The following is a 72,089-nucleotide window of genomic DNA, read 5'->3' as shown; positions in this document are numbered from 1 at the left end:
GTACCTTGCAAACTAGTGTACTTTTGTGTTTATTTTTACATTGCTGTCTGCTAATTTCCATGGCAATTTCGCTCATAAACTCATTTTATAGAAATCACTTTTTGTCTCTGCGGTCTGTCTGCTATAACCACCAAATTTCATTTTTCTGCTTGAAACCAATTCAGTTTTTCTTAACTTAACTTCTGATATGTGCAGTTGTAATGTCTTTCTTGATTGCAACATCTCCAATGTTCCAAGTGTAGTGCTTCCTTTTTGACAATGTTTTGGCTGAGCTGAATTCTCAAGAAAAGGTCTCCAGAGCTCTGCTCTTGGCGGGAAGTAGGATCGAATCTCCATTGGTGAATAAAATCGACAAAGCATGTTTGCAGCATTCTGATTGGTGAATAAAATCGACAAAGCATGTTTGCAGCATTCTGATTGGTGAATAAAATCGACAAAGCATGTTTGCAGCATTCTGATTGGTGAATAAAATCGACAAAGCATGTTTGCAGCATTCTGATTGGTGAATAAAATCGACAAAGCATGTTTGCAGCATTCTGATTGGTGAATAAAATCGACAAAGCATGTTTGCAGCATTCTGATTGGTGAATAAAATCGACAAAGCATGTTTGCAGCATTCTGTTTTCCATTGAGAAGTAGAAAAGTATCATCATCTTTCGACCGCGGTTGTAATGTAGAGAAACTTCTTGAAATGTCTATTATCTGATGGCAACCAGAATCGAAAATTTCTTTCGACACTCCAATCCAACCTTTATCCTTGGATGACTTTTTTGTTCATCTTCATCTTCTTCAATTTCCTTAACTTCCTTCTTCGCTTTCGTAATTTTCTTCTCAATTTTCGTTTCTCCATTTTTAGCAGACATTCCTGTCGACAAATATGATTGGCTTGAAAACATAACATCATCTCTTGCATATTTTGATTTGTCACCTAAAAAGTCAATATGGTAGATATATTTTCAAAATGGCGAATTTTTAGAAGTCAAAATGGTAGAATATATCGGATGCTTAACTATGTAATAGCTAAAGTCAACCTAGTATCATATATTTTAAGCGTTATAAATTGTTCAATAAAGATTGAACTCGTAGAGACTTTCCCCTAAAAAGCACGCTAAAACTGAGACCAACTTTCCAAACAAATTTCCCGCCACAAATAAATTTAGCCTTACCTCGTTGTGTACGCAGAGATTTAGCCTTGTGCTGCATTTATTGAAGCATTCGAACAATTTGAACTGATGTTTCTTCTTTCGTTTGATAACTGACATCCCGTTCGCTTCGTCAGAAAGCATCATTGTTATCACCAATAAAACGATCGCAAACCATACTACTTTATTCATTTTTGTGGTCGTTTTTTTTTTCTTCACTAAAATGGAAAGAAATTCACAAATATTATTGAAAAGAAGATTAAAGGCTGTCTCGCATGAAGGAACATCCGATTCAAGGGCTTTTCAGGAAGATTTGTTGTTTGCCTTTTTGAAAATTTCCAGAAATATTGATGGGTTCTTGCCAAGACGTTCCATAGAAAGGAAAAGTTTGATAGGGCGATGCTATTGAGTATTGCAAACCGATTGGTTAAAATTCTTCCTTATTTTTCTTATCATGATGACAACCTCCTCAGAAAATGCAGAACGCCTCCTCTTTATGGAAGCCTTCCAGCCCTCTTTCTTCAGACTTCTGCACGCTTCCGATGCCAGATGAATACTTGCACTGTGAGAGGCTCATGTATGCCTATTTATTTCCTTTGTAATGTCTTTCTGTTCCTTGTCTCTTTGTTCTTTGTAAGAACAGAATTTTATAAGCAAGCATCGTTTGCTTTGCTCTCGATTCAAAAGTTTTCAACCAGGTCTCAAACAGCTCACCATGTATAATGATCTCCTGAGGGAATGTCTAATCCGAACTTCTCGTCCATCTTGTTGGTGCGTAAATTGTAAAATGAAGTTTCTTTAGGTTTGCTTTTCACTGACTTTGAAAACCTTTCTTACCTTCCATAAGAACACTTGGTTTTGTCTCTTTTTTCTTGTATCGAAATTTTTAATTGGTCAACCTGAGGTCTTAATTGGATATGACGCATCGATAATTGAGGCTTCATTTAATTGTTCTTTTGGTACAGTTATATTTTATCGAATCATTTAAAATATTGTACCCCATATTATTACTGGAAATTTGGACTGGTCTTTATAAGAAAAGTAGCAAAATAGTATTAAAAAATGTCCAAAATTTGGTCTTAACTGAATTTCTGAGGGGATTGTAGTTGGCAAGGTTGCTATAGTCAGATTATTGAAAATGATTCTAAGCCTGTTAAGTTCTTTTCGGATTTCCGCTTGGATTTTCTCAGCTTGAGCCCTTGACATCGACTTCCTTCTTGTTTGCAAAGGAATGTGCTTGTGTAGAAATCTTTCAGAAACGTTATAAATTTTAACAAGTAAACAGAACCATTAGGGAATGTAAAATTCGTCCGAAAATTACGCTTAATTGCTTTAAATCCTCCTCAGAAACAGTTATCTTTTTGACCAGAAATTAAATCATATTGTGCGAGTAATTACCTTAAAATATTTTTCCTGGCGCTGTATTAATGACCTTCATTTTCAACTAGTCACGTCCTCTGTAAGATTGGAAAGGTATTTACATCCCAGGCTCATTATACACCCCTGTCTTACAGCCCTGGTGGGACTTTTTTCCTCAGATGGGATAAAATTTCCTATTGAAATCCCAATGGGGATGTAAATTCTATTGTTCCAAGGTTAAAAATCTGACTCAGTGGAGGATGGTTTTGGAGTGCAATTTTTAAACATTGAGTTTCGAGTAGGGATGAAATCAAAGTCAATTTCCCAGTGGGGCTGAACTTCCAGGGTATTTTCCCACCGGGGAATGAAATTTGTGCCAAATTTTCCAGGGGGTCTCTAAGACAGGGGTGTCATTATGGATTTGTTTTACGGCTGATGAAAAATTTGGATAATTTTTCGGTAGGATTCTTCTTCTTGTCAACTGGTCTGGTAAGTATGGTAGAAAACCGTCCAAAAAAAAAACCCTGATAACACTCTATTGGTTTGCCTTCAAACATATATTCCGTTCACTACCTCCTTTAGTCTTGCTGGGTTGAAAGCCACCTGAAAACAATAGATTTCAATATCTAAATTAGAATTTCTCCAAAAACTCAACCAAAGAAAACGTTTCGCTGAATAAAAAATCTACGGTACTAATAAACTGAGATTGGGGCGTGACTGCCGCTAATTCACATACCCACTTGGTGCCTTCGTGCCTTTTTTCGACGATCAGATATGAATACTAGGGAATCTTGATGCAGGTAGTTTTTTGATCAGTTCAATTTAGTCTAGTAAAGAGACGTAGCTTAGAACGGGTCGGGAGTCATTCGAGTTACAAAGTGCCCCCGCACCGATATTGAACCGTTATAGAGGTCTTTTTGCGGTTTTATAAAATATCTTGCGAATATCAAATCAAGTTTTTGTAATCTGATTCAATAATAATTAAGTTGAATGACTCTTCCCTTAGTCACTAGATCACAAGCAAATGATAATTTGTTTCTTTAGATGAAGTCATTTCAGAATTTAAGGAAGATTACAACAGTCAAGGGAAAAAGACCCGGGGTATTTAGGAAAAAATGGGCGTTGGGTGAGTCTCTCTAAGGGTCGAAAATTTCACGATTTTTAGGAATTTTTTTTCATTTCGAGAGAAAAAAAAAAGTTTCTGTTCAAAAACAGAATACCCCAAACCTAGGATAGGTAGAAAATTCAAACTCGAAACCAAAAAAATATATTTGAAAATTTGTTCATAGATAACCTAAATAATAGGTATTTGAAAGGTAGCTTGTTTTTTTTACTGGCTTATCCATATTTGCCTAGGTACGAGGTGGGATCTTTCATATTTGCCAAAATTAACAAAAATATTGCCAAATGATAAAAAGCGAAATTTGTTAGTTTTGCAAATTGGTAAAAATTGACGAAAGCTAGTAATTAATGTGGCTTTTGATTTTCCACCCACTTCATTTTGTGGGCTATTAGAATAATTAGAATTCTTGGATAATTTGATTCATTTCAATTAAATGATAATTCTTAGCCAATAAACTCAAAATTCTTAAGTCCTGACATGCGTACTCCAATTACTCGCTACTTGTAGACTTGTAGAGAGGGTATTCGGACTTAAAGATATTGTTTATGATGTAGAAAGTAGGTTTGCCTCTAAAGGCTGGTCTCCACTTTCGCGCGACATGAGCGAAAACATTTTGACGTTTTTGTAAGGTCATTGGTCGGTTGAAAAATGGAGCAATTCCATTGGTATAAATTGACGTAACGGATGAAAAAAGTAGAACTTCCTTCAACTTTTTTTTGTTCGCGCCAAACTTTTTTATGACGTAATCTTTTCCAGTAAAAACTACAAAAAGAATATCTTCCTTTCATAAGGAATAATGCTTAATAATTTCCTTCAGAGGGTTGGCACCAAGAGAGTTTCAGATAACCCACGCTCAAACATGGAATTTGGAAGATGAAAATCTTACACAACAGTAAGCTGTCTCCTCCGCTCACAAAATAGAAAGTGGTTCTGTTTCTTTCTTTGTCATGTAGCTTTAATAGCTTGACAATCATAAATATCAGAAGTGATTTCCTCATGCTCTTGATGCCTGATTTCTGTAGGGAATAAACGGCCAACAGATTCATTGTCAAATGTCTGGACCAATACATGGTCCATATGATCCAGACCTTTTCATAAATTACGTTACGAACATCACTTGCCTCGTTTTGAAATTATTGCCATGGTGATTAGCTGCCAGCGGATTTAATTAAAACTACTTCCTATTCATAAAATAATCATTTAATGTCTCAAGAGACATAATCACCATGAAAATTGTTTGAATACGTGGCAAGTGATGTTCGTGACGCAATTTATGAAAAAGTCTATAGTACAATAGTCTACAAGAAGCGAGTAATTGGAAAACGCATGTCAGGACTTAAGAATTTCCATTTGGAATATCTAGAATTCTAATTGCTATTCAAATTCACAACACCTTTTGATCTTTTCTTGACAAGTAGCTTTGTTCCGGAGGCCACTCAACAGCACCATCCATGATTTAAACAATCCCTTCTCACAGACCCACTGGAAAAATCGGTCAAAATATCGTCCCTGAAGGGTATTTATTTTCCAATTTTAATCCCCACTGAAAATAATCAAATAAAAACATCCCCCTCACTGCAAAACATTGTGCTATTTTTCATCCCCACTTAATTTTCTGACTTAAAAACAAAAGAATTGAAATCCCCAGCCATAAAAAACATGGGAATATCAATCCCCATCGAGTTTCAGTCCGTTATTTTTATCCCCACTGGCTGAAAAAAATTCTACCAGGTCTGTACTTAAGAAGGGGATCTTTGGTACATGGACCTGCAAGTCATATTATATTGAAGACATATATTTTGAAACATAGTTGTTAACATTGTGTAAGATTTTCTACCACAAGCTCGATGGTGACTTTATATGGTTTTCGAAAACGCCTCTCTGAAAGAAAGGAAAACCATTAATATGAATGTCTCAAGTGTGGTTTTCAGTTTGGTCATTTCTTCATTGAAATGCTGGTCAAGTCTCTATATCATTCCCTTTTGTGAAAGCATTGAGCCTTAATGGATGATAAATGGCAATTTACAGTTAAAAATGCTCTAGAAATGGCATTTTTGGTAGTTCCCAAATTTCGTGATAATGATACATTCTTAATTTTTTTGCTATGATTCCATCATGAAAATTTTTTATAAAATGCGTTCTTATAAAAAGGCGTGTAACTCAAATTTATATCACCAACTCGAAAGTTTTATAGACAACTTTTTGTACCCTGGCTAATTTTACAGTAATTTTGCCGCATCCAAAGAAAAATTCTGTCTTTATCCAATTTGTTTCCCTGCAGTTAAGCTTTCCTGACTTTACACAAGCTGATTTTAAAGTCTCCTTTATTTAACCGATGCCAAGATTTTCTAAAGTGTTAAGCATGATTACTCAAATCTTTTACCACTATTTTCAAGCTATATAATCATCTTATGTAATACCATCTACCGCTTCGCCTTTGATCACGCAATGAGGCTTTTCCATCATGCAATAGAGAGATTAACATTAAAATGAACCCCCTGAAGTATGCTAAAGGCTTTTTAGCACTACTTTCATAAGATTTCACATTAAAAGGTTCCTAATGCACTTTGATCTTTTATGTTCCTTTTCTGGTTTAAACAAATAAAAGCCAAGGTGTGGTCTTGCATATCCGGGGAAATTGCGGAGGCGAAATCCACTCAAAAATTCTCCACAGGAAAATATAAAGAGAACCTATTCAAGCCATAAACTGACCCGTGGAGAAAGGTCACAATTTTATTCAGCTAAAATAAAATTCATGACAATTTTCCAAGATCTGCAAACAACAAGTCGCTATTAGAGGATAGCCGGTCAAGATTTTACATGATCCATATTGAACTTTACAGAATGAGGGATCGAACCTAGCGCTTTCATTGTTTTCACAGAGCATACTTTTTTAAACTTGGCGATTTTACTTTCAATCTGACGTTTGTATGAGTCACGCTTTTTTAAATCGGAAATACGTGGCCTCATTTCTCAGCTTAGAGTTTCAACATGTTTCAATATCTCTAGCTTCTTCTGGGCTTTAAATGGCCGAAATCTACTAAAGAGATTCTGCTCCTGCGATTTTGTAGAGGTCTGAAATTCATATCAATTTATCTCTTTTGGTTTGTGAACTGAAATTTGGATAGTGATAACTGGCATCTATATCATCCGCAGATAATTCCATCTTCCGCCTATTCACAACATAAAAACTAAGCACTCAAGCTAAGCGCTTGAAAATACAAATCTTGTTAGACAAAGCTTGACATTATATTCAGCTTAAGCAAATCCATGATGAAATTAATGAAATTCTTTTATTTTAAAATCTACTGATTAAAATTTGAGATGTTTGAGTCAGCATATAATCTTAAGGGTCGTTTCGTCCGGAATTTTATATGACTCAAATCTCTTTGATGTAATGCCTAAAATTAAAAAAAAATAATTGAAGATTGTCACCAAGGCATGGCGTTCTAAATTTAGGACGCCATGCACCAAGGTGAAACTGCCAGTAGCAGAAAATAAAAAAGTGTCTTTTCTTCCTGACTGAAAAAAAATTAAATAATTTTTTACGCTGGTAGGGTTACATATCTCTTTTGATTGCAATTTCTCCGCCAAGCCCAAAACAGCAATACAGAGAATAATTTTATTGTTTGGGATACAGTAAGAATGGTGGACTGATGACTTAAGGATGATAAATTCCCTTTGCCCTCAAGTTATGGGCATTTAATCATAATTTGATATCCTCTCACTACGGGACAAGCTGGAGTTTTTACAAGCTTGATTTGGTTGGTCGTTAAGATGTAATAAAATAATCTTATTACTTTTTCTAAAGAACGCGTCATCTCTATCACTTTAAATGACCAATTAGTGAAGTATCTTGTAAAAACTCCAGCTCATCCCCCTCACTACGCGGACATACTCATAGTGACTTATACTCAAAAGAATTTTAGAAGCTCTCAAGCATCAAATACTCTGTATTTTAATGACCAGATCTAAGAACGCCTCCTCGATTGCGGTTTTGCAATTTAGTAACTTCGAATTCCTTTGCAAGTAGACCAACCCCTTTGGTACTTAACTTAGTACCACTCTTTCAACCGTTATAAAATGAAGATCCAAAAAGGTAGAACGATAATAACGGACTGTCTCACTTCCTATTTATAGAAGCATGACTACCATTTTGAATTAAACGTGCCACGTCTTGAGATTAGGCCCTTAGCAACGCTTATTTGTTTTGGTAACGAGGAAATCTTTATCTTTGAAAGTGAAGAGGTGGATGGGGTTTTCCCTTGTAATTAGCAATTAATTATCTCTTTCGAAATTCAATTTTTCGAGGGCTCAATCAAGAGCTTGTTGCTTTGTTTATTATGAACGGCCTAGCATGGAGGTATAAAGAAACAGGAGAAGTATGCTATTGTAACCATGCTCGCCCTACGATTTAAAAAATTACGAGGTATGCATGCTCATAATCTCATATATCGTGCATTTTTAATGAGCTCTTTTGTTGATAAGTGAAATCTTATTGGCTAACTTAAGTGTTGGAAATAAAATGAAACGAGATTCATTGTTTCTGACATTGGTGTAAGAAAATATTTGGACTAAAAAAGGGCCTGTAATCCTTCATCAAATGACAAGATTTTTCGATCAACATTTTCTTCAAGGTGAACCCTATTGCTTAATACTTTCCTCCAAAATTCTCCAGCGACTTTTTGTCTACAAATTGGGTCTGAAATTGTGTGTGCTTATAAAGAACTTTTTATTTTCTGGCTAGAGAAAATATCTTTTCAAAACAAAATTTAATGGATGCCAAAATTGAACGCAAACTAATTTCGTGGAGCTGAATTTTATTTTATTCTCGTATATTAGAAGGCTAGAAATCTTCGATGCTGATAGTAAGAATGTTCAGAACAGACTTGAGTTCTACTAAAAAGTCGTATTTCGTCGGGCGAGCCTAGAATTTCTTTTGATTTATTACATAAAAGAAATCAAAAGACTTTAACGACCAATTACCGACAAATTCATCTCCTGTCTTTCTTTATACCTCTATGGGCCTAGATAATGGATAGTTAAACCTTTAGTTTTTGATCTAAGTCGAACTTAGTATAGTAAACTAAAAGTGATAGTCTTGGAATACTTTTAAATCTTTGATAAATTCAGATTCAAGTTTTTCTGAAATATCTTTCAATGCAGGGGGGTCATGCAGTTACTATGTGAACACTATGACACTTAGTACGTGGTGGTGTAACAACTAAAAAAAATTAAAACAGTTACTCCAAAGTGGAGTAAGTGCACATTTTTTCACTTTTTTGAAAAATTTCCCTAAATGATTGTCAAAAATTTGAAATTGTTTTTGGAAAAATATCTGAAATTTTTCCATGAAAATAAATTTTTTGTCATATTTATGAAAATAGAAATTGTGGAATGCTTTGATAGTGACTAAAACCAAGTATATAAACTTATTCCAACAATTCTTTTAATTACAAAAATCAAAAAAAACTTTTGACCAGTGGGTATGTCTTATATATCTAAAAAAGCCGCAAATTACCCATTTTATGAGGTGGTGTACCCCTTTTTGAGCACTCAAAACAGTTACTCCACAGTGGAGTAAGTAATGGTGGTGGTGGTGGTGTGACAAGAAATTTTCCAAAATGGCCTGAAAAAGTAGATACCCAAAACTTATAGAACTTATAACAAAATTATCAACCAATCTTTGTGAATTGCAGAAACAAGCTAAAGTAAGAGCTCAGATCATTTACACTGGGGAAAAAAGGTGTAACCTTTGATTTGAGTTTAATAGAAGTACACATTTCTTATACCCCTGTGCCACAGACCCGCTGGTAGCCCAGCCCCCACTGGAAAGATTGACAAAATTTTCGTCCCCGTTGGGAAAACGCCTTAGATTTTCAGCCCCCACTTGGAAATTAACTTTTATTTCATCCCCATTCGAAATTCAATGTTTAAAAATTGCACTTCAAAACCATTGCCACTTGATTTTTTAACCTTGGAACAAAGGAATTTCTATCCCCATTGGGATTTCAATAGGAATTTTTATCCCCACTGAAGAAAAAAGTTCCACCGGGGCTGTGAGACTGGGGTGTCCTAAAGCAAGCATCATTTACACTGGGGGAAAAAAGGTGTTGACCTTTGATTTGAGTTAATAGAAGTACACATTTCGTGCTCGTTGAAAGATATTTTCGAGTGGAATGTTATCAGAAAAACTGGTGTGAAGGTAAGAAATGTAGAAATTTGATAAATTTGATACGATATGTAGTTCTTCTTTCAGGTCAGAGTGACTGTATATATTTTTTACAAAGGATTTTTACTTTTTCTAGAAATATTTTTAACAAAACTATAAATATATTTTCATAAATTAATTAATAATTTTTTGTCTATAAATAAATATATTTTAGAATAATTCAGATTTTCAAATATATTGAAATTGTATATTGAAATTGAATGAAACAATTTTTCTTCTCAAAGCCACAGCCTGAGTAAATTTCATTCAACTTAGAAAATTATGGCTTAGCACTGCAGAAATTCCAAATTACTTAAGGTGGTAAAGGCGTTCAAAGGGCGTGGGCACCCATGAAATTATTTTCATATTAGCCCGGATCAACGTTTTAAAAAGTTTCGGATAACAATGCCGCAATATACAAAAAAATATATTTCTAAAAAGTTCAAATATGATGACGTAAGCAATTATTGCATTTCAGAATCTAGCGTCAAGTGGTGACTGTGTAAACTTTTCAATGCATCTACGAAACGTTTTCTCCTTCTTTTGCCAGCCAAAGCGTCGCAATCATTTTTACAGCCATCTGTGGCTTGCATGCACACAAGGGTCTCCTGGAATGAGTCATTTTCTACATTATCGTAACAAATTTTCTCTGACGTTTTACATTCAGCATAACACGCTTCTATGCTACGTCGTTGGCGTCGACGAATCATTTGTCGGCCGATATCGGTTTGATATAAAGCCGTCGTTAAATCTTCGTCGGTGTTTATTGTTGTCGGTTTAGCGACGGATATCTCGGTGAATAGACCGATTGTCAAAATAGATGTGATTAAGATCATTCGAAGGTTGAATGATCGTGTCAAAATTGTTGATTGAGTAGCTCCAATCATCTTGAGTCAATACCTGAAGAAAAGAATGAAAGAAGACGGTTAGTCAAAGCGTGAATAATCTCTTAATAATGTCAAAAACATTTAACTCTCACTGCCCACGCCTTTCTTGTTATGGATTAAAACCAAGCTTACCCTCCAAGCTGGTACACAACGTTGTTTCAACGTTTATCTTTAATGTTACATGGACGTTATATCATGTTGTGTGATTAGATGAACGTTGAAACAATGTTGTGTGCCAGCTTTCCGGGCTTGATATAATCTCAATCTCAGTCTTTAAAATTTTATACTATGATTTTCAAGATGAGTCCCACATTGTTTGACTCCAAATTCAAAATGCCTCAAGACTCAAGTGCAAAATTCATTATAAATCCGATACATCTCAGAATATTTATTCCGGTGTATTATGTCTGGTCTTATTGCACCCACATTGAATCAAGATCGGAAACTCAAAAGCGGTGCAACTTCTCAAAATAGAAGGCGGTGTTCCCAAAAGCTAATTTTAGATCCCCTTTTTATAATGACTTTCAAAATTTCCCATACTTTTCCATACCGAGTAAGGAGTAAATCACACATCACCTATACACAGCGCATCTATTTTTAGTTCGAATCACACGTAGCGGGCCATAGGAAACGCTTTTTTGTTTGGCTTGAATTAATTGATGAGATAATAGCTTGGGATTAATAAAGTAAACGATTCATTTTTTTCTATTGCTTTATCTTAATCCAATTATAGGCCATTACAAAGTCATTAACAGAGGTATTATAAGGCATTAAGTCACTGATTAATTAATCAAAGCTTTAAAGATTATAGAAGCTCATGAGTAACCTGACTTTAATAAACTATTAAATTTTCAATCCAGTGTTTTAAGTTTAACTTATCCTTAAATTTACGATGGTATATATGGTAAAATGGAGCAAATTTCAAGCACCTTTCGCCTCGGAAAAAGTACTGAAAGGCTGGACCCTTAAGTCTTGGGGACACAAGAAGTTTTTATCGCGTTGGTGCAATGTGACATGCTCCATCCCATCAACCTAAAACGCCTTCTCGTGCCTCACCCCATTTTTCTTTCTACCAATAAAAATGAAATCTTCTTTTGTCCCAGGGACAAAATCAGCGTGTCTTTTGAATATTTACGTATCTACAACTCGATCTCTCTAGTTCGATCTTCAAGGGACTGAAACTTTTATATTCGAATTAGAGAATCATGAACTTACTTTTTAAAACAAAATTGACCACTAACACAAAAAATCAAATCTCTAATGACAAATCTGGTTGGTACAATATTAATATCCAAAGTTTTCACCAAAAATATGCAAAGTAAAACAAATCGGACATTGTCAATTCCTTATTAATGAAATGCTCAGGTATTTTGTTCCAACCACCGAGTCAAAAAAAATAATGAATAGCCTTTCAGATAATCAAGACTTTGCCACACACCATAAAACCAAAACCAAACCTCGATCAACTAAAAACTTTATTGCATCAAGCAACTCAACACAGCAATCAGAGAATCTTGAATATAAAATAATAAAATGTCTAAAAAATTCAATTCAACCCTCGGATTCGCTTCCTGTTTCCTGAAGTTTTAAAACTAAAACATTCATAAAAAATATCTCATCTATAATATTTCAGTCAAAATTTCCTGCTTTTTTAAAATAACTCTGATGTTTAAAAAAAGTGCACCATTTATCCTTGATATAATTAACTATTATTTTTATTACCTTTGTATTGTTTAGTAGGTATTCTTTACGACCTTAAATTAATTTAAAAGTTCTATTATGAGATCTACTCCTCCTATTCTATAAGAAAGGCCACATAAGTATTTTAAAAGAACTCGTTCGATTGGTCGAGATACTAATAATTCTCCACAGTAAAATTTAAAAAGGTTTCTTGTAAAGAGGTACAGAGGCAGCCTGCAATTTATGAAAAACTAATAATAATGAAATGCCATAGCTTTTTATAAAAGGACAGCTCATGGGCTAAGGTATTTCATTGAAGGAATTTTGCATAAATGAAATCTAGGGTATTGTACACATTAAAAGAATAATTAAGGAATAAAATTGAACTATTTTTTGTGAGAATAAACACAAGTCAAGTGACATGACACGAATAGTTTTAACGGTAATTACACGTTTTTTTATAAGAACAAACTAATAAGAGCATAAGGCTTCGATGGCCAAAATGTTAAGAACAAGTTAAGAACATTTTAATGTTTTGTCGAGTCTTTAACAGTCGGTTCTTAGAAAAATGGGCAAAAATGCTCAAAAAATTGTCAAAATAAGAACATGTTTAAGAATATCTTTAGGCTTAAAACTCAAAAAGTTAACAACATCCAAAGGCTTCAAAAAATTTGGATGTTCTTATAAAAAAAAACGTATAAATGCTAGTAGGGTTGGGTAATCAAAAATATAATTGAATAACAATCTAAAATTTGAAAAGTAAAAAAAATGCTCAAAATATGAATTAGAAAAAACATGTGTAAAACTCCATGGGGTCATTACACTTGGAGCAGTTGGAAATTCACCGCAAAATTTTCTTCTTCTTCAAAAATTGAGTAATAAATCTATTTTTAGTTTGTAAAAATTAAAAAATAATCTAATTTTCAAGTTATTACTCATTTTGAACTGTAGGTGTCCCCAGCCCCAAATTCAAATATGAGCAACCCCTGCTTCATCATTTTAATTTTAATTGTCATTTTTATCATGATATTATATATAACCGCAAAATCTTTGATATCCCGGAAAATAATTAATGTTACCAGGTTTCCCCTATTGAAAATTACTTTGTTATTCATTGGGAATTAAAAACAAATGACGCATAGTTTTTCAACTTTTTTGGAGAAAGGTGTGACCTTTAACTTTGAAACTGTTGAATTAAATGATCAGGAAATTAAACCACATTAATTTGTGACAAGCCGATCCGCCCAAAAATGTTTTTAAAAACACTTAGTCATTTCTATTGGCCCCATGTAGGGAATTACGTAGATATTGACTTCATTCTCTATTTCAAGACCTTTGTGTTTGGACCCCTGGCGAAATTAGATGGCCCGCAACTTTATTTGTTTTTTTGTGGAACTCTTTGACTTTGATTTAAAATGCGCATTTAATTTTTAGAAAAACACAAAAATTACTTCAGAGGGAAGAAAAGCATAATGATTACCAAAATAATCCCTCGGCACAATTTCAACCAGCTAAATTTCTCTTTAAATACCACTCTTTCTTTTTCTAACATTTCCTTGAACTTCCCAAAGGTTGTTAAGCTTTGGCGGAGTACATTCATTTGCAGAAAATGTTTACGGCGAAATACTATAAAACTGGTCAAATTATGATGGCAACTTTAATTATTTCTACCATTTCACCTCTCCTTTCTTTAAAGCCGAACAGTGCCAAAAGGTGCCAAAAGGTGCCAAATTTGGTTTTAGGTTCAAATCATGTATGTGAAAGGGGAGAAATACCTATCGGATGAAAAACAAGAGGACATTTCAAAGGAAAAAAAGGAATAGTAAGGTTTGTTCCAATAAAAGTCCACAAAGTGAAGTTAGAAATTACTGACTGGAACGTCTAAATTCATCCCCTCAAAAAAATTGAACAATCAACAGACTTTTCAAGCTCGATTTTACCCTATACTGTGACCATTTGATTCGATGTGGGTGCAATAGCACCTGACAAATACCTTACTGGAACTAATTTTCGCGGAAATTGATTTTAGCGTTTTTGAACCCGTGAAATACATTTTTTTCCAATTTTATCGAAAAATTTGAAAAAAATTTCCGATTTTTTTTTTTCGACCGCGGACTATAATAGTTCCCGTGAAAATTAGTTCCAATAAGGTAAACCGGAATAAATATTCTAAGATGTATCGGATTTATAATGAATTTTTGTACTTGAATCTTGAGGGATTTGAATTAAAAAATTGCTGCTCGCAAAGATAAGTTCATGCAAAAACTGTTTATTATTTTTTGCCCCTCGATTCACGTTTTATACCTTAAAGGGGACTAATTTTGGCGGGAACTAATTTTCGCAGAATTAATTTTCGCGTTTTTTGGCTTGAAAATTAGTTCCGCAAAATTCGCCAATTTAGTATCCTCACGCGAAAATAACTTCCGCGAAAATCGGTTCTCGCAAAAATTAGTTCCGTTAAGATTATAATTTGAATTTGAATTAGATTTTATGTTCCGAGAAAACAGTAAAAAGAAATGAGAAAACTTACTTTTTTATTGTGAAATTGAAACAAAGTCGATGCGAAAAGTCATCAAAATGTTGCGGTTGAATGCTGTTTTAAATATTCTCCAATAGATTTGCAAGAATATTTGTTGTTATCGTCAGCGAAAGTTGCGTGGGGTATGGAAACTACCTCACCTAACAAGCGCTCGATGTCGTCTGTGTTTGAAATGTCTCATCCGTCTCATCCCATGCCCATTTTATACCTTCCCGTGCTGACATCAGCAAAAAATATTCCATCTAAATTATTCATAATTTTTTAATCCGTTGCTTTGATTTCGATTCAGTATTACATTGTTATTTTTTTGAATACCCTGAAAAGGAAGAAAAAAATGAAATTAAATGGAATGCCGCAATTTACTTAAAGATAAGAAAAAAGGGGGCTGGGTTAACACATGTGCACCCCGTGGGAATAGGTCCGAAAATAATTGACAAAAATTCACAAATCGTGTGTAGTCACAACAAAAAACAATAGAAATGAAGATTTTTAAGCGTTTTTAAGTCATTATGATTAATAAGAATAGAATTTAGAAAAATATTTTTAGTTTCAAAAATTTAGTGTGAGTCAACAGAGCTGACAAATCAGAATTTGAAAAGTGGACCCCTGTGTTCAGATGTTCAATGGGGTATCATTTTTTATCAATAAGGAAACTCGGTACACAGCAAGAGGGTACTTTAAGTGACTTATTATTCCCAAGGGAATGTGAATTTTTTAAGGAGTTCCCTTGAGAGCAGTGAGTCAAAAACAGAGTCAGGCCATGACACGTAATAACAAATTCGTCAATGTTCGTCATCGTAAAATATTTTTAAAATTTGAAAGATGAGATCAAAAAAGTACCGGCAAGAGATGTAACTAAAGTAACATCATTTTTTAAGATATGACAAATAAACGACTGTAAAAATTGAGAAATAAATATTGTGAAACTCGGGCAACTAATTTAAACTTTAAAATCAAAAATAAATTAATGAGTAATTATAAATTGTCACTCGGAAAAAACCAGACAGGTGACTCAACAGGTCACATTCCCAAACCACAATAAAAAAAAATAAAAATTGAAAAAAAACCTAATTTTTCCATCTGGAGGCCAAAAACTTGAAAATTCGAGAAAACTTTTTATTCTTAAATCAACATCGTTTTATTTCCGAAAAGATTTTATGTTGATTATAGAGTAAGACTAAGAGATAGAATATAGAGACCAAATTAATTTATTGTTTTTCTACAGGCCCGGGCGACCCTGTTTTTTCCAAAATCGAAAAAATAATAACATCAAATTTTAAAAGCTGCAGGATGCACTTTTTGAGTTTTTTTCCAGATATTTTTAATTGAGCAAGTTGAAAAATCTAAATTCACCCCCAGAGCATTTTTTTCCAGATATTCTTAATCAAAGCAATGGGAACGGCACGAAAGTCACTCGTTGATGAAAGGGGAAAAGTAATACACCTTCAAAACATCACAAAACTTTTAGATCTTGACTTGTCGACCCTAGATTGTAAGAAATTTAATTTTATTATGCCGAGCGATTGACCAACCCACATTTTTGAGAAGGTCTTCCCGAAGAACAATAAATTAAATTGGTCATGCCTTATACAACTTAAGTAAAAATCAAGAAAAAGCGAGGCAGTAAACTAAGCATCAAAATAAGTTTAAAATAATCTTAAAATTATAGAATATACTGTAAAGGAAAAGAACTAAACTTAAGTATCGATAATGTAAAAATCAACGTAAATGAAAAAAGAAAAAAAATATAGTTGCAACACAAATTGGAACTTGAAAACAATTTTTGGGCCACACTGTAAAATGAATTTAGCAAGAGGTGAGGTGAGCAAAATTAAAAACCTTGTGCCTCGAAAACAAAAACAAAGATTCAGCCCATTTACTAAAATATTATCCTCTGGCCATTTCAAAGTTTTTCAGTATTCCTCCCAAATGAATAAACACATCTTAAAAGTGAAAAAAAAAAATCAGTCAACAAAAATTCAGAATCACCCACCATTGTTCTCAACACTGACATTACTACAATTGCTAGAGTTTTCATTGAACTTTCCAGAAACCATCGCAGATTTATTTTCACTATCATTAACAGAGGTTTTGTTTTCGTCAGTTGTTTTATCAATCACTGAAATTTCATTTTCACCACTATTCCCAAAAACCATCTCATTTCTGTTGGTTTCTTCACTATCACCAGAAGAAACTTGTTCATTGTCATTATGACTCATAGAGGTTGTATTCTGATCTTTTATATTATCCGACTGTTCCTTGTTATCACCATTATTATCTGCAATTATTTGCTTATCACTATTTTCATTGTCACAAATACTTATATCATCCTTCTTTTTGCTGTTTTCTTTGACCTTCTTATGGAGTTGAAAATGTTTCCTTAATTCAGCTTGATTTGTGAACGTTTTCTCACAAATGACACACTTCTCTGGTTTCTTGTGAAGCTGATAATGCTCCACCAACTCACTTGCCTCTGAAAACGTTTTATCACAAACAGCGCACTTGTTTTGCTTATCTCCTTCATGTGTCTTTGAATGAACACGCAATTTGGTAATATCGGTAAATGATTCACCACAAACATCACAGTGAAAAGGTTGTTTATCAGAACCAGTGTGAACCTTATGGACGCTGGAATTCCGATGTTTATCTCTATCAGCCTTATTCCAATACCCTTTCCCACAAATATCACATTTGTGTGGTTTTCCCGCACCAGCATGCATCTTCTTATGTGTAAAGAGATGATTGGATCGTGTAAACTTCTTACCACACATATCGCATTCAAAGTTTCTTTCTTTAGTGTGTTTTACAATGTGTTTCTTTAGCTCTGAAGGATAGGTGAATTTTTTGTCACAGTACGAACATTCTATGGATGGAAATGCTGACTCATTCGTAATGGTGCAAGCAGCTTTGGCGAGGCTATTATTCTTGGTAGGAGTATATCCGGGAAGATGAATCTTTTTATGTTTATTGAGATCTGTCTTTTTGAAAAAGCCCATTCCACACGTCTCGCATTTGAACGAGTCACCTGTATGGATGCGAGAATGTGTTTTCAGCTGTGATGGATTCTTAAAACGTTCTCCGCAAATTTTACACGGGTAAGGTCGTTCTCCGGTATGGATAACGTAATGTCGCCTCAAATTGTCGAGAATAGCGAATGCTTTACCGCAGATATCACACTTATGATCTTTGATGTTTGTGTGTATTGCTATGACATGTCTTTTAAGTGCACTGGGGTCACTGAACGCTTTCCCACAATCACCGCATTGGAATGGTTTTTCACCCGTGTGAACCCGGATGTGTGTTTGGAGATTGTTGTTGCACGCAAATGATTTCGGACATAGTGGGCATTTGAAATTACGCTTTACATTAAATCTACGTTTCCTCAATTTTAGTGATTCGACGGATTTGAACGGTACCTGGTTCTGATTGGCTGGTTCATTTTCATGCATTTTTAAATGTTTTTGATAGTATGTTTTCTCTGCGTATCGCTTGCCACATTTATCACACTCGTATGGTTTTTGTTTGGAGTGGAACTCCTCATGCTCCTTGTATTTGATGGGACATGTAAAAACTTGAAAACATTTCCGACAGTTCAGGGGATTTGCGATTTTATGTTTCATCAATTCTTCTTTAGATGAGAAAAGGATAGTACATTCTCCACACTGGAGACTGTCTGAACCAGTTGACTCCATCACATTAAAGTTGTCCATTAATTGTCGGACAAAAGTGTTCCATTGATCCATACGAAACGATAAGTTCAAAGTCGTTTTGTTGAAAGAGTACAGAATTTCATTGCAAGGTCCACATTGATAAAATTCAATTGTAGCCACTTTGTTAAGATCTGAATGTGAGCATAATTCTTCTGTTATGGCATCCATATTTTGATCCATTCTTTTTTTATAATCATTTATTTTTCTAAACGAAAACAAGGGGAAAATAAAGTGGGTTGAAGAACATAACATAAATAGCTTTATGCAATGGGCTCTTCCAGAAGAACTTGAATATAGGGGGGAGGGGTGGTGAAGGATATAACATTTTTTGGTATTTTACCCCCCCCCCCACCCCAACACTGTGACTTTAGACCCCTGGACAGCAGGTCTAGCCACCCAAAAAGACATCAGTTCACCCCCGGACAAGGCAAAATTTTGAAGATTTTTATCCTCCAAACCCCCCCCCCCATGTACGAACATTATCAAAAAGAGCCCATTGCTCTATAAGACTATTGGCTTATTGAATTAGATATCAAAGACTTTCAGAGGTTTTAATTATTTTTTTATAATCACTGTTACAGTTGTTTTATGGCACTGAAGATTTAAAGTTTAAAACTAAATACTACTCCTCCTTTAGGACAAAAGACTAGAGTGATTAACGAAACGGAGTACTGCTATCAGGTGCCAAAAAATGTCTCCCGTTTGTAAGTTTCTTTTCCGACCAAGCACGAACCTTATTAAGACTACTCCTTTCTTAATTTTTGATACATCATAAGAAACGTCCCTTTTTTTTGCTCCAAATCGCATGATTTTGTCTATATTTACCTTTTTTGAGGGGAAGTGAATATTGTGAGGAATAATTTCCCACCCCTGGCAATAAATACCCAAACCGTATTTAGCAACATTTGAAAATATCTCAACCGTTTTCTCCCTTCCCTACGCTTATTCACCCTCCGTTTATTTGGCACCTGGGCGTAATACAAGGAAGGAATTCCATCGAACGATCTTCTCTCAAAGCTCAATCTTAAAAAAATGTTAGAAATTATACAAACACAAGCGAAAAAATCAAGCTGGCGAAGGAATTGGGGAAGTTTTCGTGTGCAATTAACTAATAGTTTTTCATTATTTGAGTAAGATTTTCTGAATCCTTTATACTTGATTCTGTCATGATCAAAAGCCAAAACTATTGCATCCATTTGCAAAAAAAAGCTTCTCCAGCACTCGCACTAAAAAGTACGAATACTAAAATACCTTATTACACGAAAATAAGTAGACACATAATTATAAACGTCCTTGAAATTAACACACAAAAAAATTAAAAGAATTTTATTTGCTTTTTCAACAACACGACTGAGTATAATTAAAGGGGTTTTAATTAACAGAAAATTCCTTAATTCGTGTTAATCACATGTCTACTTATTTTCGTGTGGTAATGTAGTGACTACTTTTTGTGAAGTTGAAAATGTTCCCATAATTCAGCTGATTGTGGAAATGATTTACTACAAACAGCGCACTTGTGAGCACCAGATTGGAAATCCTCAGAGAAGCTAATATTTTTCTGTGTGAGTGGATCTTTGGCACTGACCGTTTGCAGCTCATTCACTGTAGCTGGGATCTCATCAGTGGTAAACTCGTGTGTAGTTTCTTTGTTTATGTTGAATTGAGCGATATCAGTTTTCTCTTTGTCAAGTCCACCGTCGTGTTCTTTCTTTACATGCTTTTTCAAATCTTGGGAGTATTTGTACTTCTTTTCACACAATTTACATCCATACTTTCTTGCATGCTTTACGGAATATTTTTTCAATTGAGAAGCTGTTTTGTCATGTGTTTCTCCCTGGTTTGTTGGTTTCTCTTTAGTTGAATCACTTTCTTGGCCTGTAGTATTATGTGTCTTCATATGAGTCTTCCAATCTCTACGATTTGGAAAAGCTTGCCCACAAACATCACATTTCGGGTGGGCTGAAACCTTCATGTGTTCATTTCGATCACTAACGGAGTAATATCTCTTTCCACAGATGTCGCAAGGAAATGGTTTCTCACCAGTGTGAGCTCTTCTTTGGTGTAATGCTAAACTAGAAGGCTGCACAAATCTTTTACCACAAACATCGCACTCGTGAGGTCTCTCATCAGGATTGTGCTTGTACAACATATGTTTCTTCAAATCGGACGGATATTTACATTTATGCCCACAAACAGTACACTCTAACAATGGGGCGGAGCGAGGATTACGATTATAACCTGGCTGGTGAACTTTATAGTGATTTCGTAGCCCACTCTTTTTGGTGTAAGTCTTCTGGCAAATTTCACAAGTGTGTAGTTTTCCGTTCTTTCTGTAAACAAAAGGCTTGCCAGAATGTACAGATAAATGTTTGTTCAACAGGTAGAGACATGTGAATGATTCGTCACACACTTTACAAATGTAAGGTTTCTCCCCAGTATGTTGGATGTAATGTAAACGTAAATTACCAGCATTTGCAAACGCTTTCTCACAAACATCGCACTTGTGTGGTCTCTCACCAGTATGCGTACGTTGATGCTTTACTGAGCTACCCTTATCAGAAAAGGCTTTCTCACAAATATTACATTTAAAAGGTTTTTCCCCAGTGTGAGTTCTGATGTGCGTTTGCAAGGCATTATTGAATTCGAACGCTTTCCCACAAAAATCACATTTGAAATTCCGAACAACATTAGTGCGTTTATTTCGATATCCCGTTATCAAAGATCCAGTTACTCGATATGGTAAATCAACTCTGGTGACAACAGCGTTTTGACTTTGATTGTGTAATGGTATATGTTTATCCAGGGATTGTTTGTGCATAAAACCTTTCTTACAAATGTAGCATTGGAATGGCTTCTTTTTTACGTGGTTGTCGCAGTGCTCTTTATACTTCACATGACATGAAAATATTTGAAAACAGGTCTCACAGGCCATTGGATCAGTACTGATATGTTGGCTTAATTTTTCGGTTGATGGAAACGTTTGCCCACATTCCTTACAATCAAGATTTTGTAGAGAAACATTTGTTGCGTTTACATTGAAATTAGCCATCAACTGTTTCACAAAAGTGTTCCATTGGTCCATGCGGAACGACAAGTTCATAGTCATTTTGTTGAAAGAATACAGAATCTCATTGCAAGGTCCACATTGATAAAATTCAATTGTAGCCACTTTGTTGATGTCTGAATGAGTACACGATTCTTCTGTTAAATGATCCATTGTTGCTATTGATATTTTAGTTTTTCTTATTCTTTTTCTCTTTATTTTCCTTGTCTAAACGAAATAAAACAAACAATAGAAATATATTCTCAAAAGAGTCTGAAAGCCAAATAACATATCCCTTATATAAGAGAAAGAACACATTCAATAATTTTGGCTCCCCACTTGTCATGAAACTAAAAGAAATTCGACTTTCTGAAATAGGTAAGAAAATAGATAAAAGGATTGAAGCGAAAAGACAACCTTTTAATGGGACAACCTTTTTATGGTTGCGGATATTTTCTGAGTAGCACTAATCCCAAAAAATGAGTGTTTAGAGCAAAATTTGTGTTTTAAAGGAGCAACAAGGAATTCATTTTGTGATACCCAAAATAATGAATTTAAATTTCAGGAAAAATCCTTCAAGAATGATAACAGTTAGCTTTTTGAAGAGGAAAAAAAACCTTTTACTCCGACCAATGAGGACAGGTATATCTTTTTCAAACCTAGTACAAATTGTCATTAGAAAAGAAACTATTTGTTAGCCCGATGTAATTGGTAATGTTTTACCAAGTCACGTGATTCTGAAAATGTTTTACCACACACAGCGCATTCATGAACCTCGGGAGGAGCATCTGAAACATTTTCCTCAGGTTGTGATTCACTACTTTCTTCTTGAGATTCAAGTTTCTTGTGTAACTGATAATGATTTACCAGTTCGCTTGCTTCAGTAAATGTTTTACCACAAACAGCACACTTACTCACATCATCACCTTCATGATTCTTTGAATGGTCTGCTAAACTTGCTAAATCAGTGAAAGCTTCACCACAAGTATCACAATGTAGAGGTGGTTTATCAGATCCTTTATGGACATTCCTTTGATGTCTATCTCGATTACGTTTATCATTAAAACCTTTTCCACAAACCTCACATATGAATGGTTTTTCCCCAGTATGTGTTCTTTTATGTTTTTCAAGTTCACTTGGAAAGCCATATGTTTTTCCACACACCTGACACTCATGAGGCCTTTCCCCAGTGTGAATTCCCATGTGTCTTGCCAACAGTGAAGGTGCCCTATATTTTTTCCCACAAACTGTACATTCATAAGATGGGGGCTCCTTTGATGGTCTGTGAATCTTCCTATGCTTATTTAAACTTTTTCTATCAATAAAAGACGTTTCACATTTGTCACATTCATGAGTTTCTCCAGTGTGAACACGAGAATGCTGCTTCAAATTGTATGGATACTTAAAACTTTCACCGCAGATCTTACATGAAAGTGATTTCTCTCCTGTATGAGTGATATAATGTCTCTTCAGATTCGAAGTAACAGAAAAAGATTTCCCACAGACATCACAAACATGATTTTTCTCACCAGTGTGTGTTAGAAAATGCTTTGTGAGTGAGCTTTTTCCTCTAAAATCCTTTCCACAGACTTCACATCGGAAAGGTTTTTCACCAGTATGAACACGAATATGACATGTCAATTTGCTATTGGAGATAAATAACTTGCCGCAATAACCACATTTGTATTTTTTCTTTGTATCAGTTTCATGGCTAGGAATATGAGTTGAATCTCGAAGGGTGTCTTTTGTTTCTTTGGAGGCAGGTTCTTGTTGATTGGGTTTTGTACCATTTCTTTTTTTCTGATTTCTTTGGCTTTTACTTTTACTTTTTTTCTTGGTTTTCTTTTGTTTATGCAGCGTCAAATGTTTATCAAGTAATTCCTTTTTCGAAAAACGTCGTTCACATATCATACATTGGAATGGTCTCCTCTTCAAATGAGTTTCACAATGTTCTTTATACTTTAGTGGACATGGAAAAATCTGAAAACACGTCTCACAAACAAATTCCACATCATCATTTGTTGCGGTGATTTGTGTAGTATCTTCTGGCAATGTAACAGTATCTGAATCTACCACATTGAAATTCTCTTTAATATCTTTCACAAATTGATTCCATTCATCCAGTTGGAAAGTGACATTTAATGAGGATTTATTAAACGAATATAACACTTCAGGACAAGTTTTACATTGATGAAACTCAATGACTGCAATTTTGTTTAGATCAGAGTGGGTACAGGATGCTTCTCTTTCAAACTGCACATCCATTTCTTTCATCTTTGATATCAAATATTTTTCAATGTTTTTTCTTTGTTCACTAAAAAGAAACAAAAAAAAACCAATACAAGTCAATTTCTGTTTTTTCAACTTCATTGCGAATTAGTTTGTCGCAAAAAATAAATCCAGACAGATGTTTGGAATTGAAAACCTATTGTTTTATTTGCGATAGGGTGAAAAGAAATTAAGCGATGACAAATGAAAACGTTTTCATTCTACATCGTTTATTCTTTTTTACTTCGTCGTAAAAAAGAACAATAGACTTTTGATTCCAGACATATGTCAGGACTCATTTTTTGCGACAGGTATTTGTGACAAACTTTTTTTTTTCAGTGGACCCCCAGCTTTAAAAAGGAGCAACAAGGAATTCATTTTGTGATACCCCAAAATGATGAAATTAAATTTCAGGAAAATTCTTTCACGAATGATAACAGTTAGCTTTGTGAATAGGAAAAATAAACTTTTACTCCAACCAATGACGTTGGGTATATCTTTTTCAAAACTAAAACAAATTGTCATTAGAAAAGAAACTATTTGTTAGCCCGATGTAAGTGGTAATGTTTTACCAAGTCACTTGATTCTGAAATTTTTTTACCACATACAGCGCATTCATGAACCTCAGGAGGAGCATCTGAAACATTTTCCTCAGGTTGTGATTCACTACTTTCTTCTTGAGATTCAAGTTTCTTGTGTAACTGATAATGATTTACCAGTTCGCTTGCTTCTGTAAATGTTTTACCACAAACAGCACACTTATTCACATCATCACCTTCATGAGTCTTTGAATGGTCTGCTAAACTTGCTAAATCAGTAAAAGCTTCACCACAAGTATCACAATGTAGAGGTGGTTTATCAGATCCTTTATGGACATTCCTTAGATGTCTATCCCGATTACGTTTATCATTAAAACCTTTTCCACAAACCTCACATATGAATGGTTTTTCCCCAGTATGTGTTCTTTTATGTTTTTCAAGTTCACTTGGAAAGCCGTATGTTTTTCCACACACCTCACATTCATGAGGCCTTTCCCCAGTGTGAATTCCCATGTGCCTAGCCAGTAGTGAAGGTTTTCCATACTTTTTCCCACAAACGGTACATTCATAAGATGGGGGCTCCTTTGATGGTCTGTGAATCTTCTTATGCTTATTTAAACTTTTTCCATCAATAAAAGAGATTTCACATTTGTCACATTTATGAGTTTCTCCAGTGTGAACACGAGAATGCTGCTTCAAGTTGTATGGATACTTAAACCTTTCACCACAGATCTTACATGAAAATGATTTCTCTCCTGTATGAGTGATATAATGTCTTTTAAGATGCGAAGTAACAGAAAAAGATTTCCCACAGACATCACAAACATGATTTTTCTCACCAGTGTGTGTTAGATAATGCTTTGTGAGTGAGCTTTTTCCTCTAAATTCCTTTCCACAGACTTCACAATGGAAAGGTTTTTCACCAGTATGAACACGAATATGACAGGTCAATTTGCTATTGGAGATAAATAACTTGCCGCAATAACCACATTTGTATTTTTTCTTTGTATCAGTTTCATGGCTAGAAATATGAGTTGAATCTGAAAGGGTGTCTTTTGTTTCTTTGGAAGCAGGTTCTTGTTGATTGGGTTTTGTACCATTTCTTTTTTTCTGATTTCTTTGGCTTTTACTTTTACTTTTTTTCTTGGTTTTCTTTTGTTTATGTAGCGTCAAATGTTTATCAAGTAATTCCTTTTTTGAAAAACGTCGTTCACATATCATACATTGGAATGGTCTCCTCTTCAAATGAGTTTCACGATGTTCTTTATATTTCAGTGGACATAGAAAAATCTGAAAACATGTCTCACAAACAAACTCTAAATCATCATTTGTTGTGGTGATTTGTGTAGTATCCTCTGGCAATGTAACAGTCTCTGAATCTACCACATTGAAATTCCTTTTAATATCTTTCACAAATTTGTTCCATTCATCCAACTGGAAAGTTACATTTAATGAGGATTTATTAAATGAATATAACACTTCAGGACATGTTTTACATTGATGAAATTCAATGACTGCAATTTTGTTTGGATCAGAGTGGGTACAGGATACTTGTCTTTCAAACTGCACGTCCATTTCTTTCATCTTCGATATCAAATATTTTCAATCTTTTTTTCTATGTTCACTAAAAAAAAACAAAAAAACAATTACAAGTCAATGTCTGTTTTTTTTCTGCTCAAAACTCACAAAGCTCATTAAAAAGGCAAATCATTTTTAAGATATATTGCTAAACCAACAGTGAATTAGTCAAAGAGTTCCAAAGGATCAGATTGAAGAAAAGACCAGAAAGGACAAAAATCCTTGAGCGACTTCCAATTTTGAGCATATATATTTCAAAATTTGGTGACAAAATTAACAACGTAAGTTTTACAAAGAGAGACAAACATTGTTTGAACCAAAATGTATTATTATCTAAATTATACCCAGAATGATTAAAAATTTGTCTATTCCAAAAAAAATTGACTGTTCGCACTTTTTTGAACGTTGCCCTTGAGGAAAAAAAATACAATAAAAAGTAATACCTTGCTGGAAAGACAAATTTGAGGCAATACAAATAATATATTTAGAATATCCTGAAAATGAAGTAGCTTGAGTGAGAACCAAAAACTTTTATTAAATATACTTTTTTTAAACTTTGAACCGGCTGATTTCAATAATGCATTCAAATTTTTCATTTCTCAAAGTTATAACCCCTTGTAATAGCTCCATTTTTAGCATCTTTAAGTAATTTATTTCCCATTTGGACCTTTCTTTGTGCAAATCTAATACGAAGCTTCTCAAAATTATCATTACAATGAGGTATTAATATCTCTTTTCTCTCAACTCAAGAGAGTTTAAAAAATCTGTAAAAAGTACAGACTAGCAGTTTTTGGAAACAGATTTTATCATTTAATATCATCTCTTGGTTTTATCTGAGAACCATCACCATCATTGTCAATGAATGTCGACTTTTCACTGTTTTCATTATTATCAGATGTTGTATTAGGAGCAGACTTTTCCTCACTTGTATCAGTTTTCTCACTCTCGTTACCAGCCTTTGCAGTATCATGCATAGATTCTTTATCGTTTTCATTTTCAAGGGTTCCCTTCTCATGGAGTTGAAGATATTTCTGCAAATCAGCTTGATTCGCAGAAACAACACTTTTCTCTAGTTTCCTGTGTAACTGATAATGCTTCACCAACTCATTCGCCTCTGAAAACGTTTTATCACAAACAGCACACTTGTTTTGCTTATCCCCTTCATGCGTTTTTGAATGGGTCCTCAAATTTTTAGCACTTTTAAAAGCCTCACCACAAACATCGCAATGAAATGACTTCTTTTTTGGGCCAGTTTTAACCTCATGCACTTTTGATCTACGATGCCTATCTCTATCACGCTTTCGCCAAAACCTCTTCCCACAAATATCACACTCATGTGGTTTTTCTTCTCCAGCATGCATTTTCTTATGTGTGAAAAGTAAGTTTGATTGTGAATATTTCTTCCCACAGATGTCACATTCATAGGGCTTTTCTCCAGTGTGTTTTACAATGTGTTTCTTCAGTTGTGATGGATAAGTAAACTTCTTATCACAATAAGTGCAATCTAACCGTGCAACTGGTTCTGGAGGTTTGGTACCTGAGAGGTGAGTCTTTTTATGTTTGTCTAAACTTTTCTTATCAATAAAGGACATTTCGCAATTGCTGCATTTGTGAGATTCACCAGTGTGTATACGTGAATGTTTCTTCAAGTGGTAAGGATCTCTAAAACGTTCATCACAAATTTTACAAGGATATGGTTTTTCTCCTGTATGAGTGACATAATGTCGTCTCAAGTTGCCAAGAACAGCGAACGCCTTGCCGCATATATCACATTTATGATCTTTAATGTTGGTATGTAAGGCTATTTTATGTCTCTTGAGAGCACTTGGATCACTAAAAGCTTTATCACATAAGATACATTTGAATGGTTTTTCACCAGTATGAATACGAATATGTGTTTGAAGTTGGTTGTTAAAGCGAAAGAATTTCCCACAGTAATCGCATTGGAATTTCCTAACAATATCTTGTTTTGCAGCTTTTGTAGGTCTGGTTTTCATACACTCCACAGATTTGAAAGGAACATCTTGGCTACTTGTAAATACTTTTCTCTTGTGAAGTTCTGCATGCTTTTCGAAGGTATGCTTCTGAGAAAAAGATCTCTTACAGACGCTACATTCGTAGGGTTTCAATTTCTTATGTGTCTCACAATGTTCTTTAAATTTCGAGGAGCAAGAGAATATTTGATAGCATATCTCACAAACTAAAGAATCTTTATTGTTTTGTCTTGTAGATGTTTCTGCACTTTGTAAGGGCGTAAAATTGTTTAAACATTTGCTACACTGAACACTGTTGTCTGTACCAACAACGTTAAAGTTGACTTTCAGTTGCTTAAGAAAAGTATTCCATTGATCAAGTTGAAACGACAAATTCAAGGTCAATTTGTTGAAGGAGTACAACACTTCAGAGCAAGATCCACATTGATAAAACTCAATAACTGCAACTTTCCCAAGGTTTGTATGAGTGCAAACTGCTTCCCTTTCAAACTGGATATCCATTTTTTGTTCGATTAGATGATCTGCTTGTTTTTTGTGATCTATAAGAAGAAAAAATATGTTTGATTGATAAACCAAGAAGCACAAGAAGAAGCTTTTTAAAAGGAACAGATTGCAAAGCAACATAAAAACAATGCAGTCAGTATCAAAATGGATAGTAACAACCTTCCTAGTTTACAAAATATATAAAAAAAATCATTTATTAAAAATAAGATTTTAAAATATATCAGTTGTTTTGCTATATCTACATCATCGATCACATCTCTCATGGTTCAAGTCTCTGTTTTAGGTTTCTATACATAATAATATTTCATTTGAGGAATTTCAATATTTTTCTCATAGTTGATACAGATGAGGACCGGTAACCTTGTCCAAAATGGTTCCTAAAAAACAAGGCAAAAATGTTCACAACAGCTTTCAAACCACTTCGATTTCTATTGTTTTCAAGCTAAAAGTCAAAAACTTGTAACTTGAATATCTTTGTTTTGGAAAAGAGTAACATAAAAAGACTGAGTTTTACAAGCATAAAGAAGAACACAGAAGGATTTTACAGGTCAAAGATACAAACAATCTAGTTACCTCTTTAAAAGGTTGAAAAAGTACATGGAAGGATATAAAAATAATAAATCAATGGACTTCATCGCTTCCTGAGCATTTTATTAAGTGGTGGAGCTCTAATAAAATATAATAAAGTAATTATCAATAATTACCAATGGTTGAGATAATGAAACAGAATATAAAGTTGATGGCGTTCTTCAAACCCTTTAGCCTTTGGAATTAACGCGTGATATGATTTGTAGAATCCAGGGTCATATCGACCAAACATATCAGTTATTGAAAGTTCAAATTCATGATGTGCATAAAATGCTGCAGGATCAAAGACAACTATGATAAAACAATTACAAAAATTTGAAATTTGAAATTGAATCAATGATGGGCATACAAATCAACGTTTGGATTTTCTCAACAAAGATTGTTGGTTTGCCGTCACCCAACCGCCAACCCTACCTCAAAACCTGCCGACCAAAAAAATTTTATTGCCATTTTAAAAAAGATTTTTTTTTCCTTAAAAAACTTCAAACAATAAATCAAAACGTTCGTATCTTGTTTGTCTCGAGCATAAGAATCGTATATTCCCTGCTAGCACTTCTGTTTTTTATTCAAAATTACATAAATGTAAACAAACTGTTAACCCTTCCATGGACAAAAATTTCATAAATTGCCAAAATAAAAAAAAATTCTGACTGACCGACCCACCTCCAAAATCTAGGGTCGGGTGACGGCAAACCAATAATTTTTTAAGCCCAGCCTAGCAATCAGAGGTTAAACCAAGCTTCTTATACTTTGAAAAGCTTTATGGTGAAAAAAAAAACTTGATATTTAGAGGCTATATAATAAAGATACCTGGCTCGTTTACAAGCTGTCCTGCATTTCCACCCCATAAATCACCATGTATCAATGAAGGTTGAATTTCGAGTCCTTTGAAAAGCTGATCGATCTTCAACTGAAGTTCTGACCATAATTCCATCAGCTGTCTGTCACCATACTAGAGATATCAAAGTAAAGCATAATAATACCAGATGATACCACTGACCAAAGAAAAAAACATCAAGTGTCTTTTAAAGTTGTTTTTTTTAGTAAAATTAGATTGTTTTAAGAGACAAATAAAAAACATTTCAACTCAGCTGCATTCTCAGTCTAAATAGCTTCATAAATTTAATATGTAAAAGTGGAAATTTAGACCTTACTTCTTCTTGTATGCGATTAACTTTATCTTCAAGTCTTTGGCGAACATAAAAGGTCTAAATAATTAACAGTGGAGATGAAAGTTTCTTTCAAAATCCCAACGGGGATAGAAATTCTATTGTTCCCAGCAGGCCAAAAATCTAGTAAGGATGGGTCACAACAGGTCTGTGACACAGGTGTAGCAATAAGGTTAAAACTGTTTGAGGAAAATCATTTAAAAAGTCTTAAAAATGTAATTGAGAAAAAAACTTTTACCATCCAATCATTATTCCAAGTATTATTAAGTGGTATATAACCACAACAAGTTGTTGCGTGGAAACCAAATTGATAAATCCCATCATTGTTTACAATATTTTCATTGCCGTTGATTCTGTTTGCATTTGATTCAATGTTATTCAACTTGTTGATGTTGTGCATATGCAATCTAAAAATGTAAATAAGCAATGAAGCAATCTAAAATACTTAAGCAAAATTAGGGCATTGATTGGAATTTTGTTACAGCTCAATAAATCTCAATAACACTAATCTTGTATTTTAAGACCAGCCAAATATCTCCACTACCTTCAGGAACCAATTAGTGAGCCAGTCGGTCAATACCTGATTTAAGCCAAGTTTATATTCTGGTCTAAAATACCAACTAGACAAGTGGTCAAACTAAAATTCTACAAATTATCTCCTGGTAAAAATTTCAATGTCACAGCACAGATATTGTAAGGGAAGGCCTCAAGATGATTTAATATAAACCTTACCTGGCCAATTGGGTTCCCAGTTGTGAGCTAGAGCTCCTCAAATTCTTTAAGTCTAAATACTCCATAGCAAATCCAAATCCATTCTCAGGCCACTTGAAAACCTAAAGTGATGTATAGACATCAGAAAAGTTGAAAATTGGACTTCAGTTTTTAAGTTTGACATAGTGTAATTGCACAAAACTCGTCCCCAATCCCCAAAAAATTTGAATAAAAAGGTATTGCATGCCAAAATGTATGTCATTCCTATACCGCTTGGTTAGTGCATACCAAATATTCAACTCTAGTCCTTTTAACATTTATACCTTTAATCAAGTTGATCCCCAAAAAAATTATTACCTTTATTGGAGTGGGAACTTTGACAGTGTTGGTTTTGAGGATTTCATTCAGGCCTTCTTTTTCTCCTTCAAACATGACATCTGCCTACAAGGAAGCGAAAATAAATATCCAAACAGGACATCCAAAAAATTCTGCATAGAATAGGTGGTTTATTATTTGCAGATCAGAAAAAAATATTGCAAATCATTCAAATGAAGTCCATACAATAGACCTTTTCATAAATTACGTCACGGACATCATTTGCCTCGTATTCAAACAATTACCATGGTGATTATGTCTCTTGAGACATTAAATGATTTTTTTATGAATAGGAAGTAGTTTTAATGAAACCTGCTGGGAGTAAATCACCATGGCAATAATTTAAAAATGAGGCAAGTGACGTTTGTAACGTAATTTATGAAAAAGTCTATTGGAAGGTCTGTTTCAACCTTTGAGAAAGTGGAAACTTCTACCATATTTGAAAATTAAAATATGCTAAAATTTTCAGTTTATATACCTCATCTTTGTTGTTAGTCTTTATGAAAATCTTCTGTGCATTTATTTGAAAAGCTCTGCCATCACTGATACAACCTCCACTGCTCGTATGGAGATCTTTAACATCATCAGTCTTAAATTCCTGTTTTAAAAACACTTCCATAACCATCCATAACAACTGTGTACTGTAACTAAATCAATGGATTAAAAAACACAGAACCTGGTGTACTAACTGCATTTTACCACTTTGAAAAAAATTGACCACCACTGTACTAAGTGTCATTGGTGTTATGTACTAAATGACCCCCTATTGTAAAGTGTTTTAAATATTATATTTAAATTTATAATTATTATTAATTTCTTTCTGCATTTTGGCAGGACGCTAGTGTGACAACTGAAAAGAAGTGTAAAATAATTGCTTGAAATGAGAGAATGTTAAATTTCCCGTTTAGTTCCCTTCCTGAAGGGAAATAAGTGGATTCCCCATCCAGGAGTCTTGTGTCTACAAGCAATATTTGGCGAATTCCTGTATGTGGTCAAAATAAAAAAACATAACCGCACTCCGCACAGAACGTTCCGGTGCACTTCCCTGGTGTTCTAGAGCAAGATATCCGCAATATAATAACGATAGTGGCTGTGCTTCCATTTCATTAATGGCTGAACCATCATCCTCAAAGACTGTTAAGTATTTTATTAAAACATCTGGATATTTTTTGTAACCGTGTTTAGGTAAATGGTTTTCTAGAAAGTGTTAAAAATCACTTGCTCATGAAGCACCAAAAAAGCTCTGGTACTTTCCGGAGAGAAAAATAGTGTTTTTTTAGCTGCTCCAGAAAACACTGGAAGTTTCCAAGAGCGCCGGGAGGGTCTTCCCTTTTTTAGCTCTTTGGCGTTCGGGACGACCCTGTTGACGCACTGGACAGTTCGGTGTGTTTGTCCAGTCAGAAGTTTTTGCCTAAATAGGAAAGTATTTTACAATTTTTCCGAATCTCCTAATTTAATTAGGCAAGGCCTTCCTAACTAAACTGCTCTAACTTTGGACTATCTGACAAAACAATGGGACAAAATGACGTATTAAAAAATACTAGATTTCTCTTTTGCAAAAAGTAGGCTTTTAAATTGAAATATGAAAAAATTTGTAGAGGAACACACACGAGTGTCTGTGCACTTTAAGAGGAACGAAGAAGTATGATTGATAAACTTGGAGGAGTAATCAAAACAAATGTGTTGTCATAGAGATTTAACAGTATAAGTGAAAATACAGACCAGACATCAACCAGTCCCATGTTTCGACCAACCATCCCAAGTTAGAGCAGTTGACGGTAGGAAAGGAAAGACCCAATAAAACCCTTTCTACATGATGCGGAAACAAAATTTCAAACTGTGCCCAGGGCTTTAATGCTTTGAAATTTTCTAACTAGGAAAGTTATTTGTTTCGGGCGATATACTGTGAGATCATGTAACTTGCATTAGTGGAGGCTAACATGCTTAGCCCTCAAATGAAAGACCTGGCTGGCCATTAAAATACAAAGTTAAATCAAAACAAAAATAATAGAGTAGAGCTGCGAGCGGGGAGCTGCGTAGTTTCTTTTGATGACCGGCCAGGTCATTCATTTGGTCGGCAAACGATATCATACTCCAGGATGCAAGTGAAATTTTTCAATCCGCGGACGTAGACGGGGGTTCGGTTATTATCAGTTAGGGTTAGGGTTGGAGCTCGAGAGTCACAATATAAGGCCGAAGGCCTTCTTAGGGGCATTCGTACCCTGAGACCTAACTTTGGATCCCGTAGGGATAGGGCACCGGTAGGGTTGGGAGCTTTCTTAATTAAGGTCTGTAAATTACACACTACAAGTATTTGTGAATGACAGCTTTTTGTCGTGTCTCGTTGATGCAAGCGGTTAGGTGTTGGGTTTGTAAACCAAGGTTGCTTGCATTTGGTGGTTCGAGTCGGGTCGGAGACCTGTTTCAACGGTACGGGCAAATTTCAGAAAAATACTTAGAAAACAGTTAGAAACACTTGAGAAAGACAGAAAATCAGGATAGAAGATAGGAAAGTAGAAAATAGGGGGAAAATAAGAGACGATGCATCCTGGAGTATGATATCGTTTGCCAACCCATTCATTTGAGGGCGATGCATGTTAGCCTCAACTGATGCAAGTTACCCGATCTCACGGTATATCTCAATGCTCCGCCCATGAGGATTCATATTTTTTTGCTCAATAGATCAATTTTGACTTTTACTAAAACTAATGGTCATGGTTAGATAAGATAGAGCTTGCGATTATGGAGTGATTTGGAGAAAAGGTAACTTTTTTGAGCACTTTCCTAATTGGGAAAGTCAGGAAAATTGTATATAAAATACTTTCCTAATTAGGCAAAAACTCCTGACTGTTGTCCAGTGCCAAAAAGTATACCTCAGCCACACTGCACTGGAAACCTTTTGTCCAGTGTTAGTTCTGGTGTTAATTTTTCAAACTTCTGGACACAGGACAAAGTTTTTCTCAAACAGTTACATTGATATGCCAAAAACATTTTGTTCAACCACCTTCACTTCAAGATAGGCCACCATAGAATAAACTTCCTTTTATAGGATGAACCATATTCATGTAGCTTTCAGCCTTGCACTCCATCGCAGAGGCTAATCAATTTTAATGACTTTTTTGACTAAGGCGGCAATCTAAAATATGTTCCGTTCGCGTCGCTCGACCGACTCACCTTCAAAACATAAATCCCGAGTTGGACAAGTCGGAAAAATGTCGGAAAAAGTTTTTGATAGCTAAAGCACTTCTTTTGAATCATCATTCAATACGAGTTTTTGTCTACTTAGCCCACATTGAGTCCCGTTTGAGTTTTTCATGTACCCTTATTGAAATTTTCAAGTCAAAATTCGGCCACGTGGTAGGGCCAATACCCCTGAGAGCCGAAAATACGGTCCGCTTTTAAGGTTCACACATGCGCGCGCACATTTAATTTGGAAAATCAAAGATGGTGGCAAGAGATTTTGTTGATTGCCCACTTGATTCTTCGGGATTTCCTAGATTTAAAAAACCCGACAAAATTTACTACCGACCGACCGACCGACTGGATTTGAAGATGTTTTATGACGCGAACAGAACATATTTTAGATTGTCGCCTAATGACCAAGTTAAAATTTTTTAATTTTTTTATATTTGAGTATTAAAAAGGCATGCATTCAAATAATAAAGGTTTAAAATTTTTCTCTGGGCTTAGTTAGTAAAATATCTCAATTTTTGGCATATTGATGTAACTGCTAAAGTCTTGTGTGTCGGCGGCGCAGGGACCAGGCAGGGTCCTCATTAACATTTGGCTGGCTTGGAAGTCAATGCAATGGTAACCCCCCCCCCCCCCCCCCACAACAGGAAATCCACAACTTCTCCAGCTCTCCTACACTATAAAAGATACCAGCCTAGGTAAACTGAAATTTGACGTAGTGTTGTGCAGCTGAAAACTTTTGAATTTTAATTGGATACCTTCAGCTTCAGTCCTTCAGTCAGAGAAATTCACGCGCCATTTTGAGATATTGTCGGGTTCAACAGCAAAAATATTTATAGTTGTTCCCCCTAAAATATTATAGTATTTCCCAGTTGGGCACGACTATACTTACTTCTTTATCAGAGCTTTATCGTGGGCGGCCGCCAATACGCCATCAGAAAATCCTGTTTCCTCTGTATGTAAACAAAAGGAAACAGGATTTAAGGATATTCAGAGAAAGCTAGACTAAGAGAAAGCTTGTTATTGATCAGCCACCTACTGACATTTTTCCGAAAACCGGCGTTCTAAATTCAAGGCCTAGCAAGCGTGCTTTGACGTCAAAATCCTGTGGACCTAATTAATGATGTCGTTGCAGTGTTGACGTCAAAAGAAAGAAAAAAACTCAAGGTTTTATGATGAAACTTCAAATCTTTCAGAGAGATAGCTACGGAAAATGTTTATCTAGACAATATGATTTAGGAATAAGTTAGTTTATCATTTCTGTTATTTTCACTACGAGTACGATATCCTAAGTACAATGAAATCTGAACACTTTATTTAAAAAAATAAACTATAGAAAATTGAAAGAACTGGATGCACTCAGAGTGTGATGATAGAAAAAGATGTTTCATTTTTCTTTTAGCTTTAGAACTTTCTGGCTCGCTTCCTTCGAGGAGCGAGGCGTCTGCGATTTGTAGAAATTGTTCAGAAAGATGTTCGATAATATCATAGCATTATTTTTAGTGATAGAGTCAAAAGCGTATGTGTGAGCGATAGACATCAAGACATCAGACAGTGATGTTCGGCAGACGAGATGTCGGATATGATTGAACATTATGTATGAAAACATCGTCCATTGACAAATCGTATCAGTCGGAATTTTCAAACCACCACGGTCAAGCTCGTGAAGATATTTCCCGTACTTTTGAGCGTAAAACATCGTAGCATCGAATAACTCCTGCTCACTCATCTCATCTTTACGAGCTACGTAACCGGCCATATATATAAGAGACATTTTCGTTTCGACCGGGATGGACATCTCTTCCTCTTCTAACTGGTTGAGCAAACTTATTCCATCACGATCAAGAGCAAAAAAACACTTGTCACAACAATGACCCGGTTCAGCTCGTAAAACGGACAGGTCGACATTCAACTTTAGCAAAAGTTTGGTTTTCTTGATATCGAGTTTTTCGAGTACTTGTTGAGCAGTGATAAAATACCTTCCTGTAGATAAAGATAAAAGGAAAATTTTGAATTTTCGGTGTAAACTTGTAAGTAATCGAAAAACGCATCGCGAATTAATAATTACATGGGTAAACAATTCAAGCCGTAAAATGATTAACAATGTTTGAAATGAAGACCTCATTTCAATTAGAAGAAATTAAAAAGTGTTCTCACCTCCGGAACCTTGTCTCAGCTTTCCAAATTCTTTTTCCAATGGATCTGAGCAAAATTCTCCAATCATAACATATTTTTGGTGAGGTGACATAAGAAGATGTTTCGTCAGCTCCACAAGACCATTTAGAGTATGGTGGAGTGCATTTGATGTATCTTTAGTCAATGTTTTCATGCGCTTTCCTCCCGATTTTTTTCCGATTGAGAGAAACCAATCAGCATAATCAATGAGTTGTTGCAAACGAGAATCTTGAGGAGAGTTGATAACGGCTTCTAAAGGGTTGTTGTGTCGGATGTCTTTCCCAACGGTTCGAACATTTAAGATCTTCCACATAGTGTTGACTTTTTCGATGAATTTGACAGTGCCGGTGACATTCATGTTTTGCATCTGTGGGTGAACTTTAAGTGCTGCTAACGTCTCTTCACAAAAAACACGGAGACATGTCGATACACGTTGCCGTTCGACCGGTTTGGGGCGTACGGCGACTTCGGTCAACTTTGATAAGCCACGAACTCCGCAGAAGTTTGACATGTTTTCAACTTCGTGTAATCGGATAAGGTCAGACCACTTGGCAATAAATGTATCATCATTTTCTTTGAATGTGAGTTGGCCAGTCTTCTCTGTTAACCAATTATTTCGAATACTTTTAATCAGGTGAACAAAATCGAACAGAAGGAAAATACCATCAGTTGTCAACCAGGGTTTGTCTTTGACCGTATCAAACTGCTTGAAGAAATTCTGGTTCGTTCGATTTCCATCGACGATTATTGATTTGATATCGGCACCAGCGCCACGCAACAGAGCAATAGTTTGCTGAATTTGATCGAACAAAAAAGCAGCAGTCATAGCTTTCACAGGAATCATTTTGAATAAAAACGTTGGACCGCCGAATAAGCATTTCACCATAATTCCGAGTACGGAAGTTGCTAAACTGGATGGGTTGTTTTCTGCCTGACCAAAGACGGTTCCACCATGATAGAGTAGGCACTGTTTTACATACACTTCGTCTGCCATGACTATACACTTTCTCTGGTCAGGTTTTACAGCTTTGATGATTTCGTTGATAAATGTCCTGTCGGATGTGTTGTTGACTTTGGACGAGATGTTGGTTAGCGTCTTGATTGAGGGGAGTTTGAAATCGGATCGGAGCCTTGAGTAGAGTGAACGAGATTGAGAAAAGTAGCCGAATGCTCGCATCAGTACTTGCGGAGAATAGAGTTTTTTTTCCGACTTGAGGTGGTTTCATAGATTCTATTTGTTCTTGTAAAATGGTTTGATGCCGAGTGAATTCACTATTTTTCAAAAAGCAAAGTGCTTCCTCAAGACACGACCATGAATCGAGATGAGTGATACGATTTTTCGAAAGGGATTTTATGGTACATTGAACACCCATTTTGTACGCAATGAATCTCAAATCTTTCGATATTTTCAGCGAAAATGATGGTATTCCTGATATATTGAATCCACTGTTCACCATCGACTTGAAATGCGACGATAGGCAAACCGAGTAATGTCAATCGATCGGAGTTGGCGATGTCCTCAAATTTTAGTTTGTCGCGATTTCTAAACTCTTCCATCTCATCCTCCTGCTGGCTGCGAGTTTCGAAAGACGTGCGTTTTGTTGGTCTTGGAGGTGGAAGAGGTGTTGGAATGGAACTGGACGGTATATTATCAAAGATTGATGGTGGTTCGATTGGTCGAGGAAGGCCGTTCTGACCTAAAGAAAGAAATAAACATAGCGTTTAAGAGTTAATTGAACTTTGTGTTGTAGATTTGTATCTTATGGGCCGCCTATGAGTGAATTATAAATACAAATTTTCAACAAAAACAAGCATCAGATTTGGATTTTTTATAATATCGAAAATATGTTAATAGATAAGCTATGAACAGAGAAAAACTCATCCGAAGACTTAAGCTTGTTCAAATATTCCACGAAAGCAATAAGGTTACACACCTGTTTCAAAAGTAGCGTTTTCTGGCCAATGTTTACGGCAAACCGCTGGTGTATTGTTATTATTGACGATCTCTTCGGTAAGGTACGGAATGGATTTGATCCAGCGCTGCCTTTCATAGAGTCTTTTCTTCTTGCTTGGGAAACCATACATTGGAATTTTACGAAAATCGGCTAATTTTTCTTCATTCCTGATTCGTATATTTTCATTTTGCAACGCTTTACTTTTGTTATAATTAGATTTGCAGCCACGCACAATGCATTTTCTACCCATTTTTTCGGTGTTGTTTTTCTTGCACGACGTCAAAAATGGGTGTGAACGTTAGATTTTTTTCTTTCTTTTGACGTCAACACTGCAACGACATCATTAATTAGGTCCACAGGATTTTGACGTCAAATCACGCTTGCTAGGCCTTGAACTTAGAACGCGTTAAACATATAGCCTAGATATCCAAGCTGAAAAAAAAGTAACAGACGTTAAATCGCGATTAAATCGCGATAAAAAAGCGGTTTTTCAATCCATTTTAAACATGTACAAACTCTGGTGAACCAAAAGAAAGTTGATATTCTATTTTCAAAACAAACTGCCTTTTTTAAGTTTTTTTTTAACTCAAATATCTTAAAATTTCAACCTAAAATACTTTTTCTCTTTTCTCGTTTTCTTAAATCAGGGGGTAATGTATATCTACAGAAATTGATCTTGTTCATCAAAATTGAGAAAATATTACGATAAGAAAACCAAAGGAAAATTTATATTTTCAAAATAGATGAAATATTTTGCATATACTTTCATATATAAAATATTGGATGGGTGTCGACATTAGACCAAGTTACGGTTTTCGTCTAACAGGCTAAGCAATGTGATACGCCAAAAGAAAGCTCTTTTTACGCCCTTTTCGAGCGTCAAAATATTATTTTCCGTGGCATTACGTCATCCTTAAAATTAAAGATGGTAGCTTCAGTAGTGTAACACATCAAAACAAGCTGAAAAGCAAGCTGTTAGCATGATTCTGCAGATTTCTTGGCAGGTTTTAGATCAAAACTTAATTTCTTTGATGGAAATGATTTGTTTAAATGAAGAATAGACTCTACAGAAGCCATAAAGTTGCTGTACATTGGTTATGTTGCTGGATTTCTACGAAAAACATTTAAGTTGCCGCCATTTTGTTTTGAGGAGCATATAGGCGGTGAGAGGCGGTGTGTGCTTTTTGGTGGCTCACATAATGTTTTGTAGTGGATTTAAATGCAACTGAGATATTTCCAAGCACAACATGATGTAACAGAGATGGAAATGTGCATTATAATGAACTGGACCTAACTTCTGGAGACGCACATTCTCATCTGACACCCGCCACTCATAACAGCCTTCCTTCGGTCAAGAAGCCAGCTCATTGCTCATTGTCATCTAGTCTATGTGAATAAAAATATGCACACAAAAAGTTTTCATGCCTACAGAGAGTTATGCTGGACTTTCAATGAACATTTTGACACACTTATGTGGCTGTTTTCACCCAAATTTGATGTTATCGCAAGATTACCGCAAACTTTGCTATGTATACATGACTTTAGCGCAACATGTTTTTGTTGATTTTTGGATATTTTATCAATTTTTGTGAAATGTTTTACTTTAACTTTTGAAACCTGACTGGTTGGATGAGTATTCAGTGAAGAAATTTTTTGAAAAGAGCTTTCCAACTTAAAATAATACCCATTTTTGCAGACTTTTGCCTTTTTCTTTGATTTTCTCAAAACGCGTTTCCGGGGGTTTGCATTCACATTGTCAGAAATATCTTAGGATTGAGAGTAGCTACAGACTTGAAATTTTCAGGGAAGTTTCCTTACATGATTGTGTATTGAATGAATGGATTAAAAAGTTTTAAAATTGGTTTCCTGATTTTTAATCTCAAAAAAGCGGTTTTTTCAGTTTCTTACCCCCTGGAAAAAAACTCACTCATTCCAGACCTTTTCTAAATATTAGTCATTTAAAAAAAAAACTAACTTCATAGGTCAAGCCGACTATTCAGAAAACCTGACACAAGCAAAATAAAGTATTTTACCCCCTGACTGATTTTACCCCCGTCTTTGGTTATTTTTAGAATTTTTTTTTATTTTTAGAAATCTTAATACCTTATTGGTATATATTTTCGCGTGTTACAAATTTTCGCGGGTACTTAATTTCGCGAGTTTTTTGGTCAATTTTCGCGAAATTTAATACTGTTTAAATTTTTCAAAATTACAAAATCGCGAAATTAAATACACGCGAAAAATTTTTTCTTAGTATTTTGTTAGTATTTTTACATCAAAAACGTTGTGTTTCAAGCAAAATCAGTCTTTTTCTTGCTTTATATTCCCACTTTCTGAAAATACCTAGTTTAGTGAATCGCGAAATTTAATACACGCGAAAATTTTCCAAAAGTCGGCAATCGCCAAATTTAATACACGCGAAACACGTTTTTTCGAAAAAATTTCGCGATTCGCGAAAATTTGTAACACGCGAAAATATATACCAATAAGGTAGTTGATATACATTTCCTGAAAATTTCATTACGAAATGTAAAGAAGTTCTTGAGTTATTGCAAAAAATGTGATTTTTTGACTTTTGAAATCTGGCGGTAGACTACCACTAGCCTAGAAATCTAAGCTAGTTTGATTCAGTCACTTGGATAAATCTTGATGGTTAAGTTGTGACTGAATAACTAGCTTAGGGACAGTAAACTCGGTAGCTTATCAAATGACAACAACGACAATTCAAATTTCGCGGCGAGGGAACTCACATAATTTGCATAATTATTCGTCGTTGACTTAATTCCGTTTCATATCAAAAATATACACACAGAACATAATATCAAAACATTATTTAGAATCTTTTTATTTTGTCTTTTTTCTATCTTCTGATTGGCTCTTATTGTAAGATTAGATAAACAAACTCTCCGTCTTACAGTTTATGCGCTCCTTTTGTAAAATATAAAATGAAATTCTATTGTAAAGTGTGCCGATGGAGAGTGAAGGAAAAATTTGTTCATTTTTTTCAAAAAGTTATGCTCGTGTTTTATGGAAAAGTCCCTTGTGGTCACACTAGAGATTTTACTTTTTATAAAATCGGATAACAATAGGTAGAAGGAAAATTCTTTTCAGTTACGATCTCAAATCAATTCCGGTCTGAAAAGTTTTGAGTTTTTTCTTCTCTTGCTCAAGCCAGACACAAAAGACTTTATTGTTTAAATTTTTAAAAATTTTCGAGGTGCCCTCGAGCTCCTCTTTTCTGTTTTGAATTTTAAAACAATGGACCTCTCAGAAAAATGCATAATGCTATCTGGGTGATTTCATTGTTTCCATAAAAGAAGTAGTGTATCAATCATACAGAATATAATGGGGTGGGTGTGGTGATATAAATAAACGTGAGAAGATTTCTCTCACACAAATCATTTCAAAGAAAGCTGTGCACTGTTTCTGTGTGTAAAGTGTTGAGTTTGTGAAGCGAAGCAAAATGAATTATAACAATTATTGTGGTCCAGGTTACAAACCTATGTATTATCCTGTACCAAGTCACCTTAACGAAATGCCACCAATGGCATCACAACAAATGGTATCTTCACAAATGCCGCCGATGCAACCCTTTCCACCTCAGCAAATGGTACCTCCAATGTTTCCACAACAAGTCGTTCCACACCAAGCTCCTCAAACACAACCTGAACCAAAGAAAATTCGTTTCACCAAAAAACAAAAACATATACTAATCACGCAATGGTGCGAAAATTTCAACGAAATTCAATCAAGTCGCTGTAACCAGGTTTGGCCGGACATCGTGAAAAAAGTTTCAAAGCATGGACAACCGAAAAATCTAAATCAATGCAAGCAAAAGATATGGGGAATGAAAGACAAATATCATAAATGCAAAAAGCTCATGAACGAATCAACTGGTGGAGCCGCTGTTAAAAAGTGTGAATATTTTGATGATATTGACAAAGTGTTATCCGACAGAGATGTTGAAAAAAAATCTACCTGAATTTTTGTGAAGTCGGCGCAGGAAACGAGTTAGAGCCTTCTGAGAATTTTGATGTAACCACACCACCAGCAGTTGAGAAAGATGATGCGTCGGGCATTGAACCTTGCAGTGCAAGTTCAGCTATTCAGCTATCAAGAGAAAACTTATCGAAGAAAACGAGACAAAAGATGACTTAGATAGTTCACTAGAATATGTGAAACAGTTAGAAACTGACGTGCGTAAACATTCCGCCAAGAAAGTTCCAAAGAAAGAAAAACCGAGAACATTCCAGGAACAGCTTATCGAAATGCAAAAGGAGCAAATTAAAGTTTTTGAGAGAAGTGAAGAAAACTTTCAAAAATTTCAACTATCAATGTACCAAAAACAGCTTGAGGCTGAAGCCAAAGACAAAGAAAAAGAAAGAGAGTTTTTCTTACAATTTGGACAGATATTTGCCGGTAATAAAGACAATAACAACAACAACAAATAACTTTTTTAAGTTCAGAAAAATTCTTTTGTTAAAAACGGTATTATTACAGTAGTACGCAGTAGTATCTTTTGAAATTTTACATTGACACGAATTTGCACTTGTCACTTCGATCACTTGTCACGGACAGTATTCTGGGAGCCCAGATTAGGATTTTTATCATAATTTTTCTTTTGACATGTCGTTTATTGATTTAAATAGTTGGTTAATGAGATACGAGAAGTATTTCCATTAGGATTTCGATCATAATTCTGCCGTCTTCTTTGTCTTGACTGTCTCTCTTGTCTCAAAATATTTTCGAGAACACCATCCTCGTCTGTATAAGTTTCATTGTTCATTTGACAAAAATTGTGTAGAGTGACGCAGGCGATTGTCACAGCAGCGACATTTTCAATCCTATTATCAAGTCGTTTGAGTAAGATTCTCCATCGAGCTTTTAAGATCCCAAATGCTCTCTCGATATGAACCCGACCACTCGATAATTTTCGGTTAAAAACACGTTGATCTCTTGTTAGCCCTGGTCCGAATTGGTGTGGTGTGATTAGCCATGATAGTAAGGGATAGGCACCGTCTCCGAGGACAAGGGGTCTTATTTCTGAATCATCGATTACGTCAATAGGTTTCGTCAAAATTTCTTGATTTTCGGCCCTTCTAAAGAGTGAGGAGTTTCGAAGGTTTCTAGCGTCGTGACAACTACCTGGAAATCCCGTTGCAACATCTAAAAACATTAAATTTGCCCCAACTAACCCTTGTACTGATACTGTGTAGCACTGTTTCCTACTGTAATAGTCAGCTTTCGATTCAACACTGGGAGCAGATATTGGGATGTGAGTTCCATCCAAAGCGCCAACTACCTGGGGAAATTCGGTTTGGTAGTTCATCTTAAATTCTTCTATCGCCTTAGCAGTATCTCTTCTTGTTTGAGGAAATTTGATAAACCTTTGGGAGAGTCTCGTTAGTTCTAAACAAAATTCCTTTGTTATTTGTACTGCCGTTGAGCTTCCAACGGCAAATGTTTTTGCGACAGTCCTAAAGGAGTTTCCAGTTGCCAGCCTCCATAAAGCAATCGCTACTCTTTTTTTCTATGGGTATTGCTCTGCGTAACTGTGTGTCACGTTTTTCTAATCTTGGCCGAACAAAGTGCTACTAACGACAGAAAGGTCTCCCGTGACATTCGAAAATCGTTACGCCAAAAATGATTAAAAATCTGATCTGCCTGCATACGCGAAAACCAAAACTCTTGTCTGGGGTAAGCCCATAACGAACGTGCTCTACGAACTCTTAATTGTAGCAAAGAAGTACGCATGATGGATGACAAAAAGAATCTTCTAGTTAACGAGCGATGATGGGATATTGCGTTTTTGAAACAAATTTTGCTAAAACGTCGTTTTTTATGCTTCTTTTGATAGTGCTTGAGAAGGAGCAGAAGTAGTGCTTTTGATTCGGTGTCCATAATGTAAAAGGTCAAAAAGTTTGAATGAGTTTGTTTATTAATTTCCTGGTAAGAGAAAAAGGAGAAAAACAAAATGAATACTAATAGAAAAAAGCACTATTGAGAAGCTCTATTGTTAAAAACCATTTTAAAATTTTTAAAATTTCATAGTGTGACTACGATGGTCAACAAGAGACAAATTCGTTTCTTGAGTGATAATTTTGTGATTTGACATAAAAGTATTTTGTACGATTTTTACAAAGCTCATCATAAAAATAACCTTCAACAAAATAAATAAAAATTACTTTAGACTAGCAGGCTAAAATACCGTATACAAAACAATGTAATCAATCCCCCCCAAAAAAACATTTTCTTGAGTCTTGAATTCGTATAGCTGTCACTGAAAATAAGCACCGACAATTTTATGTTCTTCGAAGACGAAAGATGTCATTGTCTGTAAAATCGAGCATAAAGTCTCAAATTCATAAAACAACAAGAAGCCACAACCAGTCAAAAACCAAGAACTGTCTATCATCTATCCATTTCAGTATAATACAATATCATGTCATGCAATCCAATCAGAATACAGAACTACAGAATAGGATCTGTACAAGTACTCTCTCTTATATATTGCCACATACGATAGTCAATGTTCAATCACAAATCTTTACTTTATTATTTGCCATTCTGGAAACAAGCAACTTTTGCTGTCTTTACGACGAATAGCATTCTTTTTTCTTCATCAGTTCAATTCTTCCCAAAAACAAGAGAAGCACTATCAGGTCTTGAAAACTTTTTCTGATACAGTATTCCAAATATATCTCTCAGCTCTCTCATGGTAATAGTCTCACATCATAATATAATCGAAGAAAGATCTTGAATTCAATGAGTCCCACCTCTTCTACTCGTTTTCTGATAAAATAATTATAAATAACTTCTATCGCTCACGAAAACTCCCGATTTTTTACCACGTGACCCACTCTGACCAATCAGAAGCTCACCGAATCCTGCGTTCATATTATGAACGCGCCCTTTCCCTAAGCCAGTATTCCAAGGCAAACTTAAAATCCGTAAATATAAAAAATCTTTAAAGCGCCGAAAAACGCTATATTGCCATTAGCCGTGTGTCCTAGCCTTGTGAATACGGGCTTAGTTAACTAGGCTAGACTACCACCTTAAATATGCTGGAAAAACTTTTTTTTCATTGGATTTTTTTCTTATAATTGGTTGTTTTTCATTCAAAAACATTTTAATAGCAATGTTTCAATTCTCAAAAAAATTGATTTTTGAAGCCGGAACTATTCAAAAATTGCCGGAACAACCTATTTTCGCCGGAAAGGCAGTATTTCTTGAATTTCTCGAGCTGTACTTTATACTTTTTTATGAAAAATTTTGCACACTGATGCAAAATGATAATACCTAAAATGTGACGAACATTTTTTTCCAGCCGAAAATGCCGGAAATATGCCGGAAGAACTGTTTTTTTGATATGTTCTCGAATTTTCATCCTTAGTTTTTTCTGATTTTTTGCAGAAAGATGCGTATTCGCAATACTCAAAACATGACCGAGTTTGTTTTTTTGGTAATCGGTAATCGCCGTTTTTGCAGATTTTCATCCGACTTTTTCTTTATTTCTTTGTTTTTTTTCACACAAAAACATTATTGATAACAATGCCCACCTAAAAGTGCTTTTAGTTTTAAGACTTTGGGCTGTGTATCTCAGAGCATAGGCGTTGAATACCTTTACATCAAAAAAATGTTCGTTGTCCACGAACCCAAAAGCCTCCAGCACTGATGTCAGCTTTCGCGTTGCTTTTGATGGGTCGCATTATTATCTGCTCGATGATCAAATCCGACCATAAACCAGCCCAGAATTTATCGCTTCGTCTCACAGTGTGGTAATTATTTGAAAACTGCTTGTAAACCCAAGTGTGAGTTGTCTTGAGCTCGAGCATGTTTTAGAGGCGTAGCCTTGTGATCTTAGCGTAATGGATGTGACCGGTTGCTGCAAACAGGTTGATCATCCGAGAAAGGGTGAAAAGGTAAAGGTTCCAATCCCCTGTCCTTTCTGATCTAATGAAATCCTTTACAACTTTTATGTAATCCAGATATTGCAACCATAATTTCGCGGTACGTGAGCATGTTTTCAGATCATCGTTGTAATTTTCCATAAGTTTCGAAAGTGTTGGATATCTGCTCATGTCCAAATCAATGGTGGGATCAACAGCATTGGCAATCACGTTCAGATCGGTTGTCAGATCTTTAATTTCTACAGCCTCATCATCAGAACCAACAAGTGTTGACATCAATTTTCAAACAAGAGCTGATTCAACTAGAAAATGTCACTCAGGGCTCTGGCAATGGCTTTACTACTTATGATGTGTAAAGGATGGGGCATATTATTGAAAAGAGGAAATAAAGCAATGCAATGTCTTTGTAAAAAATCAAAACCAATCCAATAATTTTTCAGTCTGGCAAGGTCTGGTCAATCTTCATATTTTCAAAGAAAATCGAGGTTTTTTCAAACAATTTCCCCAATTTCCCGATTTCTGAACCCCGTTTTTCCAAAAAAAGCCGATTTTTAATATTTTTAAGAAGTCCTTATTTTAATGCAATTCATAAATTCTAATTCTAATTACTCTCGGGTACCTAATAGCCGGGGGGGGGGGCCCGCTAATTAATTTTTCGAAAATTTTCCACCCAGGACATTCTTATTCCAACCCCCCCGCTTATTGATTTTTGGGAAATTTTTTTTTGAAAGTTCCCTCTTTTGCCCTAATTCTGCTGTATCAGCCTCCTTTTCGAACATTTTCCACCCAGGACATTTTTATTCCAACCCCCCCGCTTATTAAATTTTGAGATTTTTTCCAACCCCCCTGCTTATTCCAAACCCCCCGGCTATTAGGTACCCGAGAGTAAGATTTAATCAAAGGAGTTTTTTAGGCCTTAAAAGTTCACGACGTATGGGTCAACTTTGTTACGAAAATTCAAATTCCGGTCATTTTGGGCAAAAAAGTACCCCTCAGGTTTGATTTCATAAGATTTTTTGCCCAAGGGCCTCATCGTGAGGCTCTGAGTATGTTAATCTACATAAAATTGCGTTTCTAACGGTACCAAGAAACCTAGTGCGGAAATTTTTTCAAGGTAAAATCCTATTTCAGCCAGACTAAAAGTGCTTTTAGTTTTAAGACTTTGGGCTGTGTATCTCAGAGCATAGGCGTTGAATACCTTTACATCAAAAAAATGTTCGTTGTCCACGAACCCAAAAGCCTCCAGCACTGATGTCAGCTCTCGCGTTGTCAGTCGTGATCGCACCTTTGTTTAAACGTTCGCCAGTGATCGGCTCCAACATTGGTTCGATGGTGACATCATGTGTCACTTGATTCAACATTGTATCCCTCAAAGTGTTGTGCCGCTGGTAGACGAACCCTCCTTTAGGGCAGGAAAGTGCATGATTGACAGAGAACGACTTGCCACACGCACATGTCGATGGTAAAGTACGCATTATTGGCGCTTTTTGATGAGGGCTATGTGGTCTTGTGTTTTGACATTTTTAAATTTCCATTGAAACTTATTTTCGCGAATGACACCCTAAATCCGCAAAATTTAATCCCTAAAATATTCCAAAGTTAATCATTGATTGACAAAAAGCAATAGAAAAAGCCCTTTTTTAAGTCAACAAGGGTAAAGTTTTAAGCTGTATTTTTTGATTAAATAAAAAGTTAATAATTTCGTTTCGCATTTATGACGTTCTAAGATAGAAGAGTTTCTGATACAAAAATGAAGATCATAGCATTATTCTGCAAAAAGTTAATTTTTTTCTTCTTCATTTTCCCACTTTTTAAATTTCTTTTTTGATAATATTCCACTCCGAATTATCTTTTTAACGAGCACAAAACCGCTAACTTATTTTAATTCTATCAAAAGTTATTGAAGTTTGAAAAAACACTGCAAGCTAATTTGAAATAGACTTTAGAACTAACGCCTTGTGTAACACTTTGCTCCTGAATTGTCCAATTAACTGTGCTACACAAGTTTTTTCAGAGGGAATTTAATTTGGCGGATGGACGAAAAAACTAAATTTGGCGATCGCATAAAAATTTAACCATAAGATGGCGTCAAAACAGCGAAAAAATTACCAAAATACCTTAAAAGAGATCATATTTTCAAAATGTTTAAGTTTGGCGGATGGCGGAAAAAAAGAAATTTTGGCGGGAACTTAATTTGGCGGATTTCAGTCAAATCCGCCAAAAAAATAATTTTTTCCTTTAAGGTAAGTTTATGATCAAAACTCTGATAAGTCACTTTGATCGCAAATAGTTGGCACTAGCGACAACCCATCTCCGAATTTTACTCGAAGGTAAATCAAATGTTATTGATATACATTTTTTTATCTATGAATTCTCTTCATAATTTACAGGCAATAGTACATTTCTGAGACTTCAAATTTTCGTTAACAAACTTCTTTCAAAACTTCTTCAAAAATTGGATTTGGAAATGTAAGGCATACAGTATTATATATTTTAATTTTGCAAGGATGAAAGATGTTTCATAGCTTATCTTGTCTATAAATTCGAGATCTTGTTTTTAAATGTATCTTTAAAGCGTGAATTAAATTTAGAAAATCAAAAGTCAGCCAAAACTGAAGAAAGATAAAACATTTAAAATTAAAACCTGGTATAATATTTAGTCGTGTACTAATCGACTTATGACCACCTACGAGAGCTATGTATCAAAATTCGGTTGATTCAAAATTAGTTGTAGTTGTGTATTGATTTTTGACTATACCAAAATTTTTCCATTCTTCCAAAGAGTTTCATGATATGCACTTGTTAAAGCTGGATACTTAAAAAATCATGACAAATTTAAAAATGGCTTTTCAAGCAAACGGCAGCTAATAAAATGAAATGGTAGTGAATAGACATGCTGAGGCTTCAGTTGAGAATGAGAAAGTAACATTTTTTATTCGGGTTTTTTTAAAACCTTCCAATTAAAACAATGTTTTTTTTCTTTGCATGAAAAATAGGCTGATTATGTCCAAAAGTTTAGAAACATGTAAGAAACATTTAAGGCTCAAAAGGCGGATTTCTTAAGAAACATTGAGGCTGATTGTTAAAAACTAGTTTCTTAAAAAAAAAACGTGTAGACTTTTTCATAAATCTCGTCATGAACAACACTCGCCTCATTTTGAAATTATTACCATGGTAACAATTTATAAAAAAATCAGTTAATGTCTCAAGGGACATAATCACCATGATAATTGTTTGAATACAAGGCAAGTGACGTTAGTGACGTAATTTATGAAAAGGAAAACTATGCTTGACTAGAGAGCTATGGTGTTTTAAGGAAATAAGATGTCCTTCCGAAAAAATATTTTCATTTCTTACTCAATTTAGGGATTTAAGAGCTTAATATTTTTCGAAAACCAAGAAATGAAGCCTGCTTATTTCTGTTATGAATTTTTATTTTTGAAAATTAAATTTGCAATATACGATTTACAAGCGGATTTAAAAATACTAACGTTAACTTTTCTAAACTGAAATTAGATGTGGATATGGTTAAGTAGTGTCCATGTGTTAGGAAAAAAATTGAATGAAACATCCTGTGTTTTGTATAGCATTACCTGATTCTGTTGACTCCTTTTGTTCATATGCAGCGATCGACATAATTTGTATAATAGCCACCGGTAAGTGTAACATCGAATAATTTAATGAAATAATCAATGATTTTGATGAACAACGTCCAATCAAAGTTTGACAACGAATAATTTGATCTTGCATCACCTAAAAATAAATAGATAGCTGCAGTGGTATGCTCAACATTTTATAGCTTGATCAAGAAACAATGCTATTTATGCTTCCCATTTCTTATCTAAGTTTCAATTAAAAGGTGTAAAAAGTTGGCGAGATGACTCATTCGAAAACCAATGATTAGTATCTGCTATTAAGCCTGTGTTTTATTATAACCAACCACAACAACAACAGCAGCAACAACAACAACAACATCTTAACCCTCAAACCAACGATCAACAATCAAAGTCAGTAAAATGAGATTAAATCGTCAACAAAGTCTTTAATTGGTAGAGACTTTGATTGACAATTCTTCTCATTGTACGAGTAATGAAACACTGGCTTAGCAAAGGTATAAAAAATGAAAAGAAAGCTTCTGTAAAAAATTCTTCCTTCGCATGACCCTGAGGGAATGATTCATTTAACCAACTTATTTACACCTTTAAGTGAAAGAGATGAAAACGGGAAATATCTGTAGATGGATGAAATAAAATCAACTTGCCGAATTGGAACAATGCATAATAAGTCCGTTTTAGGTGACGAGTTTTGAATGATCGACCAAGTCGCTCGAGTTTACAAAACAAGACAATGAATTGCTTCATGAACAGCTTTGTGATAAACAGTGGGAAATCTGTAATTAAAAAAATGAAGGCAAGAATGAAACCACTGCAATCAGTCATGCATTGCAGGAAAATATTCTGTAGTAAGAAAATATATTTATCTCCCAAACAACGCAATTATTTAACAAACCCACAGAACAATCTTAACTGTAAAGGGTCTGAAAATGGTCAATTTATTTTGGAATGGGATTGGGGTAATTTGTTGAATGTACCTGTTTATATTGCAACAGCATTATTTATCGTCTTTGTTCAAAGAGATTCTGCATGTCACTGATTAGCTCGGTGAAAATTTTCGTTGCCAATATTCCTTTGCCAGATACTAAATCAAAAAGAAAAACAAGACCAACAAAAGACAGTGCAAAGACTAAAAAAGTAAGGTTGGGTGTAATATGTAAGGTATGTCTCCAGTTTTAGAATGGTATGAAAATTTCTGCCCTTGAAATAATGTGAGTTTTAAAATGTCATTAGATTCTTGGGAGGGGCAAACTAATCGATCAGTTTGGAAATTATCAAAGCACATAAATGTCTCAAACCTCATAATCTGAATTTTCAAAAAAATCGATTAGCTTGGATTGGTCAAGAAATTCACCATCGATAACTTTCTAAAAAATCACATAAATAGTCTGACTAGCTCCTTTCTCATAACTATTTATCGATGATGAAAGCCCAGACCAATCAGGGCCTTAAAATGTCAGATAGTTTTAGACAGGCAAGTGTTGTTGAAATTTCAAACTCACTCAAGGGCAGAGTCTTATTATTTATCAAATCATATCTATCATCTCTATCAAATTTCATTGTCTGCAAGGGGTCTATAGTTCAATGTCATTAAAAATGGAGTTTCTGCCCTTAAAGTAATGAAGAAAAGGGTCCAATAAAAAATCTTGTAGGTTTGACTGACAAAATTTTCACATTTGGTGAGGAAGTGAATAAAGTGGGGCACAGAGAATACCATCAATATGATCAACTTAACTTTTAGAAATTGTATTCATAATGAAACAAACACTTTTGATGATCATATCAATGGTGAAAAATTAAAACTGAGTAAGGATAAACAAGATAAAAAGATGTATAGAGTAGATGAAAAATAAAGTTACCCTAGGGGCAGAAACTCCCAAAGCTACAAATACAAAAATTTCGGGTTTGAATTATCGAGTCAATGAAAAAGGAAACGGTAACTTGCCAAGTAAATTTTGCGTATGCCCAAGCAGCTTTACAACATGAAAGATCCTCGCTGAATTCTAAAAATTAAATACTCATGTGATTAATTTGTGGGGATGATTTTATTGTGAAAAATGTCAAATAACTAAAACGTTGACTAGTATCAGAAAAGGATATATCTCAATAATCAACATGCAGAATTTAGCAGTGATAAGCACAAAATCGAAATCTCAAAATTCTGCTGATAATAAACCCAACTGCCAGATTCAATCCCTGTAAAAAATTTTCCCACTGAAGTATTCAAGTTTATATCATTAATCAGCAACCCTACATTTAAACCCAAGGGAAACTTGCCAAGCTTCACAATCTGCTTGATTTGACTTTATGTAACAAATTTAGTAGAATTTCTCCTAACTATTTTTAATTGCAAGGTAAGTGTCAACTAAATGTAAGGGTCAGCCAATCAAGTTTTTTTTGTAGGATGTTTCAAGTTTAGTTTATAAGATATCTATGGTGGCCCATAAGTGCCAAGTAATTTTTTATTGAAAAACTCAAAAAAATATTTTTTTTATAAATGAAAATAACTTTCATTTTACAATTTAAATTAACTTTCATTTCAAAATCAATTTAAAAGTAATTTCGTTTTCAAAATGACTTTAAAAACAACTTAAAATACGACCCAGCAAGGCCACACGGGGGCCACACAAATGATTTAAATTTTGTTTTAATTCTCATTTACTTTTCGATATCATTTTAAAAAGCATTTTGTTTTTTTATTTTTAAAATCACTTTTCTCACTTAGCCCATCAGTGCCAAAGACAGCTTTGTCCCCAGACCCCTACAGGCTTAAAAGATTGAAGTTACTATGGTTACTTATTGGTTTGTTTACAGTTCACGGCCCATCAAGGCCAAAACAACTTAGTGCTTAGACCCCAAACATTTTTACAAATGTGTAGGAGAGTATAAAATGGTATCCTTTACTCCAGTGTTCTAAAGTACCATAAATGAGAGATTTTTTGTCCGTCACAGTGCTTTTCCTTTCTATTGTTCATTGTTTGGCTGGTGGGTTGTATTGTCTTGAAAAATTTACTTCTTTTTGCAGACAAAATTATTCATCAAACAATGGGCAACATGAAAGAGCCTTTGTTTTGATGTGTAAATAAAGAGTCGAATTTTTTCTTAATATGCAGCATGCGAGCATGAAAGGAAAAATGTTGAGAAGAGAGGAAATACACTTTTTTTTATATAAGAACAATTTTATAAGAACAATGAGGCTCAAAAATGCCAATAAATAAGAACAATTTAAGAACAGTGGAGGGGCTGAAGTTAGAGAGTTATAGCAAAAAGAATCACTGGTTTCTAAAATCCTCTAAATAGTAAAGTAAATAGCCAAAACTTGTTTTTTACCTTAGAAAAAATAAGAACAAAATAAGAACAATTCAAGGCTCAAAGTGCCAAAAAATTAAGAACAGCCGAGCCTCAGCAAAAATTTACTGGTTTTTATAAAAAAAAGAGTGTAATAGGAGGGAAGTTTTATTTACTTCCAACCCCTTTCATGTTGCCGCCATATGCTTTAAATTTTTTGTCTCCGAGGAAACCCCAATGTGACCCCCCCCCTAAAACAAACAACTGGTTCGTTCCATTATCAAAAGAAACTTTATCTGTTGAAATTTACTCATTTCTATGAATGGCCTCAATGGGCTGTCAGATCAATTCATTTAAAAAAAATTAAAACTGATTTTAAAATGACATGGCCTCGATGGGCTGAGTTGGAGATCGTTTTTGAAAACAAACCCGTTTTAAATTTGAAACGAAAATAGAAACTAAATCTATTTTGAAATCAAAATTTAGTTCAAAACTTAAATTAAAAGCTATTGCAAAAGTGAATGTGGAAAGTAAATTATTTTGAATTTTTTTTATAAAAATGTCAAAACAATTTAACTTGGCTCTCATGGGCCACCATAGATATCTCAGGCATTTTAAAAAAAGACACTTCCATAAAGCCAAAAAATAATCCTGTCCTGTGGTACAGTAACAGAACTCTTGCCTATTTCATCCAAAATTTATTTTTTTAAGTAATGAATAATCTAGTTTATCATACCTTTTAATATCAAAGGTAATAATTTCTCTTTTAACGCGTTTAACGAAGATATTGAATAAAGAATGGCCTGGATAACTTGATGCTAATATTTCACTGTTGATTGCCTTAAGGAATATTATAGTGAGAGCTACAATGTTCTTCGTGTGCACAGACTTGTTAAAAGCAAACTAACTTTTTTAAATGGTTAATTTGGCCTATAAGATCACAAAAATGAGTGGTGAGAAAAATTCTGACCATTTTGCTGGTCCCCATATGACGCCATCACTTTTGCTGGGGCTTGAAAATTAAAGTTAAAACTAGAAGCTCATATATGGCTCAAATGAAACATATTTTCCAAGGATTCCAAAAAATATCACAAAATATACCTGAAAATCAATATTTGAGAAGCTATAGAGGAAAAAAGCTAAAAAAAGACGTCATCAGCAATTAAAAAATCATCGAAATCGAAAAATTAATGTTTCATCTGAAAGAGGACCTGCTTGGGAACAAAAAATATTACTACGGAAAACCTTGAATTTCACTTGATAGGAAATTATACTGTAAAATGCGTTTGACTTGACTCTCAAGCTTTTTAAAAATTCCTGGGCGTGCCCGAAACTAACCTTTCGCAGGCAAATTTAATGAATTACAAATTCGCTGACAGGGGCTTATAAGGAGAAATTCAGACTATTTTGTAGTAATATTTTTTGTTCACTAGATGGTCTTCTTTCAAATAAAACAAAAATTTTTCGATTTTGACGATTCTCTCATTGTCAATGACGTCATCGATGACGTAATTTTTAAGCTATTTTCCTTTATAGCTTCTCAAATATTGATTTTCAGGTATATGTTGTGATATTCTTTGGAATCCTTGGATAAATATCTTTCATTTGAGCCATATACGAGCTTCTAATTTTCACTTTCATTTTCAAGCCCCCAACAAAAGTGATGACGTCACAAATGGGGACCAGCAAAATGGTCAAAATTTTTCTCACCACTCGTTTTTGTGATCTTATGGACCTAATTGATTATTTTAAAAAGTTGGTTTGCTTTTAACAACTCTGTGCACACAAAGGATGCTTTCACAACATAGTGGCTCTCACTATTACAAATCATTATCAAATCAGTTTTCCTTTCTTAGTCGACACCCAATGGCAACTTTGATCACAATGTCTGATCAGTCTGTCACATAATTTTTGTCTTTTATCACAATCACTCAAATTCAGCGAAAAATTTAAATAATCGCACACTCATCTCTTTGAAAACTTCAAATTAGACATCATGGCTCAAATTTTGCCAGTCACGATCACTTTTTACCTCTGACCACACAATCACTAAATAAATTCCAAATCACATTTTCAGACTAGAAAAAAGTCCCTAACACGCCATCAGGAAAACCACTTGGGGAGCCTTGTATAATTTGTAGTATATATACCTGAACTGATTGCTGAAGCATCATGTTGTCTTTAATACAACAGATTCTACATTTGACGATGTTTGTTTAGCTTGGTGAACAATTGTTGTTGCCTTTATTCCATTGCCAGATACTAAAACAATAGAAAAACCAAAACCAAGAAAACACAATGCAAAAATTAACAAAGCTTTGGCATGAGAAGGTTGGAAGTAGTACATACCTTAAGTGGCTAAATTTTGACGGAATTAAAATTCAAAATTAAATACTTGCCAAAAATTTCAAATTCGGCAGTTTGCCAAATTAAATCCCCATCAAGAAATTTCAAAGAATTATTTTCACTTTCTTAAGCCGATCGTGTATTATCCGTATCATATGCATTTTAACAATAAAACACCTTAATAAAAAACACTTTTTTGTCTTTCACCAATTATATCCCGCCAAATTTTATAAAATTGAGCATTCGCCAAATTAAATCCCCACCAAATTTTCAAAATCGTCTATTTGCCAAATTAAATCCAAGTCAAAATTTATCCACTTAAGGCTGCTTAAGGTAGTGTCTTCAGTTTTAGAATGGTATGAAAATTTCTGCCCTTGAAATAATGTGAGTTTTAAAATGTCATTTGATTCTTGGGAGGGGCAAACTAATCGATCAGTTTGGAAATTATCAAAGCACATAAATGTCTCAAACCTCATAATCTGAATTTTCAAAAAAATCGATTAGCTTGGATTGGTCAAGAAATTCACCATCGATAACTTTCTAAAAAATCACATAAATAGTCTGACTAGCTCCTTTCTCATAACTATTTATCGATGATGAAAGCCCAGACCAATAAGGGCCTTAAAATGTCAGATAGTTTTAGACAGGCAAGTGTTGTTGAAATTTCAAACTCACTCAAGGGCAGAGTCTTATTATTTATCAAATCATATCTATCATCTCTATCAAATTTCATTGTCTGCAAGGGGTCTATAGTTCAATGTCATTAAAAATGGAGTTTCTGCCCTTAAAGTAATGAAGAAAAGGGTCCAATAAAAAATCTTGTAGGTTTGACTGACAAAATTTTCACATTTGGTGAGGAAGTGAATAAAGTGGGGCACAGAGAATACCATCAATATGATCAACTTAACTTTTAGAAATTGTATTCATAATGAAACAAACACTTTTGATGATCATATCAATGGTGAAAAATTAAAACTGAGTAAGGATAAACAAGATAAAAAGATGTATAGAGTAGATGAAAAATAAAGTTACCCCAGGGGCAGAAGCTCCCAAAGCTACAAATACAAAAAAATTGGGTTTGAATTATCAGGTCCATGAAAAAGGAAACGGTAACTTGCCAAGTAAATTTTGCGTATGCCCAAGCAGCTTCACAACAAGCTTGATCAAACTGAAATCTTCACACCTATCAATAAGGACAACATTACTTAATACGCTGACAGTTTTCTAACACAAAAGCCATTTATAATTTAAACATTTTGGTATACTCCAGTTAACTGTGGGAAAGTGTTGATTGATAGATATGTTATTTTTGTGCTAATAGCGAGTCATGGGTAGGTTGAGCTTATATAAGCAAACCAGTTCAAAAAAAGTTTTTCATTGATTTTCAGGGATTTCAAGTGTTTGACGTTAAAACGTCCAAAATTAGAGTGTTGGTGGGTCAGCTTTCAAAATGTCAATTGACGTTTTTCCAACTTAAAATCGATTTGTGAGTGACCCCAAACATAAGAATTGAAAGTCAGTTAGGAATTTCATATTACAAAAAGAGGTATTTTTACAGATTCTAATTCTACCGCAATTTTCCTAACAAAATGGCCCTAAAATTCAAATTGACAAAACCAGTCAATTTTTTAAAACATTTTTTACTTATTAAAGCTCAGCACCTACCTATGAGTGACAATAGGGATAAAAAATAAAAACATCTTTTACCATCATACATGCTCATACAATATACCAAAAAGTTAAAAAATCCAAATGGCCTTAATGATTTAGAACATATAGCAACAGGGGCCACGGCGCAGTGGGGGGGGGGGGACTTGGGCCTTAATCCAACCACATTTTTTCAAAGCAAAAAAAATTTACTCAATCACCTAAATTCTGCGTAAAAACCTTGAAAAAGACTTGTTGTAGGAAGTCTCTAAAAGGACTAATTTTCAAAAATTTCTCCTAATTGACGCAAAACTACCACTCTCAAAGTGAAGCCGTGGCCCTTGAGCAAAGTTGAGATTAGCCATATCCACATTAATTTCCAAAACTGCACTATTAAAACTATGCTAAATTATCCATATATTATCAATTATGGCCACATAGTACCATCACCAGTCCAGTTAAAACGATCAAAGAAAGCCAACATCAGCAAACCTATTAAGAAAATAATAACATAATTTAATCCAGACGGCTGCACTCGATAGGATCGATCATCGGAACGGCTCGATGACGGATTGATACGTGATCAATGGGATTACTTAACGATCCAGATAGGAGATCGATGGAAGATTCAGCCATTAAAAAGTCTTCAGTATCGATCCTTCGTTGATCCATTATAGAGCTAGTATTTCAATCGAGTATGTCAACCGTCATCGATCGTTAATCGATTTGTCATTGATCGTAAATTGAGTACGATTCGATAAGATCGATAAATAATTGATAACTAATCATAAGCTTAAAAAAATCTTGAGTGTCGATCCTCTATCGATCTCCTATTCGGATCGTTAAGTAATCCATCGATCACATATCGATCTGTCATCGAGCCGTTCCGATGATCGATCCTATCGAGCGCAGACGTCTGGATTAATCAAATCTTTGAAGTTATTTCATAAGTATATGTAAGTGAAAACTTTTGGAGGAGTGTTAGCTGTTAAAAGAAGAAATCACAGCAGAAATCTACATACCGGGTGGAATTAATCTAACCAATCGAGCTATATTTTTATTTAAGCTTCGTTGCCCAATTAAGTTCAGGTGTCCAGCTTACAGTAACCTAACAATCACATTTGAGACTTTGATTGATTAATTCAATAATTCAATTATATCAATTGAGATTTCATTTTTTTAGATCTTTCAGTAATTGAACTGATCCATGCACGAATTACCAGAATGGAATTACGTCTAGTGGGACTTAATGATGGGGGAATATCTTAGCTAATATTCCAAAAATAACATTAATTCATTTTAATGACAGATCTAAAGCTAAAAACATTTTTCTTCTAAGACGCATTTGGCCAAACTTTTGGTGAACTCTTGACCTTTCAGAGAAATGTTTTCTTTCATATTTTTATAAGTTTTACTTTATATCAAAATTCTGAACTATGCCATTTACAATAGAAGAAAGCATACTTACTGATGGGTTACTGATTTTGCAGGCTTGTCTACTGTCTTCCTGTCTGTGATGAGCGGAACGTGATGAGCATTTTCACGTGGGCAGGAAAATTTTGGGCTTTTTTATTTGAATTTATTGTCTGACTTATCGAGCTTTCGTTTGCCTTACCCAGTCAAGAACTATTGCAAACTAGGATAAATGCGAGTATATAGCCTAAATAGGATAAATTATCCTATTGCTTATGATGGTTGTTTTTCAAAGAAAATTTCAAATAGAGATCTTGATAAACAATATAATATATAACACAGCGTTATTTACATTTGTTTCAAGTAGAATGAACACTTTTGACACTTTCATTCACTCAAGCTTGTTTTAAAATTATTTTTTTGTGACGGAAAAAGCGCGTAACACATAAAATATTATGTACTATTCCTCCTAATTAAGCTATTTCATCTTAGTTAGGATAAGTGTTTTATATTTTCTTACTCCGCACTAATAAGAAGTTCATATTTGGTTAAAGTTAATCTTCTTTATGTGCATAATTGATAAAAAGAGTAAAGAAGACACGGATCTGTATCATTCTTCCAATATTTCAATTTGAATTTTTCACATAGCTTAACTAGGATAAATTATCCTATCTAGGATAAATATTCTAGCCTATTTAGGATAAAAGCCTAATTAGGATAATTTATCCTAGTTTTGCAATAGTCCTTGACACTGTTACCGGCCGGGAAAACTTTTCCAGTTGCTAATCAAGTCCAAATTTTCCCGCGGCCTGTTTAAATTGCGCTCCATCCCTTTAAAGAAGTCTTTTGCCTCGTGGACCAGTGTGGACTGGTGGACAGCGTCAATGACACATAACTGCAAGATGAGCTAGGATGTAGGAGCCCACCGATAGATCGATAAGGTATAATTTTCACATACTTTAAAATCATAAAGATAGATTGAGGGCATGAAGGGAACGTTTTGGTCATATGATCTTGTGGTTTTTCAAATTTCTTTTTTAACGCTATTCCAGACCCCCGCGCTCGATAGGATCGATCATCGGAACGGCTCGATGACGGATCGATATGTGATCGATGGATTACTTATCGATCCGGATAGGAGATCGATGGAAGATTCAGCCATTAAAAAGTCTTGAGTATCGATCCTTCGTTGATCCATTATCGAGCTAGTATTTCAATCGAGTATATCGATTCCTCATCGATCGTTAATCGATTCGTCATCGATCGTTAATCGAATCGTCATCGATCGTTAATCGATTCGTCATCGATCGTTAATCGATTCGTCATCGATCGTTAATCGATCGTTAATCGATTCGTCATCGATCGTTAATCGATTCGTCATCGATCGTTAATCGATTCGTCATCGATCGTTAATCGATTCGTCATCGATTCGGCATCGATCGTTAATCGATTCGTCATCGATCGTTAATCGATTCGTCATCGATCGTTAATCGAGTATGCATCGATTATAAATCGATTATGCATTGATTATAAAATTAATTAGCGGGTTGGGGACGCTTATTATATTAGGTACCCGAGAGTACCATATCGGCCATTTTTAAGCCGGGCCCCTCCGCTTTTTTAAGTTCGGAGCTAGGGCTCAGGCGAAATTCCGTAATCTAAACCTTCCAGCAGATGTTGAAAGTTTTCCCGACCTTTTCCCAGAGCTTGCTTAGCGTGTCGAAAGAAAATTTCTACATCGGGTGCCAGATAAGTACCGATAAGTAAATCCGGTTTGACGCCATTAGATCGATATGGATCGATTAATCAATATAAAAAAACGGTCGATATTTTGATTGGATCGATAGAGGTGTCGATAGGTAATCGATAGGTGTCGATAGGTAATCGATAGCGAGAAAGATCGATTAATATTAGAGCTCGATTTTTAGAAAGAGTCGATAGGGTCGATAAGATCGATAAAAGATCGATGATAGATCGATGATAGATCGATGATAGATCGATGATAGATCGATGATAGATCGATAACTAATCATAAGCTTAAAAAAATCTTGAGTATCGATCCTCTATCGATCTCCTATCCGGATCGATAAGTAATCCATCGATCACATATCGATCCGTCATCGAGCCGTTCCGATGATCGATCCTATCGAGCGCGGGGGTCTGGGCTATTCCAATCGGTTTTCCTTTGCAATACAAAGGTATATCCAGACGGTGTCAATCAAACGAATCGACCGCCGAATCAATCGAACGCAATCTAATAATTGCAATTCGATTGTCGAACGCAATCGAATCGCAATCGAATATTACCCAGGATTTGCTGTTCGATTGCTTCGATTACGTTCGATTGTATTCGATTACGTTCGATTGATTCAATTGTGTTAGATTTTATTCGCTTTGGTATGGTACATAAGCGCTCGGCCACCCACGCTAAGAAGCTCTAACAGAGTGATCCAATTTAATTTAATCGCAATCAAACTCATCGTACATAATCGTAATCGAACGATATCGAAGATTAATCCAATGCAATTGACAATCAATCAGACCAATCGAAAATAGTCAACAATCAATCGAACCAATCTAACCTTACTCGAACGCAATCGAATATTACCCAGGAATCGGCCGTTCGATTGAGATTCGATTACGTTCGACAATCGAATCGCAATTATTCGATCGCGTTCGATTACGTTTATATTACGAATTACGAATTATAGCTTCGGCTGTTGTTCGATTGACACCGTCTGGGTATATCCAGACAATGCAATGTCAACCGAACAAATCTAACGCAATCGAACTCAATCGAAGGATTGAAATTCGATTGCCGAACGCAATCGAATGCCAATCGAATATTACCGCGAATCTCGATTGATTCGATTGCGTTCGATTAGTGCCTGGATTGATTTGATTGATTTGATTGTGTTCGAGTGATTCGATTGCGCGTTAGATTGACTAATGTATTCGATTGATTCGAATACGTTCGATTGGCTTATGCATTCGGCTGGTTCGAATAATTGGTTCTGTTGATTAACGTTGATTCTCGTTCAACATTTGAAGCGTTAAACAAAATGATATGAATCGAAGAAAAGACTGTCACGTTGCCCGCAAAATCTACGATGGTCGTTTGGCTGGTTCATGATTTCCATATCACTGTCGGTCTCCCTATTAATCTTGCTTATTAACTTAACCTCGCTAATAAAATTCGGCTGATAACGGCTGGCAGATGTGATCAGTTAACAGATATTTTCCTTGTTCCAGTGTCAATGACATTCAAGGCGGATTGCTCAAATTAAGTATTGTAAACCAAATCGATTTCCCGATGGCGTTCGCTAATTATAGCTTCGGCTGTTGCGATGTTACTATATGTTAAGGGGGTCGAGGAACGACAGTGAAATGTAAACGAGAACACTAAATTCAAACAGCTTATCGAGTGTTCTTCTAGATTTTGCAGGACAAGGGTCGCGACGGCGGACTCAATCAACGCGCCTCTCTTCGTCACCATACTTGTCTTGAAAAGCTAAGAAATTGAATTGCGACGGGAAAAAAACCTCTATTATCAGACAAAATGTGACGGACAAAGGGGCTTCTATGTAACACTATAAGGAATAGTATTAACCCTATTCGGACTAGGGGAGTCTCTTTCTGTTTGGAGGACAAACTATTGGTAATAGCTCCTGAAATAATAGAGCTTTTGCCATGAAATGTTCTGTAAATTCCTAACTTTTATTTAGCTTCAATATAAAAAAAATTTGACACCTAAAAATTTTCACACCTTGAGCATGATGACATTTCTGACAGTAAGGTGTCAAAAAATTGACACTTTTCCAATACAAATTGATTTTTAATGTCAAATATATCGTTTAAACTGTTATTGAATATTTAGGATAAAATAAGCATTCTAAACTCAGGCAATTTTTTTCTAAAGCTTTGTTAGAATACAATAGCTATTTATAAGAACATAGGAAATTTTCGGTTTTTGCTCACTTTGGGCATGATGAGTGACGTCATCAAAATAAATTTTTGTCAAAAGTTACCTTATGTGTCAAGGATCTTGTGTGCCAAATTTCATCCAAAAAGGCCCACTAGATCAAAAGTTAAGGGGTGGTACAGGAAACCCCCCCCCTAAAAGCCTAGGTTGAATAGGGTTAAGAAGAACAAAGAGAGTCAAATTAAATAACATTAATTTCTATCCTTTCTATCTCTTTTTTTTTTCTTTCTCCTATTGTTTTGTTTAGTCAAACCATTTCAAACACTTTGAGTGTTTTTGCTAAATTTAACTTTTGTCTTTTTTTATTTTAAAATTTGAAAGAATGACACTAATTTGATAAAAATGCTAAAATCAAAGGCGCGCAAAAATAAAAGCGTACATGACATGGAAATTTTAGGAGGTGCGCAAAAATTAAAGGTCTTAGAATTAGTGGTTTGAAAATAAGGAGGTTAAGTATGAAAGACAAATCAACAAGACGAACAGGATTTTCTCTGCAAGATAGTAAGGGTAGCAAAGTAGATGTTATATCTACTTTGTTCAACAAAGAAGATTTCAAGATGTTTCGTTATTACAGTAGAGACATTTTAACCTGGATTCTAGAAAATGCAGATCATGCAGGCCCACATGTTTACTGCAGGTTGTGTGTCAAAGTCCGTTAGTTGCGTTGATTAATCTATCGTATCGATACTTGATCTCCCTAATAAGAGGCGCTCGAAATTGAAAGGAATTGAGGTAAATTTGAATCTAATTTAATCGGTCGAACGTAATCGAATATCGATAGAACGTAATCGAATATCGATAGAACGTAATCGAATATCGATAGAACGTAATCGAATATCGATAGAACGTAATCGAATATCGATAGAACGTAATCGAATATCGATAGAACGTAATCGAATATCAATAATATCAATCGAATATCAATAATATCAATCAAATTTTACCCAGAATTTTATGTTCGATTGCGTTCAATTGATTTGATTAACATTTTCGAACCAGTTTAACGCAATCGACCGATTGAAATTCGATTGTCGAACGCAATGAAAATGCAGGTACCCCCAAACATATCAGGTACCCCCAAATCTCTTGGGGGTGGATCCTATGGCTACTTACCAAAATTATTTTCACTTTTCTCAGTTTTCCCCTTATGCCTGTAGACTAATTAAACAAAGCAACTTTTAAGAAGACTTTGTGTTATATTTTTTAGATTGAGGGATGCTAGATATGAGTGATCTGGGCCTCTGAACTTAGACATAAATCATACTAAAAAAATAACAGAAAAAATAACCCTTAAGGACATGTTTTTTAATTGTTTCGTTTTTAGAGGTCTTGCGAAATCATCATTCATTTCTAATATAATGAATGAACTAAAATTATGCCCTGGTGATGGTTGCGTGGAAAAGATAAACTATAAAAATTTAAAATAATTTTTTCTAAAGCTTAAATCTGTCATGACTTATGCTTCAACAAAGTGCAGTCCAAAAATGAGCCAATACTTAGCATTTTAGAAGGAGCAAATACTTAACATTTGGATTTAGAGGCTTGTATCTCTCTCAATTTTTCTGATATGACTCTAATACTTTGCACATGCCTTTTTATACCTTATAAGATCAATATACCACAGCCCTGTGAATCCAGGTCGGCATTCGGCAATGCCGACCTGCAAGCCAACGTAACTTGAGCTGAAGTTGGCTTTTATTTGCCGACGTAATTTACACTCTAGGTCGGCGTGCCGACAAAAGAAAATGTTTTGGGTCGGCAAAGCGGACCTAAAGAGGAAAGATATTATTTGTTAGGTTAATCTAATTGTGTTATCATTTGATGACACATGATAATCGAGCCTCATTCCATTCTCTTTATAAAACATAAAACTTATTAACACAATTATAGAGCAGCTGAATTTGTTAGTTCGTCTTTGCCGACCTAAACAAGCTACTTAGGACTACTTAAAATGACCTCTAGGTCGGCAAAATTTTGGAACATAAAATAACGTGTGGCTTTTTTTTAATCCACCAGCACAGTTAAGATAAACACAAAGGAACTTGATATTGATATTATGCATACTTGAGGCATTCAAAAAGATAGAAAAACCAAATTTGGCCAATATAAAGCATTCCAGGGTCCTTTTATGAGCAAAAATTTAGCATTGACTGGACTTAGAGTTCTTGAAGACCATGTCTTTATGCTAAAACTTGCTAACCCAAAGGTTATTGTTATTTCACAGCTCATTTAGGTGCTATTTGATGCTTGGATCATCCACAAAGCTTAAAAAGTCTTTTCTGTGATCTTTGTCATAGTTAAATGGACCAAAAACGAGTAGTATTTTAGCATTTTAACGGAAAATGTTAAATATTTGCTCGATTCTGGACCCTGAAAAGGTTTTGAACATCAAATAAGGTATCATTAATGTTTGATACACAATTGAACAGAACTTCATGAGGTTATTTTATGTTCCTAGGTCTTGAAATGAGCTGAATTTAGCAAAAATTAGACAAGGTGCAAAGTTAATTTTAGTAAGAGAAGCAGAATAAATTGCAGTATTTCCAGTGGAAAATGCTAAATTTAGCTCCAAACGGGCCCTTTAACAGCTCAAATGTTTTATTGGTGTTAATAACTTGATTATTAAACTACTTCAAAGGAAGTTATGAAGGTTTTACCCCCACTCCAGCCTTTTGATTAGGTGTTTAGAAACATAGTTATTCTGCTGCAGTATTTTTAGTGGAAAGATGCTAAATTTAGCTCCAAACGGGCCCTTTAACAGCTCAAGTGTTATATTGGTGTTAATAACTTGATTATTCAACTATTTCAAAAGAAGTTATGGAAGTCTTATACCCAATCAAGCCTTTTACTTTGGTGTTTTGGCACATATTGTCTTTGGGGAAATAGGTGCTAAAAAGTGCTCTATAAAGGGCCCCACAATAGGAAAATGTGGGGCTTTTAACAAAGGCTGCTTTTGTTGCCATCCCTCTATGAGAATCATTGGTCAGATAGACAACTTCCTGGGTATTTAGATCATTTTCCGAAACACATAAAAATGCTAAAATTTGCTCCTAACTGGCCCCTACAACAGCTAGAATTTTGGGAAAAGAACTTTTTGAGGTCCTATCATCATTACTAACATCCTGTGAAAATTTCGGACCTCCAAGTTACCCCAATTAAATTTAGCTTTTTTGAAAATGCCAAAAACGAAACAATTAAAAAACTTGTCCTTCAGTCTGTATTCAGTTCATTTGCAGGCAAATTTCTTTGTAGTGCACGTACCCTAATTTCATTAATTTTCGTGCACTTTTCATTTTCGCACAGCTCGTAAAACGGAATATTCCCACATCCTTTAATTTTGCACATCTTGTAATTTCTGGGATATTTTCTGATTGTTTTGATGATTTAAAGTGAGTTAAAGGGGACGTCAACCCAAATTTTTGTCACACTTTTTCTGTTACATTTAGAAAATTTAGAACAAGACGATCAAAACGAGCTATATATTATTGAAAGTTTTTTTCTCAATGCGTAATAATAGACGTTTGAAAATTTCCCTTCTTTTTAAATCTGTGACGTAACAAATGCTACTTCTATTTTTTAAACAACATTTGTTAAACAAGATTTTCAGTAAAAAGAGAGATTTCATAATTATTAAACAGAAAAGTCGATCTGCTTTCTTTCCTTCAGAAAATTTTATCTGTTCATTAGTTTTATCTAGTTTATCTATACTTGGCTGAAATACGATCTCTTCTGAGTATAGAATTAGTGCCTTGGAAAATGGAGGATCTCTGTTCTAGAAATCGTTGGCGAAAAAGAGCAGATATTTGTGAGTTATTCGGAGAAATTTGTTATTAAAAGAAAGAGGAGAGGAACATTATCTACGTCACAAATTCACTCTCCTTCGTTTATTTTCTCCATCGTAGAGTCAAAACAATAAATTAAAATTTGAATAACTCAGCCAAAAAAAAAGATTTTTTGTTCGTTCTTTTTGCAATCACTTTTTTTTCATCGTAGGTATCTTCTCTAAAAAAATGGTAAAAATGATATCCCAAAGCAGACGTCCCCTTTAAACTCTTTTTGAGTGTGTATTAAGCTAGATTTTACATGCCAGAGGCATATTTACCATGAATCAAGGTCTCATTTTATTAAAAGAGCCTAAAGATGAGATTTCAACATGATCAGAATTACTAATTCAGGCAACCTTTAATTTATGCATGGCCAAGTGTGCGAAAATGTCAATGATTTTTGTAAGATATTTCAAGATTTTCAATGATGCAAAGTTCAAACTGAAAATTTAGTAATTTTCAAAATGACAATTTTGATTTAACGTCTTAATTAGGTTTCTGGAAACAGTTTTTGAAAAGATTTCCATCCATGTATGGAATATGATGTGAAAACTTTAGAAAAAAGCTTAACTGAGGCTGGGCTGGCAAAATTGTTGGTTTGCCCTCACCTGACCTTAGATTTTAGAGGTGGGTCGGTCCATAGAACTATTATCAGATTGAATGAATTCATGCTTTTTTCCTCAAAATGAAGCGTGTTTGTAGGGGGTCCCTTAGTTGCAATGGGAATTCAATTACATATGTGCAATGATAATTTCATTTCTTTGTTTTTATTGTATTGTTGTAATTGCATATTTGTGACTCCCCAAGCGATTTGGAGTACACCAAAGTCCGATCGGTTTAATTACTGTTCCTCTTTGGCGTCTATTAGATTGGTCTTTTTACCGCTAAGGCCGTTCAAATATCGAAAGAGGCCAATGCATGGCTGATCATGAAAAGCAGCCATAACGAAGAGGCTTCGAGGCTGCTAAAGGGTCCAATGCCCGATCCGCTTCGTTCTGATGGCCACTTTTGATTTCTTTATTTACTTACTTTTACTTAGCCACGTTTTTTTGTTTCTTGGAAAACGAGTTGCCGTGTGTTGTGAAAATGGAAACTGAGATTTTCTTCTTGCAGTTTAAAATCATTTGGATTTCATTTTGATATAGAAATTTTTAACAACGTGGAAATTCGTGGACATTGGACATTCCATGGGAAAAGGATCACTTTTGCTCTCAACACTTTATCGATACAATTAAATTATCGATTCTATCAATACACCTAATGGTGCATAACATAGGCCTATCGATAGGGGCCATCCATATAGTACGTACGCAGTGAAGGGGGGAGAGGGTGGTTTAGCAAAAGCATACGTCTATTGACACATAAGATGACACACAAAAGACGCAATAAAATCGAATACACTGAAGACAGTAAGTGATGCAATCCCAAGTGACTAATGACGTAACATGAAATTAAAACATATCAAAACATAGGCCAGCGGCCGTCACATTGCTGCTTTGATTGGTCAGTCATTTAATGGCTATGCAAGTTTCCCTCCGCTGATGCAAGTTACCTGACTTCACGGTAATTTCTGGCCTGAATGGATGGAGTAATCCAATATGGGGAACTGAGTCAATAGGTTGTCACGTTATCCCAAACGGATATATAATTGATAACTCCACTGAATCCAGCATTAAAACAATAATAAGGAAATATCTAGTTACACGTGTTTATATGCTTTTGTGTTTTACAGTAAGCTGGTCTATTGTGTCGACACCCCTCATCTAATTCCGTCACCCTTCTTTGAAGATAAAAATAACAGGAAGGTTGATTTGTCTGATAGTTGTTTGGGAAAATGCGTCAACCTATGACCTATTCACCCAATTCTGCATATTAAATTACTCCAGCCATTCAGGCCAGAAATTATTTGCTCCGTACAACGGAAATAAAACCCTTATACTTCATAGCCAATATGAACAAAACTTATACATCAGGTAACATCTAATTTCCTGCTGGTTTTACTTGCATTTACTGAAGTATAGAGGTATCATAAATTTAAGCTTTCGTAATAATACAATAGGCAGTCGTGTTAGAGCCTTTTATTTCTCTGACATGCTAAGCAAGAAATGAATAGTAAATTTGGAGCTTCTTATTTTTTCAAACAGAAAGTACCCCACAGTAAGTTAGACATTAGACTAACTTACTGTGAGGCATGTTGTGATGCTAGAGTTTTTAATTTAGTAAAAAAATCCTTTGCTAGTTAGGATGTCATGTTGAATAATTAAAAACTCCAGCGCTATAAAAAATTGACCAGGGCTTGAAATAACAGTCGGACATCGGACATTGTCCGACCCAATTGCTGAAATGTCCGACCCAAATCGATTCTAGTCGGACATCATGTCCGACCCAATTACTTTCGGTGCCTTCGAAAAAATTATCTGATGCCACTACTGGGTCAGAAACCGTTCGATTCGGACACACAAACGCTTTTCCATGCGTGACGAATGGGTCACCCGTTCGTGACGAATGCTTATGATTTTTTTTAATAAAAGTGTTTGTCACGAACGGGAAACCGTTTGTGACGAACGGTTTTTATAGAAAACCGTTCGTGAAGAACGCTTTAAAAACTTCAAGATATAAAACCATACGCGAAGAATGCTTTTCCGTTTACCGCGAATGCTTTTGAACAATCGTTTAAAATCGTTCGTCACAAACGGTTGTAAGTTTTTAAAAATGTGTGCTGGATGGCTCTTTTTAACAATTGTCAAAATTGTCGTCCTTAAAGGTATTCTATAGGAATAAAAGGAGCTTATTTTATGCAGTCTTTATGCTGAGCCAGATAAATCAAAGCTACTTTTTTACGCAACGATATCCTGTAAACAAGTGAAAGATCAAAATTTGTTTCGAGATGTGACCTCGCATTCTTTTGCTTTTGTAAACAAAAAAAAACTAAGTTGATTTCGAGTAAATTTACAATCGAATGTTTTGATTATACATAAGATAGAAAACGTTCTATTTATTATAAACATAAAAAGATTCGAAAGAGTATCAGTAAAAGTCTGAGGAATGAGGAATGTTTTTTTATTCAATGTATTTTCATTTTTTCAAAACCTTTTTCTAATCTTGTCGCACTTGTTTTTACTACATCCGCATCATCAGACCTTTCAATCAAAACAAAACCTTTAACAGAGGTTTTCCTCACATTGACTGTTTTTAAAGTTTAATGATGATAAAAATAATTTGATTTTTCTTTGACTTTAAACGGAGTCACTGAGACAGGGGTGTATAAGGAAAGTTTAATAATAATTAAAATCATTTGATTATTCTTTGACTTCAGTCGGAGTCACTGAGACAGGGTTGTAAGTAAAGTTTAATCTACTAAGGATGAAAATCATTTCATTTTATCTTGACTTCAAACGGGGTCACTGAGACATGGTGTAAAGAAAGTTTATTTGATACACGTTTTTTTTTATATAAGGAACCTTAACTTTGCCCTGAGCCTGGAGTTCCTTATTTTTACAGAAAATTTCAGCCTCAAAGTTCCTTTTGAGTTCCTTATTTACATAGCTAGTTCAAGTGAAAACTCTTACTTTTACTGTTCCTTAGAACTTTTTTTCTTATTCTTAGCCTGAGCAGTTCCTTAACAATTCCTTATTTTTTGGACTACTTTCAGCCTCGAGTTCCTTATAAACGTGTTCCTTATAAAAAAAAAAACGTGTACTGATGAAAATCATTTGACTTTTCTTTAACTTTTTACATTATTTGATCGGGTTCTTCGATTTGGGAGGGCTTGGCTTTTAGGCTATAATTTCAGCCACGTTGTAGGCTGTACACATCCCTTCTGATATGAGTTGTTATAGGAGATGCCGTATCGTCTGGAATGTCGGTGAACAACCCTTGTCGAGGTACAAGGTAAGAAAAAAGAGCTAATCCTCTGTGGAAATTCACTTTATAGCATATTTCATTTCATCAAGGATTTCATCGATACTTAACATGTCATTTCTGCTCTCTGTGAAGAAAAGGAAGACAACGCAGTGTCATTTTATCAAGATAAAAAAGACCGCCATTCTTGGGCAACATTTTCTCTCCTTTTTTGCAACATTTAAAAGAAAAAGAAGACATTCCAATGCTTATTACGTGATAGAAATCTCCCACGCTCTAAGAAAAGCTCTGATTTTCATTTTTACAATGTATATAACCTTTTCTTAAAATTAAAGAAGGATGGAATTAGAAAAACGTGCAAGTTTTCGTACTAAACGCTAGTGACGAACGCTACCTTCTTAAAACGCTCGTTGCATAAACGAGTCGAATTCTACGTTTATAACGAACGCTTTGGAAAAGAAAGTCGCTCGAAAAGCATTAGTAATAGTCATTGCATTGTTTTTCTAAAGATTTTCGTGTTCGAATGTTTTTGAATATGTACAAATTAAAACATTCGAAACTAGAGAACGTAAATTTAGAACGGGATCTCTTTTTCAAAAATGGTGGTGGTGACTGATAACTTTTCACCATGTTTTGTTTTTGGAGAACAAATCTCACATAAACCCCTGTCTCTTACTCTATTCTTTATCGAATGCTTACTCCGTAACTTTTACGAGTACATGTTTTTTCATAAGCATTGCGATTATAAGCATATCTAGGCTCATGCATGGCAAGAATTTAAGAGTTTTTCAGAATTTGTTTGCTTTTGGCTGAAATTTCTCTAAAATTTTGCTTAGGATATAAGCATCCTTCAAAGCATTTTTCAGCTTTGTAAATCTCTCGATCTAAGCATTTCCGAGCCAGCTTTTGGATTTTTGTATGCTTATAAAAAATTAATTGTATTTCTAAGATCGCTTTTATTGAATCGCTTTTTTCGAATCGCTTTCTTCGTAACTTTTAAGAGTGTTTCTAAGATCACTTTTATCAAATCGCTTTTTTCGAAACTTTTAAGAGTGTTTCAAAGATCACTTTTATCAAATCGCTTCATTTGTAACTTTTAAGAGTGTTTCTAAGATCACTTTTATCAAATCGGTTTTTTCGAAACTTTTAAGAGTTTCTAAGATCACTTTTATCAAATCACTTTCTTCGAAACTTTTAATAAGAGTGTTTCAAAGATCACTTTTATCACATCGCTTCATTTGTAACTTTTAAGAGTGTTTCTAAGACACTTTTATCAAATCGGTTTTTTCGAAACTTTTAAGAGTGTTTCTAAGATCACTTTTATCAAATCACTTTCTTCGAAACTTTTAAGAGTGTTTCAAATATCACTTTTATCAAAGTCCGATTGCAGCCCTGCATTGTCGAAAATAATAACAAAGAATTTCAATGAGTGGGACAGGGCTATATATACCAAACTTAATTT

The 72,089-nt window shown here is 34.8% G+C and overlaps 4 protein-coding genes and 1 long non-coding RNA gene across 6 annotated transcripts; all 5 read right to left on the bottom strand.

Annotated features, from left to right (window-relative positions):
* Positions 1–16,843: 16,843 nt before the first annotated feature.
* Positions 16,844–28,697, bottom strand: LOC136807630 (uncharacterized). The gene is made up of 7 exons (XM_067064224.1): positions 26,892–28,697; positions 26,523–26,526; positions 24,500–26,102; positions 24,285–24,312; positions 22,394–24,058; positions 20,097–21,922; positions 16,844–18,946 (listed from the first exon to the last, which is right to left on the bottom strand). Exons 1-7 carry the CDS (start codon positions 28,695–28,697, stop codon positions 16,927–16,929), a joined length of 8,952 nt encoding a protein of 2,983 aa, XP_066920325.1. The 3' UTR covers positions 16,844–16,926.
* Positions 28,697–35,458, bottom strand: LOC136807593 (ketosamine-3-kinase-like). The gene is made up of 9 exons (XM_067064183.1): positions 35,371–35,458; positions 31,899–32,067; positions 31,403–31,486; positions 31,067–31,167; positions 30,573–30,741; positions 30,320–30,373; positions 29,976–30,117; positions 29,282–29,456; positions 28,697–28,954 (listed from the first exon to the last, which is right to left on the bottom strand). The coding sequence occupies exons 2-9, from the start codon at positions 32,043–32,045 to the stop codon at positions 28,882–28,884; spliced, it is 945 nt and encodes a 314-aa protein (XP_066920284.1). The 5' UTR covers positions 32,046–32,067; positions 35,371–35,458; the 3' UTR covers positions 28,697–28,881.
* Positions 35,459–35,899: 441 nt separating this feature from the next.
* On the bottom strand, positions 35,900–39,097 carry LOC136807591 (uncharacterized). The gene is made up of 3 exons (XM_067064182.1): positions 38,722–39,097; positions 36,770–38,484; positions 35,900–36,595 (listed from the first exon to the last, which is right to left on the bottom strand). Exons 2-3 carry the CDS (start codon positions 37,962–37,964, stop codon positions 36,000–36,002), a joined length of 1,791 nt encoding a protein of 596 aa, XP_066920283.1. The 5' UTR covers positions 37,965–38,484; positions 38,722–39,097; the 3' UTR covers positions 35,900–35,999.
* Positions 39,098–43,375: 4,278 nt separating this feature from the next.
* On the bottom strand, positions 43,376–44,071 carry LOC136807629 (uncharacterized). The gene has a single exon (XM_067064223.1). It carries the CDS (start codon positions 44,069–44,071, stop codon positions 43,376–43,378), a length of 696 nt encoding a protein of 231 aa, XP_066920324.1.
* Positions 44,072–50,077: 6,006 nt separating this feature from the next.
* LOC136807590 (uncharacterized) lies at positions 50,078–59,961 on the bottom strand. 2 transcript variants are annotated; one of them, XR_010846695.1, is made up of 4 exons: positions 59,016–59,961; positions 55,705–58,039; positions 51,244–52,269; positions 50,078–51,042 (listed from the first exon to the last, which is right to left on the bottom strand). It is a non-coding gene; the product is annotated as an uncharacterized lncRNA (long non-coding RNA). The 2 variants fall into 2 exon arrangements; XR_010846694.1 differs by having other exon boundaries at positions 55,705–59,919.
* Between the last annotated feature and the right edge of the window lie 12,128 nt (positions 59,962–72,089).

Source organism: Clytia hemisphaerica, unplaced genomic scaffold, assembly GCF_902728285.1.
Source record: "Clytia hemisphaerica strain Z4C2 unplaced genomic scaffold, Clytia hemisphaerica genome assembly, whole genome shotgun sequence".
NCBI classification, from domain to species: Eukaryota; Metazoa; Cnidaria; class Hydrozoa; order Leptothecata; family Clytiidae; genus Clytia; species Clytia hemisphaerica.
This window is presented reverse-complemented; position numbering and strand designations above follow the sequence as displayed.

Coding starts and splice junctions, on each gene's coding strand:
- LOC136807629 (XM_067064223.1), bottom strand. CDS start 44,071: ATGAACTACCAAACCGAATTTCCCCAGGTAGTTGGCGCTTTGGATGGA.
- LOC136807591 (XM_067064182.1), bottom strand. CDS start 37,964: ATGCGAGCATTCGGCTACTTTTCTCAATCTCGTTCACTCTACTCAAGG. Junction 36,596..36,769: donor GCTGAGACAAGGTTCCGGAG/GTGAGAACACTT, acceptor CTTTATCTACAG/GAAGGTATTTTATCACTGCT.
- LOC136807593 (XM_067064183.1), bottom strand. CDS start 32,045: ATGGTTATGGAAGTGTTTTTAAAACAGGAATTTAAGACTGATGATGTT. Junction 29,457..29,975: donor ACAGCTTGTAAACGAGCCAG/GTATCTTTATTA, acceptor GTTTTATCATAG/TTGTCTTTGATCCTGCAGCA. Junction 28,955..29,281: donor TTTCATTATCTCAACCATTG/GTAATTATTGAT, acceptor CTTGTTTTTTAG/GAACCATTTTGGACAAGGTT.
- LOC136807630 (XM_067064224.1), bottom strand. CDS start 28,697: ATGTTGCTTTGCAATCTGTTCCTTTTAAAAAGCTTCTTCTTGTGCTTC. Junction 24,313..24,499: donor TTACATCGGGCTAACAAATA/GTTTCTTTTCTA, acceptor TCCTTTTTAAAG/CTGGGGGTCCACTGAAAAAA. Junction 21,923..22,393: donor AACATTACCAATTACATCGG/GCTAACAAATAG, acceptor TATTTCGTTTAG/ACAAGGAAAATAAAGAGAAA.